The sequence below is a fragment of the Natrix helvetica genome (assembly GCF_964273705.1).
Source record: "Natrix helvetica genome assembly, chromosome: 5".
NCBI classification, from domain to species: domain Eukaryota; kingdom Metazoa; phylum Chordata; class Lepidosauria; order Squamata; family Natricidae; genus Natrix; species Natrix helvetica.
This window is the reverse complement of record NC_138551.1, coordinates 145379476-145451298: the sequence shown is the minus strand read 5'-3', so window position 1 is coordinate 145451298 and position 71823 is coordinate 145379476. Positions and strand designations below refer to the sequence as shown.

Sequence of the window (71823 nt, the reverse complement as noted above, 5' to 3'; positions counted from 1 at the left end):
TAAAAATAAGGGTGCAAATCGGGAGAAAGTTGATGTGAGATCGTGCTCTGAACCTCCCTCCCATTGGAGGTGAAAACAGGGAGAAATGGACCTCAAATTAAATGAAAACAGCGGTGTTCAATGTCTATGGGAAATTGCATTAGCAATAATAGCCTGCCATCTCGTGGCCATTTTGCGTATGGCAGGTGGAGACAAGAAATCGCAAAAATTAATATAAATAAAAATAATCAGGGCTGTGGATCGGGCAAAATCCAACATGGGTTCTTACTCCGAGTCCCCAATCCTTCTTGAGGTGAAAACGGGTTGAAATAGAGCTCAAATTAAATGAAAACAGCGGTTTTCAAAGTCTATGGGAAATTGCATTAGTAATAATAGCCTGCCATCTCGTGGCCACTTTGCGTATGGCAGGTGGAGACAAGAAATTGCAAAAGTTAATACAAATAAAAATAAGGGTGCAAATCGGGGGAAGTTCGACCTGAGATTGTGCTCTGAACCCCCCCCATCTCGATAGAGGTGAAAATGGGGAGAAATGGACCTCAAATTAAATGAAAACAGCGGTTATTAAAGTCTATGGGAAATTTCATTAGCAATAATAGCCTGTCATCTCGTGGCCATTTTGCGTGTGGCAGATGACAACTTGTAACCCCAAAAATTTATATAAATAAAAATAAGGGTGCAAATCGGGAGAAGTTTGACCTGGGATCGTGCTCTGAACCCCCCATCTTGATAGAGGTGAAAACGGGGGGAAATGGACCTCAAATTAAATGAAAACAGCGGTTTTCAAAGTCTAGGGCAAGGGTGGCGAACATGCGGCTCGCGAGCCGCATGCGGCTCCCGGCCAAAATAAATGAGGCTCTTTGCCTCTTATCATTATTTAGTATACTGTGGCTTGGATCACGCGCTCCCTTTCGGAAGCTGGGGAGGTCCTTTGCAGGCAGCTAGAACGGGCCGCCTGCAAAGGACTTCCCCAGACTTGCTTTGAGGAGCACGGGGCGACTGAGGCTAGTTGTGAAGCCCCAAAGCCCCCACCGCCACCGGAAGAACTGCTGCCACCTCCTCCTCATCCTCCTCTAACAGGCAGCACTGCCGGATTTGCCGCCCGGCGCTGCGGCTGAGATGAAGCCGCCAAAGCTCCAGCCGGCATCTCCGCGCGTGGCAGCGGCGCCTCCCCTCCGTTCGGAGCAGCTGAGCTCAGTCAGCGCTGGGTTACCCCTGCCCCCTCCTCCTCCTCCGCTGTGCTTTTGAGGAGCCATGAGGCTGCAGGAGCCAGTAGGAAGGCGGGGGGGGGGGAGCAGGGGAAAAAAAGCCTCATGGCTCCTCAAAAGAACGGAGGAGGGGGAGGGGGCAGAGGTAACCCAGCGCTGAGCTCAGGAGCAAATCTGGTGATTCTGTTGGAAGAGGAGGAGGAGGAGGAGGTAGCAGCAGTTATTCTGGTGGCAACTCGTACTCGTCGGCATCTTCAGCAGAAGCCCTGCCCACAATGAAGAAAGCAAAGATGGAGCAGATCCACGCAGATGACGTCGCTGCAACATGACTGGAGGAGGAATTCTGGGAGTTGAAGTCCACAAGTGTTAAAGCTGTCAGGTTTGAAGACCCCTGGGGGTTTTTTTCCCTAAAGGGTTAGGGGTGCAAGGGTCTTGTAACTTGACAGCTTTAAGAGTTGCGTGCTTCAAATGCCAGAGTTTCTGAGCCAACATTTTGGTTGCTAAGCAGGAGCGTTGTTAAGTGATACTGATATTATATAACACTTTGAATTAAGCGGGTACCTTGAAGAAACATAACTTTGAGTTTCAAATAATACTGATTTCGTTGTTGTCTTAGGTGACATCTGTGAAAAAAATTCGGGTGCTCAGGCATGAAAATGTGCCGCTCAAACACTATACTTTTCTGCTCACATCGAAAAAAAATTAGAGGGAACATTGCTTCCGGGTCTGTTTTGGCAGGTCACTGCGTGGTGTGGCTCTCTGACTCTCACAGTTTAAAATTTTGGCTCTTTTTGTCAAACTTGTTCGCCACCCCTGGTCTAGGGGAAATTGCATTAGCAATAATAGCCTGCCATCTTGTGGCCATTTTGCGTATGGCAGGTGGAGACAAGAAATCGCAAAAGTTAATATAAATAAAAATAATCAGGGCTGTGGATCGGGCAAAATCCAACATGGGTTCTTACTCTGAGTCCCCAATCCCTCTTGAGGTGAAAACGGGTTGAAATAGAGCTCAAATTAAACGAAAACAGCGATTTTCAAAGTCTATGGGAAATTGCATTAGCAATAATAGCCTGCCATCTCGTGGCCATTTCGCGTATGGCAGGTCAAGAGAAAAAAATCGCAAAAGTTAGTACAAATAAAAATAAGGGTGCAAATCGGGAGAAAGTTGACGCGAGATCGTGCTCTGAACCCCCCCCTCCCCTTAGAGGCGAAAACAGGGAGAAATGGACCTCAAATTAAATGAAAACAGCGGTGTTCAAAGTCTATGGGAAATTGCATTAGCAATGATAGCCTGCCATCTTGTGGCCATTTCTCATATGGCAGATGGCAACGTGTAATTCCAATAGTTAATGTAAATAAAATAAGGGTGCAAATTGGGCGAAATCCGACGTAGGATCTTATTGTGAGTCCCCCATCTCTCTAGAGGTGAAAACAGGGTGAAATAGACCTCAAATTAAATGAAAACGTGAATGAGAATTTAGTCCTATATAGCTGATGCTCTACTTCCTTCCTCTACATCCAGGAGACAAATTTGTCTGGCCCAGTTGTTGTCAAGATAGTTAAAGTCCCCCATTACTATTAGAGTGTGCTTTCTGCTGCATATCTTAGTTAACTGATTCAGACCGGTACGGCTAAACCAGTAGTGGTTTGGCGGCCTGGGTGGCCTGAATCGCCACGCCCTTGAACTGGTTCTCCCGGTGGTGCCATAGGTGATGCCGTCTTGTTTTTCAGTTTTGCACATGCCCAGAAGCATTTTCATTGCATTGCGCATGCGTGTGCAGCATGCATAAAACATATGCGTGAGAGGTGCGCACGAGGTGTGCATGAGCGAACCGGCAGTAGAGCCTGCCAGAACCTACCCCTGGCATTAGAGTGCCCTCCAGGGGCTATTTTGGGCATAGAGGCCAGAAAAGGGCTAATAATAAACCATCTATATAGCTAATGATATTAGAGTGCCCTCCGGTGGCTATTTTGGGCATAGAGGCTGGAAAGAGGCTATCAAGACCATTCTATATGAAAACAGTGCCCTCCGGCCGCTATTTTGGGCATAGTGGCCAGAAAGGTGCTAATAAGACAATCTATATAGCTAATGGCATTAGAGTGCCCTCCGGTGGCTATTTGGGCATAGTGGCCTGAAAGGGACTAATAAGACCATCTATATAGCTAATGGCATTAGCATGCCCTCGGCTGGATGTTTTAGGCATAGCGGCCTGAAAGGGGCCATCAAGACCATTCTATAGCACAGAATATGGAAACAGTGCCCTCCGGCCGCTATTTTGGGCATAGTGGCCAGAAAGGTGCTAATAAGACAATCTATATAGCTAATGGCATTAGAGTGCCCTCCGGTGGCTATTTGGGCATAGTGGCCTGAAAGGGACTAATAAGACCATCTATATAGCTAATGGCATTAGCATGCCCTCGGGTGGATGTTTTGGGCATAGCGGCCTGAAAGGGGCCATCAAGACCATTCTATAGCACAGAATATGGAAACAGTGCCCCCCGGTGGCTATTTTGGGCATAGTGGTTTGAAAGGGGCTAATAAAGCCATCTATATAGCTAATGCCTTTAGAGTGCCCTCTGGTGGCTATTTTGGGCATAAAGACCTGAAAGGGGCTAATAAGATATAGCTAATGGCACTAGAGTGCCTTCCTGTGGCTATTTTGGTCATAAAGGCCTGAAAGGGGCTATCAAGACCATCTATAGCACAGAATATGGAAAAAGTGCCCTCCAGTGGCTATTTTGGGCATAGTGGCTTGAAAGGGGCCGATAAAACCATCTATATAGCTAATGGCATTACAGTGCCCTCCAGTGGCTATTGTGGGCATAGAGGCCTGAAAGGGGCTAATGTTTGTTTGTTTGTTTGTTTGTTTGTTTGTTTGTTTGTTTGTTTGTTTGTTTGTTTGTTGGATTTAGATGCCGCCCTTCTCCCAAAGGACTCAGGGCGGTGTACAACATTAAAAAAAAACATATTACAAAAGTTAAAAAGAAAATTAAATAAAGTATCCAAAAACAAACCCAATTAATATTAACAATAAAACTTTAAAAATTAGATTAAAATTAACAATTAAATTAATCATTTATTTTATTCTGTTCAGGCCAGGCCGGCTTACTGGAAAAGCCAACTTTTTAGGGCACGTAGGAAGGACCAGAGGTTGTGGATTATGCAAAGCTCCAGGGCAGCTCATTCCAGAAGGCTCTCCCCTTGGGGGTCGCCAGCCGACACTGTCTGGCTGAAAGCACCCTGAGAAGGCCAACTCTGTGGGATCGTACTGGACAGTGGGAGGCTACTAATGGCAGTAGTTGGTCTCGCAGGTACCCTGGGCCTAAGCCATGGAGCGCTTTAAAGGTCATAATTAGTACCTTGAATCGCACCAGGAAAACAACCGGCAACCAGTGCAGGCCGCCTAAAAGGGGTGTAACATGGGAGCACCTAGGTACCCCCATGATAACCCACGCGGCCGCATTCTGGATCAGCTGAAGCCTCTGGATGCTCTTCAAAGGCAGCCCCATGTAGAGAGCGTTGCAGTAGTCCAGGCGAGAAAGGACGAGGGCATGAGTGACTGTGCACAGAGCATCCCGATCCAGGAAGGGGCGCAACTGATGTATCAGGCGAACCTGGTAAAAGGCCCCCCTGGTCACAGCCGTCAGGTGTTCTTCTAAACTAAGCTACGTATCCAGGAGGACTCCCAGATTGTGGACCCTCTCTGAGGGGGCTAAAATTTCTCCCCCTATCATCAAAGATGGAATAAGATGCACAAATTGGGATGATGAAAACCACAGCCACTCAGTCTTGGAGGGATTGAGCTTGAGCCTGTTCCTCCCCATCCAGATCCACATAGCCTCCAGGCATCAGGACATCATGTCGAGGGCATCATTTGGGTGGTTTGGGGTAGAGATGAAAAGTTGGGTATCATCAGCATATTGATGATACCGTACCCCAAAACCATGGATGATCTCGCCCAGCAGTTTCATATATATGTTGAACAGGAGGGGTGAGAGAACCGACCCCTGGGGCACCCCACAAGTGAGGCGCCTCGGGATTGATCCCTGTCCTCCAGTCAATATGAACTGCGACCGATCCAACAGGTAGGAGGAGAACCACCGTAAACGGTGCCCCTCACTCCCACCCCCCGAGTCATTGCAGTAGGATATCATGGTCGATGGTATTGAAAGCCGCCGAGAGGTCTAATAGGACCAGGACAGAGGAGCAGCCCCTGTCCCGGGCCTGCCAGAGATAATCAACCAACACGACCAATGCCATCTCCGTGCTGTACCCGACCTGAAACCTGACTGAAACGGATCCAGGTAGGCAGCTTCATCCAAGTACTGGGGAAGCTGACGTGCTACCACACTCTCGACAGCCTTCGCTACAAAGAAAGGTTGGAGACTGGACGATAGTTGGCTAAAGAAGCTGGGTCCAGGGAAGGCTTCTTAAGGAGGGGCCTCACCACTGCCTCCTTCAAGGCGGTGGGAACGAACCCCTCTCTCAATGAAGTGTTGGTAATCGCCTGGAGCCAGCCTGGTGTCACCTCCCAGGAAGCCAAAGCTAACCAAGAGGGTCACGGGTCCAGCACACAAGTGGCAGCACTGAATCTCCCCATAATCCTGTCCATGCCCTCGGGGGTCACAGGATCAAACTCATTCCAGATAGTCTCCACAAGATTCATCCCCGTCGACTCTCCCGAATCTACACAGAGTCCAAGCCTGTCCAGATCTGAGCGATTTTATCCTGTAGATACTGAACAAATTCTTCAGCCCTACCCTGCAAGGGGTCTTTCCCAGTTCCTTGGTTAAGTAAGGAGCGGCTCACCCAAAACAGGGCGGCTGGGCAGTTATCTGCGGACGCGATAAGAGCGGAAAAATGTTGCCGTTTGGCCGCTTTTATCGCCACTAAGTAGGATTTAATATGAATTCTTACTAGTGTTCGATCAGATTTGGACCGCTGGCCCTCCAACCACACTCTAGGTGTCTTTTCCAGCGTTTCATCTCCCAGAGCTCCTCGGTAAACCAGGGAGCTACCCGGGATCGACACCAGGTCGGAAGCCGCAAAGGCACAATGTGATCCAAGGCCCCAGTGGCCGCCCTATCCCAGGCTTCCACTAGGGCTTCAGTCGAGCTGTGAGCAAGGGATTCAGGAAAAGTCCCAAGCTCCATCAGGAACCTTTCAGGGTCCATCAGGCGCCTGGGCGGAACCATCTAGTCGGTTCTGCCTCCCTGCGGTGAGGGGTAGCAGTATCGAAGTCAAGCCTGATGAGGAAATGATCAGACCATGACAAGGGTTGGATAGAAATATCCCCTAAATCTAGATCATTCATCCACTGCCCAGAGACAAAAATCAGGTCGAGCGGGTGACCCTGTTATGGGTGGGGTCTTGAATTAACTGAGTTAGGTCCATAGCAATCATGGAAGCCATGAATTCCCGAGCTGACTCGGATGTCTCTCCAATGGAAGGCAGATTGAAATCCCCCAGGATCATAAGCCTGGGGAAATCAATTGCCAATCCAGCTAACACATTTAGCAGCTCCGGGAGACAGGTACGTAACAAAAAGGGCCACCTGAACTCCAAGGCCCCATTTCACAAAAAGGGACTCACACCCGCCTACCTGAGGCACAGTGACCTCCTGAGGTCCGAGACTTTCCCTAATAACCACTGCCACTCCCCCGCCCCTGCCCTGGGCTCTCGGCTGGTGAAACGCCCGGAAGCCTGGTGGGCATAATTCACTAAGGGGAACACCCCCCTTATGGCCCAACCAGGTCTCCGTAATGCATGCCAGGCTATGTTCCCTCTAAGGTGCGCGGCTGCGCGGCCGCGCACATGGCAAGTAAATACCGCGCAGCAGTTTCTCACTGCCGCGCAGTGTCATTTGCCGGACACGGACTGCAGTCTGTGCACTCTGCAGAACAGCCGCGGAATCGCGAACGAAACCCCCTCCAGCTAAACAGGAGTCTTGACAACATTTTAAAAAAAGTTTGGGTGGAATTGGTGCAGTTTATTATGCGGTTGCATGTGGGTGGCACCTCCTGATTCTCCGCGCTTCGGACCTGTCAACAAAGCTTTTCGCTTGCGTGCAAGCCGGCGCCCTAAACGGGGCTGGGTCCAGTCGTCTCTTCCCTGCCTTTCCTTCCCTTTTTATGTCCTGTCTCGGACGTGCGGGCGGGCATGCGCATGCTGTGGACACGCCCGCTTAGACGCCGAGGTTGCTGGGTGCTTAGCTGCGTGCGTATCTCCCAACGTTAAAGGACGTCCCGGCTCCCCTCCCCCCGCTGCCGCCACCTTAGTCGCTTTCCCGGCCTTTGTCCCATCCGGCAGCCCTATGGAGGTCGTGCTTCTGCCTGGCAGCTGCTTGCTGAGAAGCCCGTGGAGGAGCAGGCGAGGGGCACTGTGTCTCCCCCAGGACCGAAAAGCCCCCTTTCTGCCTCTGCCTTTGTCGACGGCTGCACTGAAGCCCCTTAACTCCCGGACCCCCCTCCCCAATATCTGAACCTTCTGTGTGCTGGGAAGTTGCAGGGGGAGGATGGAGAAAGCTCAGCCCGTCTTCGCTCCCCAAACTACAGAGAGCAACACTCGGAGGAGGCCAAGTTTCCTCTGCCTTGGGGGAGATTTAAAAGAGGGCAGCAGTCCAGGTGCGGGGGGGGGGGACTTCCGTTTTGTTTGGGATGAGGTGGAGCCGGTTCTCCCCGTCCAGACGTCCTGCGTGCGTATCTCCTCCTGTTTTTTTTTCTTTTACGTGCCTCCTTGGTGCAGCAGGCTAACGCCGGCCAAAGGAGTGGGTTGGACAGCATGGCACAACTGGGTAAATTATAAACCACAGATTTTAATCCTATTTAATTTTTAATGGTATCAAATTTAGCTATAAAGTGGCCTTACCTACTTTCTCCCCCCTGTGCTGGCTAAATTCTGGCCTAGATTTCCTATTGTGCAATTTGTGTCATGGACGTCATCATTTTAAATTCCATTAAATGCCAGTACACATCCTTTCTGCCAAGAGATCAGAAAAAACAATGCTCTAATCTTCTGATATTTAAATGATTTATAATATTGTTTAGATATATAATTTGGATTACATTTGAAAGCTCTGCATTGATTAAATACTATGGAATACAATCCTACAGCAGTTCTTTCTTTTTTGGTTTTAGAAAAGGATAATTCCCTTTTTAGCCAGGCTTTTTGAATTAGTTTATGATGATGTTAACACTAGTTTTTAAGTAGATTTCAATTAAAAAAAATCTGTTAGTTGCTTTGAATGCCTTGGAGATGAAAAGATGGGGTACAAAACTGAAATAATAAAAAATTAGTACATTAATTTTGAAAAATAAATGCAATACTTGATTAATTTTATATCTTTATTCAAAATAGTTTTGGCAAGGGGGAGAGTTTCATGATAAATCATTTTATTACATTTATATTGCATTTATATATTATATTTATTACATTTATACTCCACATTATATATTTGTATTGTTATTTTAGTGTTTATTGTCAATTTTGATTGATATTATATTGATATATCTACTGATTTTAGTCATACTAAATAACAATTACTGCTATTATTTATCAGCATTAAATATTTACAGTTTTTAATAGTGACTTAGTCATATTTTAGAATAATAGGATTATCTTTTGATAGGATAATTGGCAAAATCTAATTCGGATGTGATGGGTTGCATTCCAAAGGAATGTGAGAGGACAGGTTGCCTGCAAAATGCCAGGACCCAGGCTGTTGGTGCCATGTCTCTCTCTAGCCAGTCTAACAATGTAAAAGTTTAGCAGAGAGGCTTTTTTTTTCAGTGTGACCAGAAAAGTATAGTGTTTGAGCGGCACATTTTCATGCCTGGCATTCATCAGGCTGAAACCTCACTCGCAATTGGCAGTTGACACTTGGAATGTTGCGCAAATATCCAGCAGACGCGGCAACAGTTCAAACTGTTGCTCTCTTAGGTGCTCAGACATGAAAATGTTCCGCTCAAACACTATACTTTTCCGCTCACACTGAAAAAAAATTAGAGGGAACATTGATGCCAGGTCCACTCTATCCTCTTGTATAAGGTCATAAATGTGGGGAGCCTTATGTACCATGGACCTGGCGTTAAGCGACACCAGGGTCCTGTGATCCTGAGGACCCGGGGGTGCGAGAAGGGTGATGAGGGTCAGAACACGCGATCGCTCTTAAACAGTGAACCTGCGTCCACCGAACATAATTTGGCCCATGGCCCCCCACCATATCTGCCTCTCCCACAAACAGTAGAGATGGTGAACCCCCCAATGGAATGGCTTAATGTCTCCCCCGGAATCCCAACCCTTCCCAGCACTCCCGACCCGCTCCCATTAGTTAGCTCTGGCCTGTGCCCTGGCAGACCCCCCCCCCCCAAGCCTGTCTGAGCCATCCGAATCAACCCCTCCACTCCCCCTTAAAATTTGATTAAAAAACCCCTGTAAGAAACCCCTAAGAAGTCTCTTCTTTGTGTGCTAATAAGACCATCTATATAGCTAATGGCATTAAAGTTCCCTCTGGTGGCTATTTTGGGCATAGCGGCCTGAAAGGGGCTATCAAGACCATTCTATAGCACAGAATATGGAAACAGTGCCCTCCGGTGGCTATTTTGGGCATAGAGGCCTGAAAGGGGCTAATAAGACCATCTATATAGCTAATGGCATTAGAGTGCCCTCTGGTGGCAATTTGGGGCATAAAGACCTGAAAGGGGCTAATAAGACTATCTATATAGCTAATGGCACTAGAGTGCCCTCCTGTGGCTATTTTGGGCATAAAGGCCTGAAAGGGGCTAATAAGACCATCTATATAGCTTGTACAGACGAAGTAAAGCCAATTCTAAAAGTTGCCACAGGCAGCTGCGTAGGTAAAGTTCCCCTTTTCTCGCTGTCCATTGTTTGCCTATCCGACACAATCTTTGTCTTTTGGAAAACAGCCAGTGCCGTTTAAAGAGGACCCATAACATAACCTTGAAGTGAATGAACTTTCACAGTGTTTAGCTAGCTCTCTTGAGTCCTTCCCCACTAGGCTACCACCCCCTCCCTTCCAATTCTGTTGTCAAGCTGCGAGGAAAATTGCAGGCTGGGATATAATCCAAATCAGTGTTGATGTTTCCTCTGTTTGGATAGTGAGGGGGGGGGTCTGTAGAATACACTTATAGCAATATCATTCCTTTCCCCTTTTATATTGAACCAAAGGGATTCAAGGAAGCCTTCATCCCTTTTTTCCTGCATTTCTAATGAAGTGTAGCTACTTCTTATATAAAACACAAGTCTGCCACCTCTTTGATTAGATACGTTTCTTTTGAATAATTTAAACCCTCCAGCTAGATATTGCATGTTGTACATCTGTACAGGACGTGGTGGCTCAGTGGCTAAGATGCTGAGCTTGTCGATCAGAAAGGTCGGCAGTTTGGGGGTTCAAATCCCTAGTGCCACATAACGGAGGGAGTTCCCGTGACTTGTCCCAGCTTCTGCCAACCTAGCAGTTGGAAAGCACCTAAAAAAATGCAAGTAGAAAAATAGGAGCCACCTTTTGTGGGAAGGTAACAGAGTTCCGTGCGCCTTCGGCATTGAGTCATGCCGGCCACATGACCATGGAGACGTCTTCGGACAGCACTGGCTCTTTGGCTTTGAAACGGAGATGAGTCGGGAATGACTAGCTCATATGTGCAAGGAGAACCTTTCCCTTTCGCATCTGTACATTGTACATCTTGAAGTCTCCTTTAATCATTAATTGTTGTAACAGCTCATGTGTGGAGAACAGCTTGGGCCATTTTCTAGCTTTGGCCTGTTGGCCAACATTTCCCTGTTTCTTCTGGTCGTAAGCTGCTCCTTTGTGTTCAGATCTGGCCTCAGAAGGATAATGTAGCACTTGGGGATGAAGATGCAGCCCAGCAGCCCAGCACTGGAGGTCAGGATGGAGAAGACCTGCACAGCCACCCTGTATTTCCCTTTGGTGCTTAGGTAGGTGGGCACAAAAGTCTCCCAGACACTGGAGAAGACCAGCATTCTGAACAGGGACGTGCGGTCAGGGGAGGCAGGGGAGGCAGAGCCTCACCTCTCTTCATGAAATAATAGTATATAACATTATATACTATATATATACCGTGTTTCCCCGAAAATACGCCAGGGTCTTATATTTTTTTGACCCACGAAATATGGCCTTGGGCTTATTAAAGGGGAGGGCTTATTATTTTTGGGTTGCCGGGCGGCTGCTCCCTTGTGACTGGGTTCCCGAAGAGCCGGGCACAGCCTCAGGGTCAAATGGCTGTGTTGCGCTGTCGCAGCAGCAACGCAGCAGCCATGAGGTGACCAAGCTTATGAGCAGCCGCCCGGCAAACCCCCCTTTCCAGCCGTGTATAGTGCCGCTGACCAACCTAGCAGTACCCGGAAGGCACCAAGCAACGCGAGCGCCTGTTCGCCGCCCTCCGCCTCCCGCGGCTCGGTGCCTTCGGAATGCCCCTAGGTGAGTGAATGGGGCGCTGCATGGCTGGAGGGGGGAGTTGCGCAGCGGCTTTTCCGCTCCCCGCTTGCGCGAAGGGCATCTGCGCTGCTGGCGCCGTCCGCCGCTTGGTTTTTTTTTTCAAAGCACGGAGGATGGATGCCGCTCTGGAAGTACGCTCTATTACAACCATAGAGCGTACTTCCAGAGCGGCATCCATCCTCCGTGCTTTGAAAAAAAACCCCAAGCGGCGGACGGCGCCAGCAGCGCAGATGCCCTTCGCGCAAGCGGGGAGCGGAAAAGCCGCTGCGCAACTCCCCTCTCCAGCCATGCAGCGCCCCATTCACTCACCTAGGGGCATTCCGAAGGCACCGAGCCGCGGGAGGCGGAGGGCGGCGAACAGGCGCTCCCGTTGCTTGGTGCCTTCTGGGTACTGCTAGGTCGGTCAGCAGCACTATACATGGCTGGAAAGGGGGGTTGCCAGGCGGCTGCTCATAAGCTTGGTCATCTCATGGCTGCTGTCTTGCTGCTGCGTTGCTGCTGCGTTGCTGCTGCGACAGCGCAACACAGCCATTCGACCCTGAGGCTGTGTCTGGCTCTTCGGGAGCCTGCTCGCAAGAGAGCAGCTGCCCAGCAACCCCCCCTCTTCAGCTGGGCACAGCGCCGCTGACTGACCTAGCGGTACCCCGAAAGCACCAAGCAACGCAAGCGCCTTTGCCCCCACCTCATTCCCGTGGCTTGGTGCCTTCGGGATACCGCTAGGTCGGCGAGCGGTGCTCTGCCTGGTCGGAGGGGGGGGGGATTGTCCAGAGGGTTTATTTTCGAGGGTGGGCTTATATTTTTGCACACGAGAAAAATGTTGCAAGGGTTTAGTTTCAGGACAGGTTGTATTTTCGGGGAAACACGGTATATAATATTATAATATTATATACATCCATCCGGCAGCGCCCGGGAACTGCGGAGGCAGAAATGTTGTCGGCGCTGCCGGATGATGAAGCCACCTTCGTCATCCGGCAGCGCCAACAACATTTCTGCCTCCGCCCTCTGCAGCTCCCGGGCGCGGCCGGACGGATGTAGCCACAGCTACGCCGAGGCGGTCCGGGCGGACAAAAGAGCGAGCGAGGCAGCCTGATCCTCGGCCGCTTACCCGCCGGACTGCCTTGGCGCCATTCTGGCTACCTCCGTCCGGGCGCGCCCGGGAGCTGCGGAGGGCGGAGGCAGAAATGTTGTCAGCGCTGCCGGATGACGAAGGCACGAAAGCGACTGGGGAATGACGAGAACCTTCCTGCCTCTGCTGGATTTCGCGCGCTCCTCGCGACTGCAATATGCAGTCGCGAGGAGCGTGCAAAGTCCAGCAGAGGCAGGAAGGTTCTCGTCATTCCCCAGTCGCTTTCGAGGACTGCGGAGCGCGAGCCGGCGGAGCACGCTCAGGAAGGCAGGGAATGGGATCACATGTGCTGGAGGCTGAGGCAGCCTGAGCCTCCAGCACACGTGGTCCCATTCCCCGCCTTCCTGATGACGTCACCAGCCTCACCAGCCATAAACCTCACTGCACGTCACTGATTCTGAAGGTGATCAGCTTGGCTTTGTTGAAGGCCCCTGGACCTCCACACTTTCCCTTTTCCAGATAAATAGACATAGTCAGGGCTACTGGAGAAAATAATGTAGTAGATTTGGAATGAACTACTGAAATCACCCAGACCAGCCCTGTTTTTATTGGGTCTGTTAGTTGTATGGTTTGACACCTTCTGCATTATCCAGGAAAACCATTCAAACCATCTATGAGAATTGTCCGTCTAGACTCTTCTTAGAAATTTCTCTCTTAGAAATTCATGACTGGCAGAGACATGGTAACAAGATCAGCCAATGAATAGGCACAGCAATAGATCAGCCAATGGGAGCTGAAACTGATTGGAGTCTGTGTATGGTTTAGCCCTGCAGCTCTGTGTGCTGAGAATTGAAACTGAAACTAGTCTTGTCTGCTCTGAACTCGGAACTGAAACAATCTCTCCTCTCTACCACGTGGAAGAATCTGCTGTTGGTATTGTACATTTATTCATGTGTTATTATGTATATAAAGAGAAGTTAATGAATCCTGCTGAATCAGTTAACTGTGTGTGCTTTCTGGATGTGATTTCTACTGCAAACTCTGATAATCTCCAGGTATGAAGAACCCACAACATTCATAGGGAGACCATTCCAGGCTTGCTCAGCTCTTCATATCCTGAAGGAAACGGACTCACTAGTCTTTTCTCTTGGAGAAATCTGGAGAACTGGCATCATGCCAGATTATTCAAGAATGCGAGAATAGCTGCCCGGAACTGCTACATAGAAAGTATTACAGTAGATATTCCAGTCACTTAATTTTCTTAGGATTGATGGGTGCTCCATATGTGATAAAGGTTTAATGGAGGAATGCCAATATTTTAATTAGCCAGCATGGGATAAAGAGCAATATGTTGTGTTAAGTAATTAAGCTCCCCGTTAGAAGAGCGAGTATGCAGAGAAGCGTAATGAGAGTGATATGGAATAACATGCACAAACCAGCATATAGAGACACTGAATAGTATAAAATATAGTAGTTTACTATGTAGAAATATAGGAGTATTCAGAGTCCAGTTAACAGTCCAAGTCATACACCAGGGGTGTCCAAACTTTTTGCAAGGAGGGCCAGATTTGGTGAGGTGAAAATGTGTGGGGCCGATCATTCAGCCTGACATTCTTTGAACCCTTGATATTAAATGCGAATTAACTACCGTATTTTTCAGAGTATAAGACGCACCAAGATTTTGAAGGCAAATTTAAAAAAAAAAGTTTTTGCACTCTTCCAAAAATGGCCCATTTTTCACGAAAATGGGCCTTTTTTTTTAAAGGGCATGAATAGCCTTTAAGAGGCTTCTAGAGTGTTCCTGGGGGCTAGGGGGGCAAAGTTGAGCAAAAAATGGCCCGTTTTTTGCTCATTTATGCCCTCCACAGCCCCCAGGATCACTCTGAAAACCCCCTAAAGGCTATGCACAGCCATTTTGGTGAAGGGGGCAGAGTTTTGGGAGGCAAAAAATGATGTATTCAGTGTATAAGATGCACCCAGATTTTTAGCCTCTTTTTTGAGGGGGAAAAAGATGCATCTTTATACCCTATATAAAATACGGTATTTTGTGAAAGACTAAACAAATAACTCCAGTGGGGAGAAGAGGCTGTGGGCTGCTTGCAATTTGAAAAAGGGCCGCATTTGGCCCCCGGGCCGCACTTTGGACATGCCTGTCATACACTGTTCAGTAATTCAGTTATCTAAATAGTCAGTCTAGCACAAAAATGTAGCTAACAGTAGCAAAGCACAATACACCTCACTATACACCGACCAGCGTCTAACAAACAGAGAGATCTAACAACCATTCTGGCTCCCTCTTATGGCTGCTTGAGGTAACAAGCCAATTACATCTGTTGATCATTTAAAGTAACAGTAAAGTAATCACAGCTTATATACATTGCCAAGCGAAGCCTAGGGTTACATCCCTAACATGTTGTGGTGGTTATCAATCTAAGAAAATGCCCACAAGAGCTCTTTAATCAATTCCTCTGGAAATAATGATCAATATTGAATTTGGTCAAACTGTTCTACTCTGTGTATTGGTTTCACCAACATTTTAATTAATGGTTTTGATGAAAGGGGAGCGGGACTGTACTTTAGAACTTGGGATGGACTCCTGATACCATAGAAGATCATGGAGGCTTGGATTTTGGATGTGTTTTGGTCATGAGGCTACCTTAGTCAAGATGGATTAAAATAAGGGTGTTTTAACATGCATCTGGAAATGGACCAAGAAGAATTGTGTAGGGTTGATCACACTTTGTAATTCAAAATCTCAAGTGGGAAAGGAGCATGAGAAGGCCAGCCAGGATATGCAGAGATACAATATCTACATCTCAGGCTAAACCAGTTATTATTGAGGTCAGTAGTTTAACATTGTATTATATTTGCTGTTCACAAGACTGGTTTCCAAGGTGACAGACAACTCACGGGAGAGAGAAAAAATGAGAAGAAATCCCCAACCCTTCCATAATTATAGGGGAGAGGTGGAACACCTGCCACAGCTACTCAGAAGAGCTGGAAGTGAGCCTGTAAACAAGAACTCACCTTCCAAAGTCACAGAAAATACTTTCCGTCTATGGGTGTGTATTTTTTGTTGTTGTTCTGATGACTAGTTTTTGACTAGAGTTTGATTTTGTTCTTGGAGACTGGCCACACTATTGCATCAGCCCTTTTGTGGTGGTACCCTTGAGCTTTAACTTTCAAAATAAAGTGAATTTTCGCCCCAACTCAGCAGGGATCTATTTCCGATCCGTGACATGCTTGTACATTAACTGGTCCCCAAGGATTTTTCTTTAATCATTATGTCAACAAAGATCAGAGTTCATTTTCTCCAGCAACAGGTACCATGTATTCCCTCCAGGGCCAAACTCAAGGATTGAGCTCTCCAGGGATTCAATTCTTGACGACTGATTTAAATTGATATTTACCCTTATCATTATGAACCATACGGGGGTTATTTCTCTCCAGAGAAATGCTTAACAATCTTTGAATCCAAGAACTAGTTGAATTAGCCAGGGATCTCTCCTGACAGAGAGAATTATTATCCTCAAAGTTTCAGCTCTACTCTTTGGCTGAATCCTCCAGAGGAGACTTTGAGCAGATACACAGGGAGTCAGGTGCAGCTTTCTTCTCCCACTGACCGAGAAGGCCCTAAGTGGAAATCTTTCCTTCTTGAGAAGTTGACTTCAGGCAAATGTGTCCCTGGGACATTTCAGACTTTGGACTTCCCTTCTCACTAAAGTTTAGGGCTGTCTGGATCAGTGGTGGGATTTTTTTTTTTTACTACCAGTTATGTGAGTGTAACTAGGTGTGTGTGGGTGTCATGTGACTGAGTGGGCATGGCCAACTCAACATCACTCACGCCCATGCCCATTTAGTCACAAGACCCCCACCAAGCCATGTTCACAGAACCCGGAAGGAAATAAAATGAATTTCTACCTATCTACCTATTTTCCGCCCAGGCTTGACCTAATCTTGCAAAGGCCTCCTCCTGCGCTCCCTTCACCAGTCCCATTTCTGCTCCTTCAGAGGCCTCGGCCCTAGCCTCGCTTCCTCCCCCACGACCACCTCTTCCTTTGGGCTTACCTTCCTCCCGTGGTGGCTGGTCCGGACTCCAGAAGGCAAGCTCTCTTTTCAGTGCGACTGCAAGAAGCCTCCCACCACTGACTCTTTGCCAGTCGCTTCCTGACAGTGGCAGCTGGCTGGAGGTCACTGAAAACTACAGGAGGTCACAAAAACGCCAAAAAGTCTGCCCCCTGTTCTTCATGCCAGCTGCGCACATGCATCCCATTGCCAACTGCATCGCCCCACTCAAACTTGCCCGGGCAAGTCCCTCCAGTGCAGCAGAGGCAGTGCCTGGCAGGCTTCTCACAGTCACACCGAAAAAGAGAGCTTGCATTCCGGAGTCTGGACCAGCCGTTGCGGGAGGAAGGTAAGCCTGAAGAGAGAGGTGGTCATGGGGGAGGAAGCAGGCCTAGGGCTGGGGCCTCTCAAGGAGTAGAAATGGAGTGACACGTGTGACTGGCAAAGGGAGAGTAGGCGGTGAGCGGGTGGCTGCTCTGGGGAAAGGCCAAAGCCAGGGAATGGTGCGTTCCCCAACTCGGCTGAGGCAGGCGGTGAACAGGTGGCGGCTCCAGGACAAGACCGGAGCCAGGGAATAGCTCATTCCCTGATTTGGCCAAGGCGGGTGGTGGCTCTAGGGCCTCGGGGAATGGTGCATTCATGGCATGGGCATGTGTCTTTTTAAAAGCCATTTTTCGCCCTCCCCAGGCTCCAGAGGCTTTAAAGGAGCCTGGGGAGGGCGAAAAGAGCCTCCCCCACCCTCCCAGAGGGCCTCCAGAAGCTTCAGGGACCGTCCAGAGGCTTCCCTGAAGCCTTCGGAATGCTTAAAACAACCCTCCGAGCAAACCGGAAGTCACTTCTGGTTTGCTCGGAGGGTCATTTTAAGCGTTCCGAAGGCTTCAGGGGCCGTCCGGAGGCTTCCCTGACGCCTTCGGAGCGCTTAAAACGACCCTCCGAGCAATTATATTATCTTTTTTCTGAGGATATGTACAGCAATGCATCTTGAAAAACATTTTTGATATCAACTGTTGTCCCCAAAAGCTATTTCTTGAAATTTGAAAGAACAGAATGTTAAAGAAATGCTGCCTTTTGATTTTCTCAGATACAGAAAAATGTACCAAGTGTCCGGATGATAAATATCCAAATGAGGACAGAGTCCAATGTATCCCCAAAGTCATAACCTTCCTGTCTTACGAAGAATATCTAGGCATCATCCTGGCCTCTTTTGCCCTACTCTTCTTCCTAACCACAAGCCTTGTTTTAATCATCTTCATTAAATACCAAGAAACTCCCATTGTTAAAGCCAACAACCGGGACCTCTCCTACAGCCTCCTGGTCTCCCTCCTTCTTTGCTTCTTGTCTCCTTTTTTCTTCATTGGTCAACCAAGGAAAGCCACCTGCCTTCTCCAACAGACGGTTTTCAGCATCATCTTCTCAGTTGCCATTTCTTCTGTCTTGGCCAAAACCATCACAGTGGTCTTGGCTTTCCTGGCCACAAAACCAGGAAACCAAGTGAAGAGATGGTTGGGGAAGAGGTTGGCCAACTCCATCATCCTCTCTTGTTCTACAGTCCAAATTATCATCTGCTCCATCTGGCTGGGAGTTTCTCCCCCATTTCCTGTCTCTGACCTCCACTCCCAGCCTGGAGAGATCATCCTGCAATGCAACGAAGGGGCTGTTCTCATGTTCTACGTCACCCTCAGCTACATGGGTTTCCTGGCTGCCATCTGCTTCACGGTGGCTTTCCTGGCCAGGAATCTGCCTGGGGCCTTCAATGAAGCCGAGCTGATCACCTTCAGCATGCTGGTCTTCTGCAGTGTCTGGGTGACTTTTGTGCCCACCTATCTGAGCACCAAAGGGAGATACATGGTGGCTGTGCAGGTCTTCTCCATCCTGGCCTCCAGTGCTGGGCTGCTGGGCTGCATCTTCATCCCCAAGTGCTACATTATTATTTTGAGACCATACTTGAATACAAAGGAACATCTTACAGCCAGAACAAATGTAAAAACATGAGGCATAACACCAGTATGTTATTTAAAGAACTGTAAAATTTTGCTTTTATTTGAAATAAGACATTAATTAATTCCATTTAGATAGTATGTGGAAGGAAATTGTGTCTTCATGTTTCCAAATAGAAATGATTGAATGACTGTAATTCATGTAACTTGTAACTCCCTTCCCTTTCATCTCAATAAATCTCGCTAAAGAAAACTCTATGAAAATCATTCAGAGCAATTTGGTTTTAAGCAATTGCCAATGCATTTGGCACCTTTTAAGAAATGATTTGAACAATTCATGCTACTAACAGTGTCTAAAAGTATATGTATGTGAGAGAGCGAGTAGGGAAAGAGGTAAGTGTCAGCCCTGGAAACCATCTTTTTTGCTGGAGCTTCAGTGCCTGGGAAAATGGGAGTGGGTGGTTTTCAAGGAGTGGTGGAGGATTAGCCATAACAACATTCCTTTCTCCTGGAGTCAAGGGCATTCAGCCTGCATCTGGATGGGAGTAACTGGAGGTTGTCTTCAGTTGGGATGGTGAATTGATTGGACCATGTGATGGACTTCTGGGTGCAGGGGAGGGATCTTTGACTTTCTTTTGGGTGGGGAAAACACTCTCAGAATCTCAGAATTTTCCCAGATGATTAAAGGCCTGGAGATTAAAGCATATGAAGACAGTCGCAGGAATTGGGTATGGCCAATCTAGTGAAAAGAAGGATCAGGGGTGACATGATCTAGATGTCCACATTAGGAGGCCCCAACAAAGTCCCACAGGTTCCTGTGTGTGTTTCTTTCTTTGGCAGGCTGTGTGGGGTGTGGATGGGTAATAGATCCAACCATATCTTCTCTGTAGGACGCAGGAGCTGCTTGTCACTGTTGTAGATCTCCTGGCTCGGGAGTGGGATCTCCCGTGTGGACAGGAAAGGGTCAGAACAGACCTCTGCTACCACGACCGCAATCCCATTGCTTTGGGGTTTCCTGCTGCACATTTGTGAAGGGATAAGACAAAAGTGCAGAGATGAAACAATGTCATTCAAGGACTGGTCATTTCCAGCACTAATCAAATAACAATGACAGCAATGATGATAACATTAATTTTTTTATTAATAACGACAATAATAAGTAACAACAGTAACGACATAAATGACGTAAAAGACAGTAACGGCTGGACCAACTGTTTGGGGTCTCCTGCTGCAGAATTGTGAAGGGATAAGACAAGAGTGCAGACATGAAACACTATTCAAGGACTGGTCATTTCCAGCACTAATCAAATAACACTGACAATAAGGGTGATAATAAAAATAAGAAAAATGTATTAAGAACAACAGCAAAAGGAACAACAATCAGAAAAAAACAGGAACAACAGGAACAACAGGTGGAGTCTTGCGTGAGCCTCTGGAAGTTGAGCGAGGGGACCTTTTCAGGGATGGCTAGATGTGATGGAGACAGAGAATCCGTTCTCCTTGGTGATGAGGAGGGAAAGGAGGGGGAGAGGGGGGGAGAACGGGCAGGAGGAGGGGTAGAAGGGGAGGAGGGGAAGGGGAGGGGGAAGGAGGAGGAGGTGGAGAGGAGGAGGAAGGGTTGAGGGGAGAGGAAGGGGGAGGGGAGGAAGAGGAGGAGGAGGAGGAGGCTCCCTCTACTTGAAGCTCCCAGCAGATGTTTCCATCGATGGTCAGTTTCCTCGGGAGCTTCTCCAAGTCCTCCTCCTGGTCCTCTCCTTCCCCACGTGATGTCCCTCACCAAGGTGGTTGGGTGAGGGACTCACTAGCTGTGGAAGAAGCAGAAGGGGAGAATTAATAGCCTGTCTTCAAATGTGGCCTCCCCAGTCTAATATTCAGCTATTCCCCCCTCCTCCCTCCTGCCTAAGGGCTCCTCACCTCCTCAGCCGTTCCCTGAAGGTCTTATTTAGGAAGACCATCTCCCCTCTCAACCTCCGATTTTCCTGCCGAAGTGTCTCCACTTCGGCCTTGAGGGCCACGCGTTCCTCCACCATGGTCTCAAAGGTGTTGGCGTTCCTGTAAATTATGAAGAGAAAGACAGAAATTAGTTCTCTCATGATAGATAGATAGATAGATAGATAGATAGATAGATAGATAGATAGATAGATAGATAGATAGATAGATAGATAGATGATGGATGGATGGATGGATGGATGGATGGATGGATGGATGGACGGATGGCTTCTACCAAATAAAACTGAACTTGTAAGAATGTCAGGATTCCCTTCAATATATTTCTCACCTGTTCAGTTGTTCCTGCATTTTTTGATTTTCCATGAGGAATATCTGTTTGCTGAAGAACCCTGCAGAGGAGGCTTTCAGTTGTTCCTGGAGTTTTTTGTTGAGAATGAGGAGCTCCCATTTCTCTCCAGCTTGCTCCAGAACTCTGCAGAGGAGGCTTCGATACTCTTCTCTTTCAACTCGCAGATGTTCCTCCAACTCATTGATTCTGTAAAAGAGGAAGACAAGAGCGGAATTAGCCCCCTCCAGTTTTCTCTCAAGCCATCCAACCTGTTTAAAATTAAAACTACCTAAAAATACCCGGCACTTCCTTTCCGTTCCTTGAAAAGTGATTTAGTTTTACCCTTTGCCCAAGTCAGGGCTGCTGCCAGAGAATATCTCACCTCCTCTCCTTTTTTTCTAGCTCCCTGCAGAGTTCTGGGGTGTTCCTCGCAAGCTGGGGATCCATTTTCTGGAGCTCCTCCTTCCTCCTTTTTCTGCTGCTGCAAAGACAAAGACCAGAGAGAAATTAGCCCCTTGTTTTTCTCATTTGAAGCATCAAACGTTTTCTTCAGTTAAAAAATATTTAAAAATACCTTTATGTCTCTCTGTGTATGTATACGTTCAGTGTTGCTATTCCTACCAGAACAATCAGTTTCCGTTTTTCAATTGAATTGAATTGCATAGCTTATATATTACATTAAAGGTGGGGAAAAATGAAGAGATTTATCTTGGGCTGATTTGTTTTACATATCAAAATCCGGGCATTTTAACAGAGATGTGGAGACCTTCCATATCCCCTGTTTTTTTATACTACCAAGGTGCCTTTAGCTGTAAAGCCTTTTTTTTCTGATACATTCCACAAAATTGCAAACCACATCGAACTGATTTCCAGGAGCAAAGTAGAGGTACGGATGCAGGCTATAGGAAAAGTTTTCACTTCTCGCACATGCTTAGTGGTCAATATAATATATGCCAAGGAGTTGCTTCATCATTTGCCAAGGCAGGGCCTTGCTTGTGAGCATACGAGATAAAATGGGTAATCACCATGAAAAAGGAAATTCGCCTGTTGAAAAAAGGAAATTCGCCTGTTGCGATTCCCAGCTTATTTTCCCAAAATTACTCAGACAATATCATTTTGGACATTCCCCTGGAATAAATGTTATAAATATTATATATATTTTAGACACAACGTAGACTTATGTGCCATTCTTCTTCTTCACACTCCCCAGCAATTCTCCCCCTGGTGTTGCAGAAGTCTGGAAAAGTTTTTAAAAAAAGCAGGTATGGAATATACTTATATATCCTCTCACTCACCCTCTACTATCCCCACCCTCAAACTGAGCTTCTGCGCGTCTTATTATGGCATGGAAAAAAATTCTGGTATAACCTCTCCTGGTTAAAAAAAAAGGGGGGCTTTTGACAAGGTTATTTGTTATGTGAGAGAACTGATCTCTTGGCCTGATTCGTTCACATAATAAGATGATACTATCAACATTTGCCATACTTAGTAATGGACACTCAAAACCTTCCCCAGAAGATTTATAGATTGCTTACCTGGGGTATGTGTGTGCAGGGGGTTACAATGTAGACTTATATGACAATCTTCCCCTTCACGCTCCTCAGTGGTTCCTCCCCGGGTGTTTCAGAAGTCTGGAAAAGTATAAAAAAAAAAAAGCAGGTGTGAATATACTTATATATCCTCTCACTCACCTTCCACTATCCCCACCCTCACACTGGGATTCTGCATGTCCTATTATGACATGCTCAGTAATGGACATTCAAAACCTTCCCCAGAAGATCTAGATTGCTTACCTGGGGGGGGAGGACAGGGGGTGTTGCACCGCTGAGGAGGACACCCTGGCTCTATGTGGGGCAAGTGGCCCCCACGAGATGTCTTTGGCTGGAAAACAAAGGAGGATGATAAGGACATTTGGGCTGAGCTCAGGGAAATCCCTCCTGCCCAGTTAACCCCAAAGAGCTTGTTTACCTTCATGGCTCATCTCCTATCTAGTCTTGTAGCTACAGGTTACCAGCTCAGGGTGTCCCCTTGGCCCAAGGGAAGGCTGCATCTCTGGAAGTACTGGAAAAAAAAACAGACTTCTTTAGAAACACAAACTTATGGACCACCATCTTTCCTGTCAAATATTAGGTGCCAGCTGATACGTCTGGCACCTAAACTCTTCACAATTGCTGCTAACGCTAAGGAGATAATAATTGTATTGGGTTTAATTGTCTCCTACCTCTATTATTTGGCTTCAGCTGCCTCTTCATCCGTCGAATGTAATTACCTGCCATGTCTGTACCCTGTGAGGTATGGCAGTTGAATGACTCCAGCTTTATTCCCGATGCCCTCCATCTGGCAAACTCAGGATTCGTTTTTCTCCCCACGTACATCTATACATCCGAACTAGACTGGGTTGTTTCTCTGGGTTATATAATATAGGTGTCTATGTGGGTATACACATCACATTTATTTTTTCATTCATTCATTCAGTCATTCATTCATTCATTCATTCATTCATTCATTCAATTATTTACACATTACATTTATTTATTTATTTATTTACACATCACATTTATTTATTCATTCATTCATTCATTCATTCATTCATTTAATTATTTATTTATTTACACATCACATTTATTTATTCATTCATTCGTTCATTTAATTATTTATTTACACATTACATTTATTTATTTATTCATTCACTCATTCATTTACACACATTTATTTATTTATTTATTTATTTACACATCACATTTATTTATTTATTTATTCATTCATTCAATTATTTATTTACATATCACATTTATTCATTCATTCATTCATTCATTCATTCATTCATTTAATTATTTATTTACACATCACATGTATTTATTTATTCATTCATCCATTCAATCATTTATTTATTTAGTTGGTCAGTCACTTTTGTGTACTGTATATTGGAGGTGGCAACCCTTTGAGAGCTCTCTCTATGCAACAAAACTTCATTTGAATGTATGCCGATTAGTGTACATTTAAAGTGACAATAAAGTTATCCTATTCTATCCTACATTCTATCCTATCCTATCCTATCCTATCCTATCCTATCCTACTCCACTCTATTCTATTCTCTCTGATAATTTCAAGATGGATGCCTGGAAATGTAGTCATGGCAGGGAGTCGTTGGAATGTACCAACTCCTGAAATTCTTAGGGGTCGTTATGTGTTAATGGCCTTCATTTTCCTGAGGGAGCAACCCAGAAAATGGGGATCTGCTTGTGTGAGGCCTCCTCCTTGAGAAGAGAAGAGAAGAGAAGAGAAGAGAAGAGAAGAGAAGAGAGGAGAGCTGGAAGGGACCTCAGAGGTCTTCTAATCCATCCTCTTGCTCAACCTACTTGCAGGACTGTGGCCTGGACTTTCTGTTGGTGGTTAATTCCCAATATGTAAATAAAGAGGGGTTCTTACTTTTTCTGTTTCTAGACTCTGCAAAGGCCGGGTCAGAACAGTCTGCCGATTAGTGTACATTTAGGGTGACAATAAAGTTATCCTATCCTATCCTATCCTATCCTATCCTATCCTATCCTATCCTATCCTATCCTATCCTCTATTCTGTTCTGTTCTATTCTATTCTATTCCCCATCCTATCCAATCCTATCCTATCTTCTATCCCATCTTCTATTCTATTCTATTTTCTATCCTATCCTATATTCTCTTCTCTTCTCTTCTCTTCTATCCCTTCCTTTCCTATCCTATCTTCTATTCTATTCTATTTTCTATCCTTTCCTATCCTATCCTAAATTCTATTCTATTTTATTCATTTCTATTCTATTCTGTTCTATCCTATATTATCTACATCTTATCCTATCCTACATTCTATCCTATCCTATCCTATCTTCTATTCTATTCTATTCTATTCTATTTTCTATTCTATCCTTTCCTATCCTATCCTATTTTCTATTCTATCCTTTCCTATCCTAAATTCTATTCCATTTTATTCATTTCTATTCTATTCTGTTCTATCCTATGTTATCCTACATCCTATCCTATCTTCTATTCTATTCTATTTCCTATCCTATCCTATCCTATCCTAAATTCTATTTTATTCGTTTCTATTCTATTCTGTTCTATCCTGTTATCCTACATCCTATCCTATCCTACATTCTATCCTATCCTATCCTATCTTCTATTCTATTCTATTCTATTCTATTTTCTATCCTATCCTATCCTATCCCATCTTATCCTAAATTCTATTCTATTTTATTCATTTCTATTCTATTCTGTTCTATCCTATGTTATCCTACATCCTATCCTACCCTACATTCTATCCTATCCTATCTTCTATTCTCTCTTTGAGAACCTCAAGATGGATGCCTAGAAACGTAGTCATGGCAACGGGGTTTATTTCTCATTAGCTGAGAGTTTTTGCTGCTCCTCCCAGCGGCTTCTTCGGTCTGATCCACTTGGGCAGGGGGATCCTAGGCAGGCAGGGAGTCGTTGGAATGTACCAACTCATGACATTCTTAGGGGCCTTTCTGTGTTAACGACCATGATCTTCCTGAGGGAGCAGCCCAGAAAATGGGGGTCCGGTTGTGTCTGAGGCCTCCTCCTCTAGAATAGGATAGAATAGAATAGAATAGGATAGAATAGAATAGAATGGGATAGGATAGGATAGGATAGAAGAGAGAAGAGAGAAGAGAAGAGAATAGAGCTGGAAGGGACCCTGGAGGTCTTCTAGTCCAGCCCCCTGCTCAAGCAGAGGAACCTACATCATCCCAGACAAGTGGCTGTCTGGTCTCTTCTTCAAAACCTCCAGTGAAGGAGAGCCCACAACCTCTGGAGGAAACTTCTGTTCCACTGGTGAATTCTCCTCACTGGTTGGAGGTTTCTCCTTCGTTCCAGGGTGCTTCTCTCTTTCTTTAGTTTCTATCTTTGTTTATTTAGGATAAATTTCCTAATTTCCCTTTTCTAACTTTACAAAATTGCTATTTTTAATGTTTTCCCTAATTCTGCTTTTTTATTAGGAAAGAAACAGGGAGACGTCACCTGACCATGCCTTGCAACCTCCCCCACTGGCTTCCCGGTTGACTTTGCCTGTTGGATGCCCCTGAGAAGATGGCATTTGCTCACCACGTAACCCTGGGATGCTGCAACTCTTGTCAGTGTGAGCCAGTTGCCAAGTGCCTGGATTGGGATCACGTGAGTGCAGGGAGACTGTCATGGCCTGCTTCTGCGTTGCCCTTTTCAGCTTTGTCATAACTTCCCACCGTTGCTAAATGAATGGTCATAAGTCAAGGACTGCCTGTGTTGCAGATATTCAGTGAATCACAGAATGTAAGCCGTGAAAGGCCCCTTCACGATCATCTAGTCCAACCCTCTCCCCCGTGCAGGAACGCAAGGCCACAAATGCACTACTCACATAGACAGATCTCTCATTCTTGCATTTTAATGGGGTTTTCTTTATTTTTATCAGGGATGAGATTGATAAGAATCATTCCGAGCCAAATCTGATGTCCTTGCAAGGAACTGGACGTGACCTGGGAGGAGACTCACATCCAGCTCCATTGGGACCTCAAAGGCAGGAGGAACAGCAGCCAAGCAGGCAAGAGGAGAGAAGCCATTTCAGTGCTGGCTGGATGGGAAAAGGAAGAGGAGATCCCTCACTTCCCATCAAAGGATCCCCTCAGGGGGGAAACCACCTCAAGGCATGGAGTATGGAGCTCTACTAGAGTCTTCGGTTGAATGGCTTGAAGAGATGCTTCCAGCCATTTCTGCACATTTCAATGAGACGTTTCCATCCCTTTTTCTTGGAGAAGACTTCTGGATGCATCCAGCCAACCAGATGGAACCTCCAGGACCTTCATTTTAAAGGATGACCAGGGATGCCAGAAGCCATCCTGCCAGGCAGTCTCTTGGTGGATCAGAAGAAGCCTCTCTCGGGCTTCACAGAGAAGCCATCCCTGGACATCTTGCCTGGATTCTGTGGGCTCCTTGGCTTTGAGGTTCTCCACAGAAGCTTCCAGCCATTCCTTCTCCGATTAATACGGCAGCATTGGAGGTTTCATGTCTTCAAGAGGTTCTCTCTTGTCTTCTGGTTTTGTAATGTTTTTCTTTGTGCTTCTTTTGGACTCTGTTTTATTAGGTGGTACCAGCTGGCAGGTCACTCTACTTGAAGCTCCCGGCAGATGTTTCAATCGATGTTCAGATTGTTCAGGAACTTTTCCCTTCTTTAAGTCCTCCTCCTGGTCTTCTCCTTTACCGGGTGATGTCCCTCACCATGGTGGTCTGGTGAGGGATTCTCTTGCCCTGGAAGAATCAGAAGGGGAGATTTAATAGCAGGTCTTCAAATGTGGTCTCCTCAGTCTAATTGTCTGCTTTTCTTCCCTCCACCCTCCTCCTAAGGGCTTCTCACCTCCTCAGCCTGTCCCTGAAGGTCTTGATGATGTTGGCCTTCTCCTCACTCAACTTCTGGGTTTCCTGCCGAAGTTTCTCCACTTCGGTCTTGAGGGCCATGCGTTCCTCCACCATGGTCTCAAAGGTGTTGGCATTCCTGTAAATTATGAAGAGAAAGACAGAAATTAGTTCTATCTAGATGATAGATAGATAAGTAGATGGATGGATGGATGGGTCAGTGGGTGGATTTGTCTCTATATTTCTTACCTGTCCAGTTGTTCCTGAAGTTTTTTGTTGAGAATGAGGAGCTCCCTTTTCTCCCCAGCTTGCTCCAGAACTCTGCAGAGGAGGCTGCAATATTCTTGTTGTTCAAATGTAACCTTCTCCTCCAGCTCCATAATTCTGAAAAAGAGGAAGACAAGAGCGAAATTAGTCCCCTCCGGTTTTCCCTCGAACCATCCTACCTGTTTAAAATTAAAACTACCTAAAAATCCCCGGCACTCCCTTTCCCTTCCTTGCTAAGTGATTTAGTTTTACCCTTTGCCCAAGTCAGGACTGCTGCCAGAGAATGTCTCCCCTCCTCTCCTTCTTCTCCAGCTCCCTGCAGAGCTCTGCATTGGTATTGACAAGTTGGGAGTTTTCTTTCAGGAATTCCTCATTCTTCCCTGTTGTGTTGCTGGGATCTTTGCAGGTGGATCGCTGAGGGAGACGCCCTTTCTGGATTGGGGGCAACTGTCTGCCACGGGAAGCATGGTGCTGAAAAGCAATTGAGATCATAAGGAAATCGCTGTAAGAATGTAGAGTTATGTGACATACTTCCCCTTCACGCTCCTCAGCGGTTCCCCCCCTGGTGTTTTGAAAGTCTGGAAACGTTTTTTAAAAAGCAGGTGTGAATATACTTATATATCTTCTCACTCACCCTCCACTATCTCCACCCTCATACTGAGCTTCTGCAAGTCCTACTATGACATGCTCAGTAATGGACACTCAAAACCTTCCCCAGAAGATCTAGATTGCTTACCTGGGGGGGAGGGCAGGGGGTGTTGGACCGCTGAGGAGGACACCCTGGCTCTATGGGGGGCAAGTGGCCCCCACATGATGTCTTTGGCTGGAAAACAAAGGAGGATGATAAGGACATTTGGGCTGAGCACAGGGAAATCCCTCCTGCCCAGTTAACCCCCCCAAAGAGCCTCTTTACCTTCATGGCTCATCTCCTATCTAGTCTTGTAGCTACAGGTTACCTACCTCAGGGTGTCCCCTTGGCCCAAGGGAAGGGTGCATCTCTGGAACCACTGGAAAAAAAACAGACTTCTTTAGAAACACAAACTTATGGACCACCATCTTCCCTGTCAAATATTAGGTGCCAGCTGATACTTCTGGCACCTAAACTCTTCACTATTGCTACTAACACTATAGTAAATCTATTGTTTTTAATTGTCTCCTACCTCTGTTATTGGGCCTGAGCTGCCTCCTCCATCTCCTCAGGTAGTTACCTGCCATCTTCCAAAGCTAATGGCAGGTAAATGAGCCAGGACAGCCCAGTCAAGGTTTATGAGATGTGCTGAGAAAGCTTCCTGCCATATTATAATAACTATTGGCACCTGGAAGATAAAGTACTAGCTGAATATTTGATTAGGGAAAAAAGAAGATAGGTTTTGGGGTGGGTGAGGACATTTCTGGGCTTTCTCTAGAAGGGAGACTTCCTGCTGCCCTCCATGCCTTCTGCCCCCCCCCCCCCCCCAAAAGGCAAAGGACCAACGGTGGAGGAGGAGACATTCTGGGCAAAGGAGGATGGACTTGGATCTCTGCTCTGCTGACCTTTTGAGAGGTCTTTTTCTCTGGAGTCCTTGGGTTCCTCTCATGGAGGCCTCCAACCATGCCCCAGTCCCTAGTTGGGGTGCTTCAGCTCCTTCCTCCTCCAGGTTCTTCTCCGATTTTTCCAGCCACTGATGGGAATGTGGTTGGGACTCTCCAGGACCTTCTTCCAGCAGCATTCTCAGCATCTTCTTCAGCCAGTCTTCGAGAATAGGTCTCGGTTCTTCTGAGAGCGCAAAGAGGTTGAGCTGTTCTTGAAGCCGCTTGAGTACGTAGTCCAGAGAAGCTGCTGGAGAGACCTTCTGAAGGGCCTCTATGGACTTCTCCGGCCATCCCTTCCTCTGCCTCTGATTTCCCCAGTTTCCCGGGAGCTTCCACCGGTGCCTCTTCCTCTCCTTTGGATGTCCCAGGCCTTTCTCCTTGCAGGTGAAAGATGGACTGGGGCTGGTTCTTGAATGCCAGGTGTTGACTTGCTCTTGTTAATTTGAAGCAGAGTCCTTCCTCAGATCTCTCTATCAGAAGGGGAATATTGCCTTCGATATAAATATCACTGTATTTCTAAGCTGTTTCAAGAAATAATTGTCATCTACCTCCCTTAGCCAGGGCTGCTGTCTAAAGTTTTTCTCACCTCCTCAGCCTTTCCCTGAAGTTCTTCAGGATGGCGGCTTTCTCCTCGCTCAACTTCAGGTTTTCCTTTTGCATTTCCTTAATCTCGGCCTTGAGTGGTGTTAGTTCCTCCAGCATGCTTCATGGGAGGAGGAGCCTCCCTCTACTTGAAGCTCTATTTGAAATGTTTCCATCGATGGTCAGATTCCTCAGGAGCTTCTCCGCTCTTTAAGTCCTCCTCCTGGTCCTCTCCTCTCCTGGGTGTTGTCCCTTCACAGTGGCGGTTGGTCGGGTGGGGGATTCTCTTGCTCTGGAAGAATCAGAAGGGGAGATTTAGTACCAAGTGTTCAAATGTGGCCTCCCCAGTCTAATTGTCAGCTATTCCTCCCTCCTTCATCCTTCCTAAGTGCTTCTCACCTCCTCAGCCTGTCCCTGAAGTTCTTCATTATGTTGGCCTTCTCCTCACTCAACTTCAAGTTTTTCCTTTCGTAGCTTTTCAATTTCCTCCTTGAGGGCCATGCGTTCCTCCACCATGGTCCCAAACAGAATGGAATTCCTGTAAATTATGAAGAGCAGACAGAAATTAGTTATCTCGTGATAGATAGATACATAGATTCCCTTCTCTATATTTCTCACCTGTCCAGTTGTTCCTGCATTTTTTAATTTTGAATGTGGAGCTCCTGTTTCTCCCCAGCTTGCTGCAGAATCCTGCAGAGGAGACTTCTATATTCTTCTTTCCAAATTTCAGTTCTTCTTCCAATTCCATTACTCTGCAAAAGAAGAAGACAAGAGCGAAATTAGGCCCCTCCGGTTTTCCCTCGAACTATCCAACCTGTTTAAAATTAAACCTATCTAAAAATACCGGGCACTTCCTTTCCCTTCCTTGCTAAGTTTTACCCTTTGCCCAAGTCAGGGCTGCTGCCAGAGAATGTCTCCCCTCCTCTCCTTCTTCTCCAGCTCCCTGCAGAGTTCTGCGTTGGAAATCCCAAGGTGGGAATTTTCTTTCTGGAGCTCCTCATTCCTCCGCGTTGTGTTGCTGTAAATACGAGGGCCAGAGAGAAGTTGGCTCCTTCAATTTTTTTACTTGAATTTCGGATTATGTCGTTCAATTTACTTCGCGCTTTCAGCAAAGTAGTTATGTAGCTTAACTCTGACCTGGATTCTCTTTTCTGAGATTGTCTGTCTACATAGACTCATCTGAAAAGTTTCTTCTGTGAAATATCAAAAGCCGAGTATAATGAGCATCCTTGGATGTGTTGAACCGTTGGGGCTCTATGGAAAATGGGGTCCGATTAGAAAGCCTAGGGCTGCCCCTCTGGTCTTCAGCAATGGGGTTTGTAGACATGCAGTGTGGGAGACACATTGACTGCCTTTTGACTGGCAAGCCTCCTTCCGGCCTCCCCAGAATGCTTGCTTGGAAAGAAGAACTAAGGATGGGGGTGAGGGTCTGGACCCCTCTGCTCTTCACCCAGTCCCCTCCCGGAGGCTCCTTGCAAGAAGCATTGCTCACAGAGCATAGATCCACCCAAAGTGGAACACGGTCCCTTTCTAAGCTCTAACCAGCCACGCATGAAACCCCTTTGTGTTGCTTAGATTTTGATGGCGTAGCTGAGCGGGATGTTTGCAGGTGGATCGCTGAGGGAGACTCCCTTTCTGGATTGGGGGCAACTGGCCGCCACGGGAAGCAATTTCAGTGCACCGTAAGTCACTCAGTGTGCTGGCGTTACATTCCTTCCATCTGCAGCTATGACACTCTCCTTCTTTTCTTCTTATTTCACTCACTCCTGTATTGCAGGTCCTGTCTCATCGCCTGAATTATTTGCATTTCCAGGGCTTCTCTCTTTTGCCCTGTTTTGTGGAAGTAACACAAAGCCAAAGATGGGACTGATAATAAAGATTTATTAATAATGATTTATTAAAGTAACGATAGAACAGTCCAAAAAACCAAAGAATACAACAAGAAAACTAAAAAAACCAACAACAACAAAAAGAAAAAAACAGGAACAACTGGAACAAAGAAAGCCATGGTGGAGTCTTGCGTGACCCTCTGGAAGTTGAGCGAGGGGGCCTTTCCAGGGACGGCTGGATGTGATGGAGGCAGAGATGAGGAGGGAAAGGAGAAGGGATGGGAGGAGGGGAAAATGGGGGGGAGAAGGGACAAGCAGGGGAGGGGATGGGGAGGCAGAGGAGGGGGGAGGGAGGGGGACATGAAGGCGAAGGGGAGGAGAGGAGTTTTAGGGAGAGAGGGGAAGTGGGGGAGGGAGGGGGACAGGAAGGCGAGGGGGAGGGGAGCGGTGCAGTGGGGAAGGGGAAGGGTGGTTGTGAGGGGAAGGGGAGGGGGAGAGTAATGAGAGGGAGAGGGGAGGGGAGTGGGTGTTAGGGAGAGGAGGGGGAAGGGGGAGGGGAGGAAGAGGGGAAGGGGGCTACCCTAAGCTCACGGCAGATGTTTCCTTCGATGGTTTCCTCGGGAGTTTCTCCAAGTCCTCCTCCCGCGTGATGTCCCTCACCAAAGTGGTCTGGTGAGGGACTCTCTAGCCCTGGAAGAAGCAGAAGGGGAGAATTAATAGACGGTCTTCAAATGTGGCCTCCCCAGTCTAATATTCAGCTATTCCCCCCTCCTCCCTCCTGCCTAAGGGCTCCTCACCTCCTCAGCCGGTCCCTGAAGGTCTTATTCAGGAAGGCCACCTCCCCGCTCAACCTCCGATTTTCCTGACGAAGTGTCTCCACTTCGGCCTTGAGGGCCACGCGTTCCTCCACCATGGTCTCAAAGAGCTTGGCATTCCTGTAAATAATGAAGAGAAAGAGAAGAAATTAGTCATCTTGTGATAGATAGATGGATGGATGGATAGATTCTTCTCTAAATTTCTTAACTGTCCAGTTGTTCCTGGAGTTTTTTGTTGAGAATGAGGAGCTCCCGTTTCTCCCCAGCTTGCTCCAGAACTCTGCAGAGGAGGCTTCGATATTCGTCTTGTTCAAACTTGACTTTTTCCTCCAGCTCCATAATTCTGAAACAGAGGAAGACAAGAGCGAAATTAGCCCCTTCCGGTTTTCCCTCGAACCATCCTACCTGTTTAAAATTAAAACTACCTAAAAAATCCCCGGCACTCCCTTTCCCTTCCTTGCTATGAGATTTAGTTTCGTCTTTTTGCCCAAGTCAGGGCTGCTGCCAGAGAATATCTCACCTCCTCTCCTTTTTTTCTAGCTCCCTGCAGAGTTCTGGGGTGTTCCTCGCAAGCTGGGGATCCGTTTTCTGGAGCTCCTCATTCCTCCTTGTTCTGCTGCTGCAAAGACAAAGACCAGAGAGAAATTAGCCCCTTGTTTTTCTCAATTGAAGCATCAAACGTTTTCTTCAGTTAAAAAATATTTTAAAATACCTTTATTTCTGTGTATAAGTTCAGTCTTGCTATTCCTACCAGAACAATCAGAAATCTCTCCTTACAGGGAAGAGGGTTTTAACCATTGGGGGAAGCCCCCCATTTAGCCCAAGTCAGGGCTGCTGCCAGGGAAGGTCTCCCCTCCTCTCCTTCTTCTCCAGCTCCCTGCAGAGTTCTGCGTTGTTATTGACAAGATGAAAGTTTTGCTTCTCATTCCACTGTTTTGTGTTGTTGTAAATACGAGGACCAGAGAGAAATTGGCCCACTGATTTTTTTACTTGCATGTTTTTCTTCCATTGAAAACTATTAAAAATGCCTTTATGTCCTAAAAATACCTTTCTGTGTGTAAATTCAGTGTTGCTATTTCTTCCACAACCATCAGAAATCTCTCCTTACAGGGAACATGGCTGTCACCACTTATGGGGTATTTTAGAAAGGCTCAGGAAAAGTGGGAAATGGGTACTTTTTCCAGGAGAGTCTTAAGGGAATTGATTCGTACTTAAATATTAAGGTCAGCATCACTATGCTTGCAAGAGTTGGATTACTTCATGCTTTTTTACTTCCGTATTTAGCCAAGAAAGTCTACACACCCCTGTTAAAATGCCCCGTTTTGGAAATGCAAAATAAAAAACCAGACCAAGACAAATGACTTCTGAGTCCTTCTTCTGTTCATAGAACCTATAACTGTGATCGCTAACCGTTTTCTCCTCACGTGTCGAAACTGCGCCCACACCCATAATGCAATGCGCCCTGCCCCATGTGCATGCGCAACCCCCCGTGCTCCCCCACCCCACCACATGCATGGGACTCCCCCGTGCTCCCCCCTGTTCTCCAAGCGCATGCGCCCGACCCCCTAAGCCCTGTTTTGGGCCTAGCAAGCCTTCCTGAAGCCTCATGGGATCCCAAATGGGCCGGGGTGGTGGGGGTGGTGGGGTCCCGCATGTACACCCACTCCCCTGCCCTGTTTTGGGCCTAGCAGGCCTCCCTGAAGCCTCCTGAAACCAAAAACGGGAATCACGGGGAGGGGGGTGGGGGCTGGCTATTGCGCATCTAGGTGTTTTCTGACATTTATTCAGGTGCCCCTTAGAGCAAAGGCCTTTGTCTCCGTATCTTAGGTAGAAGGTTGGCCCCCTCCCCTCTCCTAGAAGGATGAAATGTTTGAGGAAATATGAAAAAGGCAGAATGTGACATTTTCCCTAAAGGAGAAAGGCAACTTCCAGGATGGAAGCTCTTCCCCTGATTCCTGGCTCTCCCTGTCAGGAAATGACTCCCGGTTGCATCTCTCTTCCCTGAGCTTCTACCCGTTGCTTTTTCTCCTCCCTTCGGGGCCTTTGGGAAATGGATCGACCGGCTCTTCTGCGTGGGAGTCACTCCAATATTGGACGGTGGCAAACCTATGTCTGTCATGGGCAGGCTCCCTTGCCGTCATAAGTGGAGGACTGCCCGTACAGTATTATCATGCTTTCTCTTTAACCCTCGAGGGCCCTTCCCACTTGAGGAGGGGAAGTTTTCCCCGCTGTCTTCCATCAAGCACCCAAATGCAGACAGACCAGGGGTGGGTTCCGGGCGGTATGGCTCGGTACGGGCGGACTGGTGATAGCTGGGAGCAGCGGCTACCGTACCGGAATGGTGGGACGTTCCTTCCCGCTTTTTGAGGCAAATGGGCCAATTGCATTCGTGTGCACAGTATACAGCGCCTTCATGATCTTTGCTGATCCGCTGAGTGTCGCTGGGCGGTGGCATGTGCGTGTGTGTGCAGAGCGTGTGTCCGCCGAGGACGCCCGGCCCTGTCGTAGCATACCGGTTGCGATGGGATCCGGAACCCACTTCTGAGCCAGACCCTCCGTTTGTGACAAGAGCCGTGAGCATCTCCCTCATCTAATTGCTTCATCTAATTGCTTGGTTAGGGTTATTTGTGAAATAAATGCCGTTTAATTATCTGCAGGGGGGAAAATCCTAACAAACGTATTTGAAAAGTGGCTGCTTGAAAGGAATCGTTTGATCCAAAGAAAAAAATACACCCTCAGGCAGAGCTGATTCCTGCCCTGAGCTAAAGAATCAAGCCGATGTATTAAGACTGATTTTGTTGGTATCTCAATCAGAGCAGCTCTGGGACTGCTGTCGGACTACAATCCCAAGTCAGAGGGGCCAAAACTGAGGGTGTGGGACCCCAAGCCTTACAACAATGGGAAGATGTCCTCAATAAGGTCAAAAAAGTCAACATGGCAGATGTAAATGTGATGGAAGACATCTCTTCTTCTATATCCCTGGGATGAAGCTGCTGAAAAAGTCTAAGTCTTTGCTGCCATCTACTGGTCATTTAGTTAAAAAATGGTTTCAAAAGTTTTTAAAAAGTTTCAAGGCACAGCTGATTGTCTGAACTTTTTAAAAACTTTTTTTTAGCATTTCTTTATTACTGATTCAGGTGAACCAATAGCATTTTTACTACCAGTTCGGGCGAACCAGCCTGAACCGGTAGCATTTCACCCCTGCCCTGTAGTCCTTCTCTTCATTAGACTAGACATATCCAGTCTCTCAATCTATTATCATATGGTTTAACCGCCAGCTCCCTGGTCATCTCTGTTGCTCTTCTCTGCACATTAAGGGAGTTGCCCTTAGCATTTGAGGCTGAGGGGTTTATATGTTGGGGTAATTGACAGTGGACCTCAACTGTTCTGACAGTCCTCTAAAGCGTGTTTTCAATTGAGAATCCCTGTTTGTTCTTTTAACAATAAAGGAAGACTTGCCAGACGAAGTTATGGGATGGACTAAGGTTAAATCCCAGTTATTGGTAGACAGCCAGCTCAGGGACTGTGGCATCCTACACTTTGGCAATTGTAAAAGACCATAGTTACCAACAGACCTCTTTAGTAGGATTTATTGAGATGAAAGGGGAGGGAGTTACAAGAATTCCAGTCATTCAACCATTTTCCATTTGGAAACATTTCCTCTGACTTCCACATACTATCTAAATGGAATTAATTAATGTCTTATTTCAAATAAAAGCAAATTTTACAACTCTTTAACTATCATTCTGGTCTTGTGCCTCATGTTTTTACATTTGTTCTGGCTGTAAGATGTTCCTTTGTGTTCAGGTCTGGCCTCAGAAGGATAATGTAGCACTTGGGGATGAAGATGCAGCCCAGCAGCCCAGCACTGGAGGCCAGGATGGAGAAGACCTGCACAGCCACCATGTATCTCCCTTTAGTGCTCAGGTAGGTGGGTACAAAAGTCACCCAGACACTGGAGAAGACCAGCATGCTGAAGGTGATCAGCTTGGCTTCATTGAAGGCCCCAGGCAGATTCCTGGCCAGGAAAGCCACCGTGAAGCAGATGGCAGCCAGGAAGCCCATGTAGCCGAGGGTGATGTAGAACATGACAACAGCCCCTTCGTTGCATTGCAGGATGATCTCTCCAGGCTGGGAGTGGAGGTCAGAGTCAGGGAATGGGGGAGAAACTCCCAGCCAGATGGAGCAGATGACAATTTGGACTGTAGAACAAGAGAGGATGATGGAGTTGGCCAAGCTCTTCCCCAACCATCTCTTCACTTGGTTTCCTGGTTTTGTGGCCAGGAAGGCCAGCACCACCATGATGGTTTTGGCCAAGAGAGAAGAAACAGCAACTGAGAAGATGATGCTGAAAACCGTTTGTCGGAGAAGGCAGGTGGCTTTCCTTGGTTGACCAATGAAGAGAGAAGGAGACAAGAAGCAAAGAAGGAGGGAGACCAGGAGGATGTAGGAGAGGTCCCGGTTGTTGGCTTTGACAATGGGAGTTTCTTGATATTTAATGAAGATGATTAAGACAAGGCCTGTGCTTAGGAACAAGACTAGAGCAAAAGAGATCAGGGTGATGGTCAGATCTTCTTCATAAGACAGGAATGTTATAACTTTGGGGATACATCTGACTCGTTTGTCATTTGGATATTTATCATCTGGACACTTGGTGCATTTTTCTGTATCTGAAAAACCAAAAAAGGTTAAAGGCAATTAAAGCAATATTCCTTTAATATTCTATCCTTTTAACTTTCAAGAAAGATCTAATTGGGACAATAACTGATAACAGGATCAATAACTGATAGCAGGATTTTCCAAGATGCGTTTCTTAACGATTTCACAGACATTTTCCCAAAATATGTTTCTTAATGATTTCACAAAAAATGATAGGAAGAATATCATTTTCTAAATAATATGAGGCTAAGTCTATGAAATTGGAGGAAGTCTTGGGATGTTAATTATTTCTTATGTAGAGTGCAGAATCCTCATAGCAACCTACATTGTTAGAGATCAAATATTTAATCAGATAATTTTTCTAGGTAAACACCCTGCTCAGACCTCATTTGGAAATTTATCATCCAGAAACTTGGTGCATATTTCAGAAGATGTTTATGTTTATGGTGGTTTCTGATCTTGATAGAAATTGTTGGGCTGATATATATCTTTCTGCAACAATTTTGGGGGACAACATAATGTAAGTCTGCTCCAAATGAGGAATAAAAATGGACCTAAGGCAGTGCTTCTCAATTATTTTCTGTCATGCCCCCCCTAGGAAGAAGAAAACATTTCGCGCCCCCCCCCCTCCGCCCGACCGCTTTCCTTTCGCTTTGGGGCTGCAGGTCAGTCATTTGGTTGGCTTCCGCTTCCCCTCGCCCGCCGCGGCCAGTTGCAGGGCGCGGATCCCGCTCGGAGAAGGCGGAGCGGCAGCTCCTCCCTCAGCCAGGAGCCAGCGGGGGCTGCTCGGACAGGCAACCTCGATGGAAAGGGAGCCTTCGTGCCCCCCTTTACGGAGCCAGGGGGGGCGCGCCCCACTATTTGAGAAGCACTGACCTAAGGCAATTCCTTAATTTACAAAGAACTGAGATGTTCCTTGAAAGGTACCGTATTTTCCAGAGTATAAGTTGCACCTTTACCCCCTAAAAGAGAGTGAAACTTTGGGTGCATCGTAATGACCGAATGTAGCACCGCCCATCCCCAGGTCCCCACCCTTTGGCCTCTGCCTCCCAGCAATTTACCTCCTTGCAGCAAATGGAGCTTCTGGAGAAAATGGGGCTTGTGGAGGCGGCAATAGGCTATGGCAGTCCCTGCAGTCTGAAACAGCTGATCATTGGGAGGCAGAAGCAGATATTTTTCTTTTAATCAGTCTAAACTGAAACAGGCTGTTTGCTTCACGGAGGTAAGTCAATAACTATAAATGCCTATAGAATGTCAAAATTATTAGACTTATTTTTTAAAGAGTGCTTTAAAGACTCTTTAAAGACAACTAAACAAAAGGAAGAAGCTTTTTAAAATAAATGCTTGATCTGAAGAGGCCCAATGCTATTGTATCTTCTTTTAAATAGCAGAGAAGAACTATACTTCCAGAAAGCCACATCAGTTTTAACAGCATCTGTACAAATATAGTCTGAAATGCACAGTGTATATCTTGTGTACTGTTTGCTGCAAGTAGGTAAATTGCTGGGAGTCAGTGGCTGATTTTTTTCTCCTTACTTTCCTTCCCAAAAGCTAGGTGCATCTTATACTTTGGAGCATCTTATACTCCGAAAAATACGGTAAATATCGAAGGATGCATCTGAACTTACAAGCAGAAGAATTATTTTCCCTGGCAATGGTAAAGCTTACCCAATTTGCCTTACCATCCTATCACTTCCTAGTCGCTCCTTCAAGTTATTTGGGGTTATTCCTGTTAGATAAGAAATTGTGCATTTGGAAAATAAACAAGAAAACAGCTAAGCTTCAAATTGCCTTTTAATATGTACTTTCACAAAGGGACGCAGTGGCTCAGTAGCTAAGATTCTGAGCTTGTCGATCAGAAGGGTCGGCAGTTCGGCGGTTTGAATCCCTAGCGCCGCGTAACGGAGTGAGCTCCTGTGACTTGTCCCAGCTTCTGCCAACCTAGCAGTTCGAAAGCACGTAAAAATGCAAGTAGAAGGACCACCTTTGGTGGGAAGGTCGCAGTGCCCTGTGCATCTTTGGGGTTTAGTCATTCCGGCCACATGACCATGGAGACGTCTTCGGACAACGCTGGCTCTTCGGTTTTGAAACGGAGATGAAATGGGGCGGTCCCTAGAGTTCGGAACGACTAGCACATATGTGTGAGGGGAACCTTTACCTTTTAAGCACTTTCATCGAAATGCTCTGGATAAATCCATATCTACAAGGCTTGGCTTTCCTCCAGTGTTACCCACCTTCCTGAGTGGAGAAGGTCCCCTCCGGACAAGGGACACAGTCGTAGCAGCAAACTGGCTCTCCTTCTCGAGCCCTCTTGACAGAACCAGGATGACATTTTTCCATGCATTTGGATTGTGGCAGAGGCTAAGGAGAAAAACAAGGAATGCCAAAGAAAATGTGTTAGGATTCTCCATCTATGGAGGTAGACATGAACATTAGCCAAGCAGTCTCTAGGCTTCACCTGGGTGAATGTCAGGACTGCAGCCATATTTCTCTTGGATCTTTGACCTGCCACACTTTCTATTATTCTACTATGCCTTTTCTATTGTGGGAAAATGGGAGGGGGGGTTGTACTGAGTTAGATGCTATGTAGCCATAACAACATTCTTTCTAGAAAGCCAAGGTCATCCTTTGTCTCTGGACCTCTGCACCCAACCTCCTCACTGTCCGACTCTGCTGACAGCTCCACTGGCCGCCGGTGGGGGTGACAACATGTTGGATATTACAGCATCTGAAGGATACTTCCGTAATACTACTGAGATCTCCCAGGCAATCTAAGAAAACCATCGTCCTCCACATTCAAGTCTCAGTGAAGGCCATCCACCATGGTGACTAGGCTTAGCCCATTTTTAATGGCCTCTAAGACTTTGGGCAACATTGTAGGGGGGGGGAGGAGATGCCAGTATTTTTTTCTCACCTTGTTGAGCAACGTTAGCTGTGAAAGAGCATCTTGGTTGACCACAATTCTCCGTCTTTCGAAATCTGACAACCGCTGTTCAGTGAAATACTTTTTGTGGAGAATCACCCAGCCCCACAGGTTCAGATCGGCTGTTACATCCCCATTTTGGTCCAAGTAGATTTGAAAGGGGGAATGGTTGCAAAACACATTCTTCGCCACAAAGGGATGTATCTAAAACGGAAACATCCAGAACTTTTCAATGCAGAAACGAGGCAGAAAAGAGATTAAAAATGGTATTCTAACTTTCAGTTTTGATGATGAAGTAGGGAGTTGTTATAGATAGGAGGAGCCCTTATTTTTATCGAGGTAAAAAGTTAAGATTATGATCTCATTACGTAATTTACCGCGTCGAAAAAGTTTAAATCTCTGCTTATTTTTTGTTTCTTTCTCTTTTCCTCACTCAGTTCCATTTCACTTCTTCCCTTTTCCTTGTCCCCCATTGTCTTTACTGCTTATTTGTGTTTCATATTGATAAAAGAGTTATAAAATCACAAATTAAATTAAAAAAAATTAAATTGAATTGAAAAATTAAATAAAATTAAATAAAATTAAATAAAATTAAATAAAATTAAATAAAATTAAATAAAATTAAATAATAAAATAAAATTAAATAAAATTAAATAAAATTAAAAAATAAAATAATAAAATAATAAAATAATAAAATAATTAATAAAATAATAAAATAATAAAATAATAAAATAATAAAATAATAAAATAATAAAATAATAAAATAATAAAATAATAAAATAATAAAATAATAAAATAATAAAATAATAAAATAATAAAATAATAAAATAATAAAATAATAAAATAATAAAATAATAAAATAATAAAATAATAAAATAATAAAATAATAAAATAATAAAATAATAAAATAATAAAATAATAAAATAATAAAATAATAAAATAATAAAATAATAAAATAATAAAATAATAAAATAATAAAATAATAAAATAATAAAATAAAATGATAAAATAAAATAAAATAAAATAAAATAATTAAATTAAATTTAAAAATTAAATTAAATTAATTAAATTAAATTAAATTAAATTAAATTAATTAAATTAAATTAAATTAATTAAATTAAATTAAATTAAATTAAATTAAATTAAATTAAATTAAATTAAATTAAATTAAATTAAATTAAATTAAATTAAATTAAATTAAATTAATTAAATTAAATTAAATTAAATTAAATTAAATTAAATTAAATTAATTACAGTACATTACAATGCATTACATTACATTACATTAAGACAAATATACCCAAAAGAATATCAGGAAGTGTACATTCTGGTTTGAGGAGAAACCTGGATCCGCTTTAGGGAAGGTCGATGAAGAGATCAAAGGAGCTGCTCTTAGCCTTGAGGAAATCAAACATGGAAACGTTCACGTAAAGGTAAAGGTTCCCCTCGCACATACGTGCTAGTCGTTCTGACTCTAGGGGGCGGTGCTCATCCCTGTTTCAAAGCCGAAGAGCCAGCGCTGTGCGAAGATGTCTCCGTGGTCATGTGCCCTGCATGACTCAACACCGAAGGCGCACGGAGCTCTGTTCCCTTCCCACCAAAGGAGAAATGGAGAAATGCATTCAGTCACAAGAGTGGAGATTCTGGCTGAATGAGAGATAAAGTGTCACCAAAGGAGAGCTGTTTTAGAGCTGAGCCAGTGATTGAAAGCTCAGTCTTCCCTTCACTCAGGGACTTAATGCAAAGACCAAGCAGCCATCAGTCAGAAAAAGTGGGAATTTTGACAGAGAGGAGGAATTGTGCCAGATAGTCTCAGGGGCTCCTTTAAATTTATGATTTGGATGGGAATTTACTTAAAAATGCCACAAACCCCTTTTAAAATTAGCAGCCTTTCATATCCGGGGTGTTCGCTCAGGGACGCATGCGTGTGCTTTATGAATGCTGCGCGCGCATGAACAGTGCAACAAAAATTGCTCTGCGCATGCACAGAAAGCAAAACGAGAGAACCAGTTCAGGGGCGTGGCAGGCCTGAGTAGCTGCCAGTTCCAGTTACTACTGGTTCGGCTGAACCGGTCCGAATCGATAAGGACCCACCTCTGTTCATATCCAAATATATCTGCCATGTTGCCCATTCTTTGAAATAGTATCCGATGAATGATTAAACCGGCCAAACATCTCGCCCTTTCACACCATAAAAAGTTCATCTCTATCTCCTTTGCCTACTTTCTAAAAAGTCACTGAGTGGGATGGGTCCCCGTCAGTGTCGCTTACCTGCCACGGCTGCAGCCTTGGAGCCCCCGACCTCGCCTCGCCCTCCTTCCTTCTCCTCCTTGATCTGGAGGAATAGGCAGCGTTCATGGCGTGGGCCAGAGTCTTCATGAAACTTGAATAATGTTCAGAATTGAAGATCCGTCTTCTGTTCCTTTTCTCCTGGGTCTCCAACGGCGCTTTCTGGGTGCATCTTCTCCGGCCTTTGACAGAGAAGGCGTGCTTTGAAAGAGCACAGCGGAAATAATGATCTTGAAACTTTTCTTCCACAAAGAAATAGGGATCAAACGTGTCGTCTTTTGGCTTTTTTCTCCCCTGATAACAAAATCTCCAAATACTGTGGATGTATTTCAAAAGTCTGTGGCTTCTCACGTCCAAATAGCCCAAGACGGTCATTATCCAGACTTTCCCTTCAATGGGTCCTGGCAAATGCATAAATGTTAAATGGAAAGGAAGGATTGTCTCCAGAGGGGAAACGTTTTCTATGAACTGAACAAAGACGTTGACTTGTCTCCACTTGGAGAGGCCATCCCTGAGGGTTGCCGCATGGCCATTTGTTGAGAATCGTGATAGAGCAACGCAAATCCCACTCCTGACCAGCATAGGGGTGAAAGTCCTCATGAAAGCTTCTCCTTTCTCCGTGTCTGAAGCAAAGAGGCCAATCAAGGTCCATCTGAAATGGAGGAGCAGTTGGACAATCGCTGGGTACTGGATCCCTTCTTTGGGAATCATCTGATGGAAAAAGGGGAACTGACTTCTGTCACTCATAGCTTCTGAAGCAGTTTCAATCCTGATCTAAAAAAACAAGGGAGAATGCTTTTTTAAAATTGGGGTGGAGATCAAGCCCAAACTATTAGCTCTTAATAAATCCAACTTGGAACTTGTGAATATAATATAATATAATATAATATAATATAATATAATATAATATAATATAATATAATATAATATAATCATCATCATCATCATCATCATCATCATCATCATCATCATCATCATCATCCCTCTGAGGAGCTATACCTTGTCTTGGTTGAGGGGCTTGCACGCTCTAGTGATCCTAAGGGCTATGCCGAACAGATGCAACCATATCAGACAGGTCTTAGGTGAAGGGCCAGACAAAATTTGGACCAACGACGTGTAATTCTGAGCCACAAATTTTTCACTACAGCAGGATTAACAGGAATCGAAGAGAAAGCTGAAATGGTCTGAGTATGCGAACAAAGAAGAGTAACATTAAGAATGATTTGCAGACTCAAAAGCAAAGGGAGGAAGAAAGGGAGGAAGAGGCTGCTGAAATGGATGATGATAAAGAACAAGGAAGCCATGAAGAACAAGCACCCACAGATAGTGCTCAATTAGCTGAGAAAATAAAGCATCAAATGGAAGATGCTGAAAGAACACGTTTGCCAAAGCTGAACCAAGTGAACCGGAAAGAATTGAGAAATGTACTAAAAAAGATCAATGAGGCTGCGCAAACCATTCAAACCACTACATTAGCTGAAACAAACCAGCTGATGTATGCAGCAGCCTTCACAACCACCAATCAATTGGGTTTGAAAATACAAAGGAACCAAAGAGGCAAGAAGGGGAAGCCTAAGTGGAAAATTCGGTTGGAATTGAAGATCAAAAAATTTCGTGAAGACTTGAGCAACTTGAAGAACCTAAGGCAAGGTCAGCTAAAGAACAAGCAGGTCAAAAGCAGCCTGGAAGCAAGATACGATTTGGAGAATAAGGAGATTGTGGTAGTAATTGAAGAGCTGAAGCAGAGGGTTGTTGCCATTGCTGAAAAGATTAAATGGTATGAAAATCGAGTAACTCAGTTCAAGGAAAACTCACAGTTCAGAGCAAATCAGCACCAGTTTTATAAGAGCTTAGAAAGTGGAGATGGAGTAACAACAAATGAAAAGCCTGATAAAGAGAAAGTTCTGAAATTCTGGAAGAATTTGTGGGTAAACAACAAGAAGCACAACAGAAATGCAAGGATGCTGCAAAAATTCAAGAGGAACAAAGGACCAACTGCTGATTGACAAGCTAATCCTAAAGAATTCAAAGAAAAGACGAACCAAGCTGTTCATGGCTTGGATAGACTATAAGAAAGCGTTTGATTCAGTTCCCCACAGCTGGATCAAGAAATGCCTGAAAACCTTTGGCATCAGCAGCAACATACAAAAATTCATGGAAACTTCAATGAACCTCTGGAAAACGAAGCTTATGGCTAATGGAGAAGAACTGGGTGAAGTTGAAATTAAACCAGGCATTTTCCAGGGTGATTCCCTTTCACCCCTACATTTTATACTCTCAATGCTACCACTGACAACCATTTTGAAGAAGGTGAACTGTGGATATGAACTTGCAAAGAAAGGACTGAAAATTTCACACTTGGTGTACATGGATGCTTTGAAGCTGTTTGGTAAAAGAAAAGCTGAACTGAATTTATTAATTGAAAGCACAAAAGAATTTAGCCAAGACTTTGGTATGCAGTTTGGAATTGACAAATGTGTAACAATGGCAACCAAGGCAGGCAAGGTCCTAGAAGATGATGGAATACATCTTTAGAATGAAGAAATGATAAAGGCAGTAAAACCAGAAGAAGGCTACAAGTACTTGGGGATTTTAAAGGCCTCTGACTTAATGCATAATAAAGTCAAGGAATTAACCTCAGCCAAGTACATTCGATGAATTCGCAAGATATTAAAGTCCAAACTGAGTGGAGGAAACATCATAAAAGCCATAAATACCTGGGCTATACGGGTGATTCGATACTCTGCAGGAATAATTGACTGGACCCAGATGGAGTTGGACAATTTGGACAGAAAAACAAGGAAGCTAATGACAATGAATCATGCTTTGCACCCTAAAAGTGATGTTGACCGATTGTCTCTACCAAGAGCAGAGTATGGTCAAGGACTCCTACAAGTAAAGCAGACTGTGGAAGAAGAAAGACACAGCTTGAATGATTACATCCAGAAAAGTGAAGAACCAATGATTTAGGAAGTAAATAAAGAAGGCCTTTTGAAGACAACTAAGTTAAAAGCTGAATATAAGAAAAAAGTAATTGAGAAGCGAGCTGAAAATTGGAAAAGCAAAACTATGCATGGCCAATACTTGAAAAGTATTGAGGGCAAAGCTGACCAAAAACTAAATTGGAACTGGTTAAGATCAGGAGTACTGAAAAAAGAAACAGAAGGCTTTATTTTGGCAGCTCAAGAGCAAGCCTTAGCCACAAACTGCATGAAGGCAAAAATTCAACATGTTACCACCAACAGCAAATGTCGCCTCTGTTATGAGAAAGATGAGACAGTCGACCACTTGATCAGTGGGTGCAGCAAAATTTCACAAACTGACTACCTACAATGCCATGACCGCGTTGCTAAGATCATTCATTGGAAATTGTGCCAAAAGTTTGGATCTGAGTACAGCAAAAACCACTGGGAACATCAGATTGAGAAGGTTTTAGAGAAAGAGAAAGTCAAGATCTTGTGGGACTTCAGAATCCAGACTGACAGGCACTTGGCCTACAACACAACTGAGATAACAATAGTTGAAAAGAAAAAAGTTTGGTTCATTGACATTGCAACATCTGGTGATGCGCGAATTGAAGATAAGCAGCAAGAAAAAAATCACAAAGTACCAGGACTTGCAAATTGAAGTTGAGCGACTGTGGAAAAAGAAATCGACTGTTGTCCCAATTGTAATTGGAGCCCTTGGAGCAATGCCTAAAGGGCTACCTCGCTATTTGGAAATTCTAAATTTATTGGACTTGAACATTCTGATTTTGCAAAAAACCGCCCTACTTGGAACAGCTTATATCCTCCGACGTTACCTTAACCGTTCCTAGGTCCTTGGTTAGGACTCGAGCTGTTGAGCTACCAACCAGCCCCAAAGGCTGTGAATCTCACCAAAGATTAACCAATAATGATGATGATGATGATGATGATGATGAGGAGGAGGAGGAGGAGGAGGAGGAGGAGGAGGAGGAGGAGGAGAAGGAGAAGGAGAAGGAGAAGGAGAAGGAGAAGGAGAAGGAGAAGGAGAAGGAGAAGGAGAAGAAGAAGAAGAAGAAGAAGAAGAAGAAGAAGAAGAAGAAGAAGAAGAAGAAGAAGAAGAAGAAGATCATGATACTTGGTTGATATTTAGGACGCTGGCAGCAAACTGTATCAACCATGTGTACCAGTCTGCATGTATGGGGGAACCTTTACCGTACCTTATTGTTCTTTCAAGCCTTTTATGATCAATTTGTACATGAACATAATGGGTTAAAATATTGAGGACATGTTCACTAATACGGTGAAAATATTAGTGAATTCAGTGGAGAAGACATGATTGGACTTATTGCTCACTCACCACCACCTCGCTCAATTGACCAGATAGAGAAAAACTCACACAAACCTGTGGAACTTTGTAGGTGCTTAGTAACGTTGACATCTGGATTGACATGTCCCTGCCAGCTCCATCGAGAAGAGCCAGAAGGTTGTCCTTCCTTCCACAACTATAGTTGGGGACGTTGGCTTCTCCAGTGGAGAGCATGTCCAGCAAGGCATCTGAAGTGTGTAAAGTGCTCAAAGAGTTGTCATGGAGGTTGTAGCCAAGTGTGAGATTGTGCAGGAATTGGGAATTCTTGTTAACCGCTTGAGTGATGAAAATGAAGAGTAAGATACTTGTAAAACCTAAGGAATCCTTGCTATAAAAAATAATAGTTCATGTTATTATCATCAATATGCTAAAGGTAAAGGTTTCCCTCATGCATACGTGCTACTCATTCCCGACTCTAGGGGGTGGTGCTCATCTCCGTTTCAAAGCTGAAGAGCCAGCGCTATCCAGAGACGTCTCTGTGGTCATGTGGCCGGCATGACAGCGCATAGAATGCTATTACCTTCCTACCAAAGGTGGTCTCTATTTTTCTACTTGCATTTTTTACATGTGTTCAAACTGCTGGGTTGGCAGAAGCTGGGACAAGTAATGAGAGCTCACTCTGTTATGCAGACAAGGGATTCAAACTGCTGAACCTCCAACCTTTTTGATCGACAAGCTCAGCACCTTAGCCACTGAGCCACTGCGTCCCATTGTCATCAATAGGAAAAACAAAATACTTTTTAGCAAATTCAGTCCTCTTCATCTTCACAAGCCTACTGAGTCTTCAGCCAACATTGACCCCAAACCAATGATCAATTATGCAAATATGGAAATGGGCTCAGCTGAGGCCATTTTCAATCACCACTTGAAACAAAGATCAGAATTCAAGTGACGAACTCGGGATTGAACTGGGAGAGGAAGCTAAAAATGGACTTCGTTTAGGGTTTTTTCAGCTCCATCTTTGGATTTGATTCCCTTCCACAAAATCAGGCAAAAGGGAGAAACCAAGGAAGTCAAAATCATTCAGGAAATTAAACAGGCCCTGCACTATAGAAGGAAGTGAAAGAAGAAAAGGAGAGGGTTAGAAGTGTAAATGAAGGAAGTGCAAATCCGTTACCCTGAATGACTTACGATGCAGACTGAATAGTAGGAAGGCTGTCGAAAGGAAACCTGACATCCGATGCTACTCTCTCCGTTGTGATTATACCAATGAGATAATCTCCTGGCCTGTAGTAGCTCCATGGCTTATTCCCATCCTGGTGTTCCACACTCAGCGGGCACTTCATTCTCATCTTCCCAGAGACCGACTGACACATCAGGAGCATGAGAAGCAGAAGCAGAAGGTCCATAATTCACAGGGATGAATCAATCTCCTTCCTGTTTCTGAAAATGAAAAACACGACGAGTTGGAAGACATCAAAGCCCCCTCACAAGATGGGAATGGCAGTGACTGTCCCGATTCAGAGACAAACTGAGCTTCGCCTGGAAAGGAAAAGGACCTACATCAGCCTAGCTCATGCTTATCTGAAAACCTGTGCCACGCAGTGCATGACTGGAGACATTCATCCTTTTCTGATACAAATTCACTTGCGTGTTGCTTCAGTCTGATGTTTACTTCAAAGGCAGCATGGATAAGCAGCAGAAGAGTCTCCAAAATTGGTATTGTGATAATTATAGAGGGTGTCATTTGTCCTCTGGGGCTTCTGAAACTCTTGCAGGGCTCCATGTGCAGAAAAGTAGCTACAGAAAATCATCCTAGTTACAAATGACCCCTGGGAACTGTGCTCCATAGTGGTGTGGTGCTTCTTGTTTGGACGTATCCAGAAAGGGATGGAGGGTGAAGATAGTTCAATAACAAGGGAAGTGACTTCAAAATGGTCTCCTCTCTCCAGAGACTGTTGGAAAAGATTGCCCAGAGTTATGGAGTTTGGTGCTACTCTAGGTTGATGACACTTCACTCTAGCGATGCCTGGTTTTTTGACATCCAGAGAGCAATCACTACCCTTAAACCTTGCCTGATGTTAAGATTAAGATTGGTTGGTTGTTTTCTGTTATATCAGAGTTGTCAAACTCAAGGCCCGGGGGTGCTTAGATCTGGCCCACGGGGCTGCCATGGATGTTGTGGGTTGCTGGTGGCAGCTGATTCAGACAGTGAGGAGGTTGGGGAGGTACATGGGCCAGTCCGGGGGGCTGAAAAGCTACATTATCCTTCTCAGGCCAGACCTGAACCGAAATGAGTAGCTTGCAACCAATAGAAAAGTGATCAACATTGGTAACCTTGGTCAATGGTGGTCAGCATTGGTTAACATAAGTCAACTATGATCAACCTTGGTCAACATTGCTCAACAGATGTCAACAGAGTTCAACAGAGATCACTGTTGATTCATGGTGGTGAACATTGGTCAACCATGAACAATAGAAGTCAACAACTCTCAACAATGGTCAACAGTGATCAACTAAGGTTAATGATGGCCAACAATAGTCAACAGTGGTCAGCCAAGGTCAACTGTGGTCCAGATTGGTCAACAGTGGTCACCATTAGTCAATTTTGATCAACACTGATCAATGTTGGTTAACAGTAATGAACATTTGTCAATTGTGGCCAATATTGTCAAGGTGGTCAATATTGATCAACTGTGGTCAACATTGGTCAACATAGATCAGCCATAGTCCACCAAATTCAACAGTGGTCAATAGAGGTCAACTTTGTTCAATTTTGTTCATCATTGATCAACCATTGTTAACATTGGACAACATATATCAACCTTAGCCAACTGTGGTCAAACAAAGTCAATATACATCAACACTGATCAACAGTGGTAAACCATGATCAATAGTGGTCAACCAATGTTAATGGTAGTCCATGGTGGTCAACATTGATCAACAGTAGTTATCATTAGTCAACAGTGGTCAATGGTACTTAACTGTTGTCAACAGTGGTCAACCAAGGTGATCAGTGGTCACCCCTGGTCAAACGTGGTCAATTGTGGACAACCAAAGTCAACAACAGTCAACCAAGATCAACTGAGGACAACACAAATCAAACTGGGTCAATATAAATGAAAAATCAAGAATAGCAAATGTAGGTCAATAAAGGTCAACATACATCAAAAAGAACATCAGTGGTAAAGAGTGGTCAACCTTGAATGGCTTGGCAATTATTCCATGACTACACTCCCCTCAGGCTGTGAACCAGCCCAGTGAGACCAGCCCTTTGGAAAATCCCACCTGTCCGGGGAGGTGTATTTTCTGGTAGCGAGGAGTGGCTTTCTCTCCTGAGGCTGCCAGGTGATCTTTAGAGAGACACCTCTTCTCCTGCAGTGTTTAATTTGGCCTCTGGCAAGCTTTTCATTTCCAATTTTATTCCAATATTTAACATTGCTAACAGTGGCAGCCATACCTTAGCTTAGATTTTTCAATCTTTTATGCCAATTGAAGCTGCCATGATGGTGGAGCAAACAGGAATTAAGGTTCTTAAGGCCTTTGATGGGCACCAAATTTAGATTAAATTGGTTGGGTGAGGTTTATCTTTCTTTAAATTTATTGTGATGGTTAGTATTAAAGTGAGGTGGAAGGGCTGGATTTTGCTTTCACTGCTAGTTTTGGAACTGAGACGTTTATTTATTAAAATGTTTTATGTTTACCTAGATTTCATTAGAGCACCTTTTCCATAGCTGTGTTGTAGTCGGCCGGTGGCCAGTGGAGCTGGCAGTAGAATCGGAGAGTGAGGATGTTGGGGAGAAACATGGGGCAGTCCTGGGGGCTGAAGAAAGCTCAGACAAGGGCCGTGCATCAGAGGCAGACAGGGCTTAGACAGCAGTGAGGCAGAAGAACATCTGGAGCCTGTTCCCAGTGTGCGCATACGCAGAATTGCCAGAAGACAAGAACAATTAAGAAAGCAGGGTCCACTTGGGGGTAGAGCCACACCTTGGAGGTGATTGGCCCCTCAAGTAGGAAACAAAAGAGGAACGAACAAGGAGTGGGCTTTTGCAGGAAACAATTCATCCATTCGCTCCGGAAAGTTCTGTTTGTGACTATAAGAGACTCTGTGCCAAGTGTGGCCTTGCCCTGCATTTGGAAACTAGTTATCTGGCAGCTCTCCGAGCGAGATAAGGTTCGTGTGGATAAACATTCCTCTGAAAGACTGTTTGCCAAGCCTTGCTGACTGTGAATGAAAGGAATTCACAGTCGTGTGAAGAAAAGAGGTTTTGCAGGGACCAAGACTTTGCTTCTTGCTTTCTAAGGAAGCCCAGCTCAGAACAAGTTGCTCCTGTCCTGTGAAATGGGATTTTCTATGAGACCCACCATTCTCTCTCCATCCCCCTCCTGGTTATTTTGCAACCGGTTCTTCCCCCAACACATTGGGCTAGCATGAGCCTGGAGTCCGGGAGACGTGGGCAGAGAAAACCTGGGGAAGGAGTCACACTACATCTTGACCAGAATGGACTGCCTTTGGCTGCACCATGTGAGATTGGATGTATGGCAAACTCCTTCAACCCTTCCAACATGACAACATCTAGGAGAAGAGGCGACTCACTCCTGCATTCCCAGTTTTTTCTTTCCGTAGAAACGGAGAAGATTCATTCTCTGCACAGAAACAGACATCGGTTTGTCAACGACCACAACCTCCCCTGCGGTCTGTGAAAACCCTTCCTGAGAGAAGCAATAAACAGTTGTGCTTTCTCAAACTTTGGTCTCCCTTTGCGCACTTGAATGACAGTCCAACAAGTTATTTACCAATAATTTATTAAAAACAATAAAAAACATCAAAGAACACAACAAGAAAACTGAAAAAACCAACAACAACAAGAAAAAACAAACAAAAAAACAGGAACAACTGGAACTAAGAAAACCATGGTGGAGTTGTGCGTGGCCCTCTGGAAGTTGAGCGAGGGGGCCTTTCCAGGGACGGCTGGATGTCATGGAGGCAGAGATGAGGAGGGAAAGGAGAGGGGAGGGGAGAGGGAGGGAAAGGAGGGGAGAGGAGGAAGGGAAAATGGGGGGACGAAGGAAAAGAAGAGGAGGTGGAGGAAGTGGAGGGAGAGGGAGGTGGAGGAGAGGGGGGAGGGGAGGGGGGAGGGAGGAGGATGGGGGAAGGGAGGGGAGGGGGGAGGGAGGAGGAGGGGGGAAGGGAGGGGAGGGGGGAGGGAGGAGGAGGGGGAAGGGGAGGGAGGAGGAGGGGGAAGGGAGGGGGAAGGGGGAGGGGGAGGAAGATTAGGGAGAGAGGAGAAGGGAGGAGGAGAAGGGAGGAGGGAAAGGAGGGAGGAGGAGGGAAAGGAGGGGGAGGAATAGGTGGTGAGGAGTAGGGAGCAGGGAAAGCAGAAGAAGAGGGAGAAGGAAAAAGAGGAAGTGATGAAGAAGAAGAGGATGTGATGAGGATGATAAGGAAGATGATGATGAGGTGGTGGTAAAGGAGAGAGGAAGAGGCGAATGAGAAAGAAAAGAGGAGAATGGAGGAGGAGGAGGAGGAAGGAGAAGAAGAAGAATGAGGACCAGTAGGAAGGAGGAGAAGGTGAGGCATGGAGGAGGGGAAAGAAAGGAGGGAGGGAAGGAGGAGGAGAAAGGAGAAGAAGAATAAGGAGGAGGAAGGAAGAGGAGAAGAATGAGGAGGAGGAGAAAGGAGGAGGAGGAGGAGGAGGAAGGAGAAGAAGGAGCTGAGGGAATGAGAAAGAAAAAAAGAAGAATGAGGAAGAGAATGAAAGAGAAGGAGGAGGGGGAGCAGGAGGGAGAAGAAACAGGAGGGAGAAAAAGAAGGAGGACTAGGAGGAAAGTGAAGGAGAAGAAAAATGAGGGGGAGGAAGAAGGAGGAGGAAGGAGGAGGAGGAAAGAGGAGAAGAAGAATGAGGAGGAGGAGGAAGGAGAAGAAGAATGGTGAGGAAGGGGAAGAGAAGGGGATGAGGAAAGAAGGGGAAGAGGGAAGGGGAAAAAGAGGGTAAGGAGAGGAGGGGGAGAGGAAAGGAGGGGGGAGGAAAGGGGGAGGAGGGAAAGGGGGAGGGATGGGGAAAGGGGAGGGGAAGGGGGAGGGGAGTGGGGATGGAGAGGGGGAGGAGGGAGAGGGAGGGGGAGAGGAAAGGGAGGGAGAGGGGAGGGGATGGGAAGGAAGGGGGAGGAGGCGGAAGGGGGAGGAGGCGGAAGGGGGAGGAGGCGGAAGGGGGAGGGAAGGAAGAGGGGGAGGGAGGGAAATGGGAGGGGATGGGAAGGAAGGGGGAGGAGGAGGGGGAGGGGAGGAAGAGGGGGAGGGGAGGAAGTGGGGGAGGGGAGGAGGAGGCTACCCGAAGCTCCCGGCAGATGTTTCCTAGGGAGCTTCTCCAAGTCCTCCTCCTGGTCCTCTCCTTTCCCGCGTGATGTCCCTCACCAAGGTGGTCTGGTGAGGGACTCTCTTGCCGTGGAAGAAGCAGAAGGGGAGAATTAATAGACGGTCTTCAAATGTGGCCTCCCCAGTCTAATATCCAGCTATTCCCCCCTCCTCCCTCCTGCCTAAGGGCTCCTCACCTCCTCAGCCGGTCCCTGAAGGTCTTATTCAGGAAGGCCACCTCCCCGCTCAACTTCCGGTTTTCCTGGCGAAGTGTTTCCACTTCGGCCTTGAGGGCCACGCGTTCCTCCACCATCGTCTCAAAAAGGATGGCATTCCTGTAAATTATGAAGAGAAAGACAGAAATTAGTTCTATCTAGATGATAGATAGATGGATAGATGGATGGATGGATGGATGGATGGATGGATGGATGGATGGATGGGTCAGTGGGTGGATTCTTCTCTAAATTTCTTACCTGTCCAGTTGTTCCTGGAGTTTTTTATTGAGAATGAGGAGCTCCCGTTTCTCCCCAGCTTGCTCCAGAACTCTGCAGAGGAGGCTGCGATATTCGTCTTGTTCGAACTTGACTTTTTCCTCCAGCTCCATAATTCTGTAAAAGAGGAAGACAAGAGCGAAATTAGCCCCCTCCGGTTTTCCCTCGAACCATCCTACCTGTTTAAAATTAAAACTAGCTAAAAAATCCCCGGCACTCCCTTTCCCTTCCTTGCTAGGAGATTTAGTTTCGTCTTTTTGCCCAAGTCAGGGCTGCAGCCAGAGAATATCTCACCTCCTCTCCTTTTTTTCTAGCTCCCTGCAGAGTTCTGGGGTGTTCCTCGCAAGCTGGGGATCCTTTTTGTGGAGCTCCTCATTCCTCCTTGTTCTGCTGCTGCAAAGACAAAGACCAGAGAGAAATTAGCCCCTTGATTTTCTCAATTGAAGCATCAAACGTTTTCTTCAGTTAAAAAATACTTTAAAATACCTTTATGTCTCTCTTTCTGTGTGTGTGTAAAGGTTCGGTGTTGCTATTCCTACCAGAACAATCAGAAATCTCTCCTTACTGGGAACAGGGTTTTAACCATTGGGAAAAGCCACCCGCTCCCGGCAGAATGAAATATTTTAGGAGATATTAAAAAGGCAGAATATTGTATTTCCCCTAGAAGAGAAATAGAAGCCTTAAGGGAGGTTCCCTGTCCCCAGTAGATATTTGGTGCCCCTTAAGAGAGACTGGGCCGTCCTATCTGCGAGGCAAAAGACCTCCAGCTGCAGGGTGGTGGGATTAAGACAGGACCCTCCAGGGCATCCTAGGATCATCTAACAGCAGAGCTCCCTCAATTGCAAAATCTCCTAAGGCCATTGCATCCTCCCAGGGGTAGGTTTCAAATTTTTTTACTACGGGTTCCGTGGGTGTGGCTAGGTGGGGGGAGCATGTGACTGGGTGGGTGTGGCCAACCTGACATCACACACGCACACTCAGTCACATGACCCTCCACCTAGCCACGCCCACCGAAACGATGGTGAAATATTTTGGGACAGAGGGAAGAGGGAGGGGGGGATGAGAGGGGGAAAACTCCCCAAAATAATCCACCGGAGGATTTAGGGGGTGGAAAAGCCACAAGTTTCCTTGAAGGAATTGAAGCATTCAACTTTGCATCCCGGAGGCCATGCCTGTGTTTATAAATCAGGCGGGTGAGTGGAGGGGGGGGGGGAGAACAACGGGAAGGAAAGGGTGGGAGATAGGAAATACGCAGATGGAGGCGCTGGACTGTGCAAGCAGGGTGGGAAGGAGGGAGGAAAGTACACCTGATCCTGGCTGGGGACAAGGGACGGGGAGGAACCGGCTGCAACCCCCCAAATCACCCCCAGGCATGGCAGGGGCCGTGGGAAATCGCAGAGGGCGGATTGCATGCGAGCGTTTGTGTTCTGTGGCCCAAAGGATAAAAGAAAGATGATTCTGGATTGTATCAACAGATTTCATACTTGCTTCCTTGTACTTCTTGACAAATAATGAATGAATGAATGAATGAATGAATGAATGAATGAATGAATGAATGAATGAATGAATGAATGAAATCTAACCAAATGAAATTCAATGGTGAAGAAAACAAGGTTCTACATTTAAGCAAGAGAAACAAAATGCACAGGTACAGTATAGGTGGTTTCCTAACAGTTAGAATGTAGACTTACCTGATGTCCTTCCCTTTAACGCTTCTCAGCGGTTCCTCCCCGGGTGTTTCAAAAGTCTGGAAAAGTCAAAAAATAAAAGTAAAAAAAAAAATGCAGGTGTGAATATACTTATATATTCACCCTCCACTATCTCCACCCTCATACTGAGCTTCTGCAAGTCCTACTATGACCTGCTCAGTAATGGACACTCAAAACCTTCCCCAGAAGATCTAGATTACTTACCTGGGGGGGAGGGCAGGGGGTGTTGGACCGCTGAGGAGGACACCCTGGCTCTATGGGGGGCAAGTGGCCCCCACATGATGTCTTCGGCTGGAAAACAAAGGAGGATGATAAGGACATTTGGGCTGAGCCCAGGGAAATCCCTCCTGCCCAGTTAACCTCCCCAAGGAGCCTCTTTACCTTCATGGCTCATCTCCTATCTAGTCTTGTAGCTACAGGTTACCTACCTCAGGGTGTCCCCTTGGCCCAAGGGAAGGGTGCATCTCTGGAACCACTGGAAAAAAGACAGACTTCTTTAGAAACACAAACTTATGGACCACCATCTTCCCTGTCAAATATTAGGTGCCAGCTGATACTTCTGGCACCTAAACTCTTCACCATTGCTACTAACACTAAGGAGATAGTAAATCTATTGTTTTTAATTGTCTCCTACCTCTGTTATTGGGCCTGAGCTGCCTCCTCCATCTTCTCAGGTAGTTACCTGCCATCTTCAGAAGCTAATGGCAGGTAAATGATCCAGGACAGCCCAGTCAAGGTTTATGACATGTGCTGTGATGTCATAACCTTTGATCCAGCTGGGGGGGGGGAGGATGCCCGGGGTTCCCCTTCCAGCAACTGTGGACCTTTCCATATGGAGGGTCACAAATGCTGAAAGAGGGACCCCGAGAGGTCTCAGGCAAAGTCTGTGGAATAAAAAGGGGAAATGGGGGAAAGCCCCCCCCCAAGGCTCCCAGGAGAACTGAGCCCCCAGAATGTTCCTCAAAGTGCTAAATGACTTGGGGAGGGGGGAAGAGGGGGGGTGTTGGAAGAAGGAGGGAGGGGGGAAGAAAAGGAGGGAAGGAGGGAGAGAAGGAGGGAGGGGAGAAAACAAATGGGAGGAAGGGAATGTTTAACTGGCTTCCTATCCAAGAACTATGAAGGTTGCAGGAGTTTGTTGCAGGCCCTAGAGAGGACCTTTCTCCAAGGTTGAAGGGATCAAGTGGGTCACTCTACTCCCTCTCAATCCACCATCTCTCCTCCCTCTGTTTTCCATCCTGGATACCCTCAAGCCCACTCCTCTCCTCAAACAGACCACCTTCACTTAATTTCCTTTGAGATTTCCTTTGGGAAGTGGGAGATTGGAGGCAGACGGGGCAGCTGGGAAGGGGAGATGCTGTCTGGTCCATCATTTATGGAAAGATCGGATTGCAACGTCTTCTTGGTGCAGAAGTTTCCCAGCCAACTTTCCCAGCCAGCCTCTCACAATGCAAGTCAATGGGAGAAGCCGGACTCACTTAATGACAGTGGCTAAGCTATGCCCTCAGAGCTTGAAGCATTGTTGGAGACCCCACAGTCCCGCTGTTGCTCCCCTCTGGGAGGGGGTTTCCAAGGATTTCCAGCAGGACCCCCGGATTCTGTAAGGGCTTTATTCCCGATGCCCCCCGTCTGGCAAACTCAGGATTTCTTTTTTCTCCCCACGTACATCTATACATCCGAACTAGACTGGGTTGTTTCTTTGGGTCCTATAATATAGGTGTCTGTGTGGGTATAAACATAACATTTATTTATTTATTCATTTAGTCACTTTTGTGTAGTGTATATTGGAGGTGGCAACCCTTTGAGAGCTCTCTATGCAACCAAATTTCATTTGAATGTATGCTGATTAGTGTACATTTCAAGTGACAATAAAGTTATCCTATTCTATCCCAAATTCTATTCTATTCAATTCAATTCTATTCCATTCCATTCGATTCTATTCTATCCAATCCAATCCAATCCAATCCTATCCTACATTCTATTCTATTCTATTCTATTCTATTCTATTCTATCCTATCCTATTCTGTCCTGTCCTATCCTATCCTACTCTACTCTATTCTATTCTATTCTATCCTATCCTACATTCTATTCTATTCTGTTCTATTCTATTCTAGTCTATTCTATCCTATCATTTTCTATCCTATCCTATCCTATCCTAAATTCTATTCTATTCTATCCAACATTCTATTCTATTCTTTTCTTTTCTATTCTATCCTATCATTTTCTATCCTATCCTATCCTACATTCTATTCTATTCTATCCTATCCTAAATTCTATTCTATTCTATTCTATTCTATCCTATCCTAAATTCTATTCTATTCTATTCTATTCTATCCAATCCTATCCTATCCTATCCTAAATTCTATTCTATCCTATCCTATCCTATCCTAAATTCTATTCTATTCTATTCTATCCTATCCTATCCTAAATTCTATTCTATTCTATTCTATCCTATCCTACCTAAATTCTATTCCATTCTATTCTATCCTATCCTACATTCTATTCTATTCTATACTATCATTTTCTATCCTATCCTATCCTATCCTATCCTAAATTCTATTCTATTCTATTCTATTCTATTCTATTAATTCTATCCTATCCTATCCTTTCCTAAGCTATGCTATGCTATCCTACTCTATTCTATCCTTTTCTATCCTATGCTATCCTTTTTTCCTATCCTACATTCTATTCTATTCTATTCTATTCTATTCTATTCTATTCTATTCTACTCTATTCTATTCTGTTCTAAATTCTATTCTATTCTATTCTCTCTTTGAGAACCTCAAGATGGATGCAAACGTAGTCATGGCAACGGGGTTTATTTTTCATTAGCTGAGAGTTTTTGCTGCTCCTCCCAGCGGCTTCTTCGGTCTGATCCACTTGGGCAGGGGGATCCTAGGCAGGCAGGGAGTCGTTGGAATGTACCAACTCAGGACATTCTTAGGGGCCTTTCTGTGTTAACGACCATGATCTTCCTGAGGGAGAAGCCCAGAAAATGGGGGTCCGGTTGTGTCTGAGGCCTCCTCCTCTGGAATAGGATAGAATAGGATGGAATAGAATGGAATGGGATAGGATAGAATGGGATATTATAGGATAGGATAGAAGAGAGAAGAGAGAAGAGAAGAGAATAGAGCTGGAAGGGACCCTGGAGGTCTTCTAGTCCAGCCCCCTGCTCAAGCAGAGGAACCTACATCATCTCAGACAAGTGGCTGTCTGGTCTCTTCTTCAAAACCTCCAGTGAAGGAGAGCCACAACCTCTGGAGGCGACTTCTGTTCACTGGTTGGAGGTTTCTCCTTCGTTCCAGGGTGCTTCTCTCTTTCTTTAGTTTCCATCCGTTGTTCCTTGTTTTGCCCTCTGGTGCTTTGGAGGATAATTTGTCCCCTTCTTCTTTGTGGCAGCCTCTCAAAGACTGGAATGATGCTATCATGTCAGCCCCAATTCTTCTATTCTTTGCACTAGCCAGACCCAAATCCTGCAGCCGTTCTTCCTATGCTTTAGTCTCCAGGCCTTTGAGCATCTTAGTTGCTCTTCCCTGAACTTTTTCCACGGTCCCAACATCTAATGGGGGCCAAAATTGGTTGCAGGATTCCAGGATTCTATTGAGGGAAGGAGCCTCCCCTTTGGCACAAATGGACCCCTTCGCTCCTCTCTCCAGCCATCGATCCTCCTTGTCCAAAATGTGGGTCTCCTGTCCCCTCGGAGCCCCCATCACGGCCAACGCAGGGATCTCTTTCCTTTGGGGCTCCTTTCCCACTCGATCCGATGATGGCCAGGAAAGATCGGATGTTCCTCAGGAGCCCCAGGAAGGGATCCCAGAGAAAAGGGGGCAAGGAGCACCCCAGAGCATCTCCAGGGCAATTATGGAGGAGGAGAGCAGGAGAGACTCTGCTTCTCTCATCCTGCAGCTGGTGGGAAACTGGGAATGTCTGAACGTCATCTTTGAATCCAAAGATGGTTTTCCAATTTCCCCGTCTCTGTGGCTCACTTTTCTCACTGCTCTTACGAGGTCAGGGAAAGGTTGGGTGGGAGTCCTCATTACACCGTCAGATGAATTTAAAAAGGACAAATTGTCTAATTTCCCTTTTCTAACTTTACTAAATTTCTATTTTTAATGTTTTCCCAAATTCTGCTTTTTTATTAGGAAAGAAACAGGGAGACGTCACCTGACCATGCTTTGCAACCTCCCCCACTGGCTTCCCCGTTGACTTTGCTTGTTGGATGCCCCTGAGAAGATGGCATTTGCTCACCACGTAACCCTGGGATGCTGCAACTATTGTCAGTGTGAGCCAGTTGCCAAGTGCCTGGATTGGGATCACGTGAGTGCAGGGAGACTGTCATGGCCTGCTTCTGAGTTGCCCTTTTCAGCCTTGTCATAACTTCCCACCGTTGCTAAATGAATGGGCATAAGTCAAGGACTGTCTGTATTGCAGATATTCAGAGAATCACAGAATGTAAGCCGTGAAAGGCCCCTTCACGATCATCTAGTCCAACCCTCTCCCCCGTGCAGGAATGCAAAGCCACAAATGCACTTTTCACATAGACGGATCTCTCATTCTTGCATTTTAATGGGATTTTCTTTATTTTTATCAGGGATGAGATTGACAAGAATCATTCCGAGCCAAATCTGATGTCCTTGCAAGGAAGTGGACGTGACCTGGGAGGAGACTCACATCCAGCTCCATTGGGACCTCAAAGGCAGGAGGAACAGCAGCCACGCGGGCAAGAGGAGAATCCATTTCAGTGCTGGATGGATGGGAAAAGGAAGAGGAGATCCCTCACTTCCCATCAAAGGATCCCCTCATGTGGAAACCACCTCAAGGAATGGAGTGTGGAGCTCTACTAGAGTCTTCGGTTGAATGGGTTGAAGAGATGCTTCCAGCCATTTCTGCACATTTCAATGAGACGTTTCCATCCCTTTTTCTTGGAGAAGACTTCTGGATGCATCCAGCCAACCAGATGGAACATCCAGGACCTTCCTTTTGAAGGATGACCAGGGATGCCAGAAGCCATCCTGCCAGGCAGCCTCTCTCGGGCTTCACAGAGAAGCCATCCCTGGACATTTTGCCTGGATTTTGTGGGCTCCTTGGCTTTGAGGTTCTCCACAGAAGCTTCCAGCCATTTCTTCTCCGGTTTATACGGCAGCATTGGAGGTTTCATGACTTCAAGAGGTTCTCTCTTGTCTTCTGGTTTTGTAATGTTTTTCGTTGTGCTTCTTTTGGACTCTGTTTTATTAGGTGGTACCAGCTGGTCTCTGTACATCAATCACCCGCAGGTCACTCTACTTGAAGCCCCCGGCAGATGTTTCAATCGATGTTCAGATTGTTCAGGAACTTTTCCCTTCTTTAAGTCCTCCTCCTGGTCCTTAACCGGCTGATGTCCCTCACCATGGTGGTCTGGTGAGGGATTCTCTTGCCCTGGAAGAATCAGAAGGGGAGATTTAATAGCAGGTCTTCAAATATGGCGTCCCCAATCTAATTGTCTGCTTTTCCTCCCTCCTCCCTCCTCCTAAGGGCTTCTCACCTCCTCAGCCTGTCCCTGAAAGTCTTGATGATGTTGGCCTTCTCCTCACTCAACTTCCGGGTTTCCTGCCGAAGTTTCTCCACTTCAGCCTTGAGGGCCACATGTTCCTCCATCATGGTCTCAAAGGTGTTGGCATTCCTGTAAATTATGAAGAGAAAGACAGAAATTAGTTCTATCTAGATGATAGATAGATAGATGGATGGATGGATGGATGGATGGATGGATGGATGGATGGATGGATAGATGGGTCAGTGGGTGGATAGATGGATGGATGGATGGATGGATGGATGGATGGGTCAGTGGGTGGATTCTTCTCTAAATTTCTTACCTGTCCAGTTGTTCCTGGAGTTTTTTGTTGAGAATGAGGATCTCCCCAGCTTGCTCCAGAACTCTGCAGAGGAGGCTGCGATATTCTTCCCTGTCAAATTTAACCGTCTCCTCCAACTCCATAATTCTGAAACAGAGGAAGACAAGAGCGAAATTAGCCCCCTCCGGTTTTCCCTCGAACTATCCTACCTGTTTAAAATTAAAACTACCTAAAAATACCCGGCACTTCCTTTCCCTTCCTTGCTATGTGATTTAGTTTTACCCTTTGCCCAAGTCAGGGCTGCTGCCAGAGAATGTCTCCCCTCCTCTCCTTCTTTTCTAGCTCCCTGCAGAGCTCTGCATTGGTATTGACAAGTTGGGAGTTTTCTTTCAGGAATTCCTCATTCTTCCCTGTTGTGTTGCTGGGATCTTTGCAGGTGGATCGCTGAGGGAGACGCCCTTTCTGGATTGGGGGCAACTGTCTGCCACGGGAAACATGGCGCTGAAAAGCAATTGAGATCATAAGGAAATCGCTGTAAGAATGTAGAGTTATGTGACATACTTCCCCTTCACGCTCCTCAGCGGTTCCCCCCCTGGTGTATTGAAAGTCTGGAAAAGTTTTATAAAAAGCAGGTGTGAATATACTTAGATATATTCTCACTCACCCTCCACTATCTCCACCCTCATACTGAGCTTCTGCAAGTCCTATTATGACCTGCTCAGTAATGGACACTCAAAACCTTCCCCAGAAGATCTAGATTGCTTACCTGGGGGGGGAGGACAGGGGGTGTTGGACCGCTGAGGAGGACACCCTGGCTCTATGGGGGGCAAGTGGCCCCCACATGATGTCTTTGGCTGGAAAACAAAGGAGGATGATAAGGACATTTGGGCTGAGCACAGGGAAATCCCTCCTGCCCAGTTAACCCCCCCAAAGAGCCTCTTTACCTTCATGGCTCATCTCCTATCTAGTCTTGTAGCTACAGGTTACCTACCTCAGGGTGTCCCCTTGGCCCAAGGGAAGGGTGCATCTCTGGAACCACTGGAAAAAAAACAGACTTCTTTAGAAACACAAACTTATGGACCACCATCTTCCCTGTCAAATATTAGGTGCCAGCTGATACTTCTGGCACCTAAAGTCTTTCCAATTGTTGCTAACGCTAAGGAGATAATAATTGGGTTGGGTTTAATTGTCTCCTACCTCTGTTGTTGGGCCTGAGCTGCCTCTGCATTCTCCCAAGAAAATTACCTGCCATCTTTAAAACGCAATGGCAGGTAAATGAGCCAGGACAGCCCAGTCAAGGTTTATGAGATGTGCTGAGAAAGCTTCCTGCCATATTATAATAACTATTGGCACCTGGAAGATAAAGTACTAGCATGAATATTTGATTGGGAAAAAAAGAAGATAGGTTTTGGGGTGGGTGAGGACATTTCTGGGCTTTCTCTAGAAGGGAGACTTCCTGCTGCCCTCCATGCCTTCTGCCCCCCCCCCCCAAAGGCAAAGGACCAACGGTGGAGGAGGAGACATTCTGGGCAAAGGAGGATGGACTTGGATCTCTGCTCTGCTGACCTTTTGAGAGGTCTTTTTCTCTGGAGTCCTTGGGTTCCTCTCATGGAGGCCTCCAACCATGCCCCAGTCCCTAGTTGGGGTGCTTCAGCTCCTTCCTCCTCCAGGTTCTTCTCTGATTTTTCCAGCCACTGATGGGAATGTGGTTGGGACCCTTCAGGACCTTCTTCCAGCAGCATTCTCAGCGTCTTCTTCAGCCAGTCTTCGAGAATAGGTCTCGGTTCTTCTGAGAGCGCAAAGAGGTTGAGCTGTTCTTGAAGCCGCTTGAGTACGTAGTCCAGAGAAGCTGCTGGAGAGACCTTCTGAAGGGCCTCTATGGACTTCTCCGGCCATCCCTTCCTTTTGTCTCTGATTTCCCCAGTTTCCCGGGAGCTTCCACCGGTGCCTCCTCCTCTCCTTTGGATGTCCCAGGCCTTTCTCCTTGCAGGTGAAAGATGGACTGGGGCTGGTTCTTGAATGCCAGGTGTTGACTTGCTCTTGTTAATTTGAAGCAGAGTCCTTCCTCAGATCTCTCTATCAGAAGGGGAATATTGCCTTCGATATAAATATCACTGTATTTCTAAGCTGTTTCAAGAAATAATTGTCATCTACCTCCCTTAGCCAGGGCTGCTGTCTAAAGTTTTTCTCACCTCCTCAGCCTTTCCCTGAAGTTCTTCAGGATGACCACTTTCTCCTCGCTCAACTTCAGGTTTTCCTTTTGCATTTCCTTAATCTCGGCCTTGAGTGGGACACGTTCCTCCAGCATGCTTCATGGGAGGAGGAGGCTCCCTCTACTTGAAGCTCTATTTGAAATGTTTCAATCGATGGTCAGATTCCTCAGGAGCTTCTCCGCTCTTTAAGTCCTCCTCCTGGTCCTCTCCTCTCCTGGGTGTTGTCCCTTCACAGTGGCGTTGGTCGGGTGGGGGATTCTCTTGCTCTGGAAGAATCAGAAGGGGAGATTTAGTACCAAGTGTTCAAATCTGGCCTCCCCAGTCTAATTGTCAGCTATTCCTCCCTCCTTCATCCTGCCTAAGTGCTTCTCACCTCCTCAGCCTGTCCCTGAAGTTCTTCATTATGTTGGCCTTCTCCTCACTCAACTTCAGCTTTTCCTTTCGTAGCTTTTCAATTTCCTCCTTGAGGGCCATGCGTTCCTCCACCATGGTCCCAAACAGCATGGAATTCCTGTAAATTATGAAGAGGAGACAGAAATTAGTTATCTCGTGATAGATAGATAGATTCCCTTCTCTATATTTCTCACCTGTCCAGTTGTTCCTGCATTTTTTTATTTTGAATGTGGAGCTCCTGTTTCTCCCCAGCTTGCTGCAGAACCCTGCAGAGGAGGCTTCTATATTCTTCTTTCCACATTCAATTTCTTCTTCCAATTCCATTACTCTGCAAAAGAAGAAGACAAGAGCGAAATTAGGCCCCTCCGGTTTTCCCTCGAACTATCCAACCTGTTTAAAATTAAACCTACCTAAGAATACCGGGCACTTCCTTTCCCTTCCTTGCTAAGTTTTACCCTTTGCCCAAGTCAGGGCTGCTGCCAGAGAATGTCTCCCCTCCTCTCCTTCTTCTCCAGCTCCCTGCAGAGTTCTGCGTTGGAAATCCCAAGCTGGGAATTTTCTTTCAGGAGCTCCTCATTCCTCCGCGTTGTGTTGCTGTAAATACGAGGGCCAGAGAGAAGTTGGCTCCTTAATTTTTCTACTTGAATTTCGGATTGTGTCGTTCAATTTACTTCGCGCTTTCAGCAAAGTAGTTATGTGGCTTAACTCTGACCTGGATTCTCTTTTCTGAGATTGTCTGTCTACATAGACTCATCTGAAAAGTTTCTTCTGTAAAATATCAACAGCCGAGTATAATGAGCATCCTTGGGTGTGTTGAACCGTTGGGGCTCCATGGAAAATGGGGTCCGATTAGAAAGCCTAGGGCTGCCCCTCTGGTCTTCAGCAATGGGGTTTGTAGACATGCAGTGTGGGAGACACATTGACTGCCTTTTGACTGGCAAGCCTCCTTCCGGCCTCCCCAGAATGCTTGCTTGGAAAGAAGAACTAAGGATGGGGGTGAGGGTCTGGACCCCTCTGCTCTTCACCCAGGCCCCTCCCGGAGGCTCCTTGCAAGAAGCATTGCTCACAGAGCATAGATCCACCCAAAGTGGAACACGGTCCCTTTCTAAGCTCTAACCAGCCACGCATGAAACCCCTTGGTCTTGCTTAGATTTTGATGGCGTAGGTGAGCGGGATGTTTGCAGGTGGATCGCTGAGGGAGACGCCCTTTCTGGATTGGGGGCAACTGGCCCCCACGGGAAGCAATTTCAGTGCACTGTAAGTCACTCAGTGTGCTGGCGTTACATTCCTTCCATCTGCAGCTATGACACTCTCCTTCTTTTCCTCTTATTTCACTCACTCCTGTATTGCAGGTCCTGTCTCATCGCCTGAATTATTTGCATTTCCAGGGCTTCTCTCTTTTGCCCTGTTTTGTGGAAGTAACACAAAGCCAAAGATGGGACTGATAATAATGATTTATTAATAATGATTTATTAAAGTAACGATAGAACAGTCCAAAAAACCAAAGAATACAACAACAAAACCAACAACAACAACAACAAAAAGAAAAAAACAGGAACAACTGGAACAAAGAAAGCCATGGGGGAGTCTTGCGTGACCCTCTGGAAGTTGAGCGAGGGGGCCTTTCCAGGGACGGCTGGATGTGATGGAGGCAGAGATGAGGAGGGAAAGGAGAGGGGAGGGGAGGAGGGGAAAATGGGGGGGAGAAGGGACAAGAAGGGGAGGGGATGGGGAGGCAGAGGAGGGGGAGGGAGGGGGACATTAAGGCGAAGGGGAGGAGAGGAGCTTTAGGGAGAGAGGGGAAGAGGGGGAGGGAGGGGGACAGAAAGGCGAGGGGGAGGGGAGTGGTGCAGTGGGGAAGGGGAAGGGGGTGGCTGTGAGGGGAAGGGGAGGGGGAGAGTAATGAGAGGGAGAGGGGAGGGGAGTGGGTGTTAGGGAGAGGAGGGGGAAGGGGGAGGGGAGGAAGAGGGGAAGGGGGCTACCCTAAGCTCCCGGCAGATGTTTCCTTCGATGGTTTCCTCGGGAGCTTCTCCAAGTCCTCCTCCCGCGTGATGTCCCTCACCAAGGTGGTCTGGTGAGGGACTCTCTTGCCCTGGAAGAAGCAGAAGGGGAGAATTAATAGACAGTCTTCAAATGTGGCCTCCCCAGTCTAATATCCAGCTATTCCCCCCTCCTCCCTCCTGCCTAAGGGCTCCTCACCTCCTCAGCCGGTCCCTGAAGGTCTTATTCAGGAAGGCCACCTCCCCGCTCAACTTCCGGTTTTCCTGGCGAAGTGTCTCCACTTCGGCCTTGAGGGCCACGCGTTCCTCCACCATGGTCTCAAAGAGCTTGGCATTCCTGTAAATAATGAAGAGAAAGAGAAGAAATTAGTTCTCTCGTGATAGATGGATGGATGGATGGATTCTTCTCTAAATTTCTTAACTGTCCAGTTGTTCCTGGAGTTTTTTGTTGAGAATGAGGAGCTCCCTTTTCTCCCCAGCTTGCTCCAGAACTCTGCAGAGGAGGCTGCGATATTCTTCTTTTTCAAACTTCAATTTTTCCTCCAGCTCCATAATTCTGAAACAGAGGAAGACAAGAGCGAAATTAGCCCCCTCCGGTTTTCCCTCGAACCATCCTACCTGTTTAAAATTAAAACTACCTAAAAAATCCCTGGGACTCCCTTTCCCTTCCTTGCTATGAGATTTAGTTTTGCCTTTTTGCCCAAGTCAGGGCTGCAGCCAGAGAATATCTCACCTCCTCTCCTTTTTTTCTAGCTCCCTGCAGAGTTCTGTGGTGTTCCTCGCAAGCTGGGGATCCTTCTTCTGGAGCTCTTCATTCCTCCTTGTTCTGCTGCTGCAAAGACAAAGACCAGAGAGAAATTAGCTCCTTGTTTTTCTCAATTGAAGCATCAAACGTTTTCTTCAGTTAAAAAATACTTTAAAAATACCTTTACGTCTCTGTCTCTGTGCATAAGTTCAGTGTTGCCATTCCTACCAGAACAATCAGAAATCTGTCCTTACAGGGAACAGGGCTTTAACCATTGGGGGAAGCCCCCCATTTAGCCCAAGTCAGGGCTGCTGCCAGGGAAGGTCTCCCCTCCTCTCCTTCTTCTCCAGCTCCCTGCAGAGTTCTGCGTTGTTATTGACAAGATGAAAGTTTTGCTTCCGGAGCTCCTCATTCCACTGTTTTGTGTTGTTGTAAATACGAGGACCGGAGAGAAATTGGCCCACTGATTTTTTTACTTGCATGTTTTTCTTCCATTGAAAACTATTAAAAATCCCTTTATGTCCTGAAAATACCTTTCTGTGTGTAAATTCAGTGTTGCTATTTCTACTACAACCATCAGAAATCTCTCCTTACAGGAAACATGGCTGTCACCACTTATAGGGTATTTTAGAAAGGCTCAGGAAAAGTGGGAAATGGGTACATTTCCCAGGAGAGTCTTAAGGGAATTGATTAGGACTTAAATATTAAGGTTAGCATCACTATGCTTACAAGAGTTGGATTACTTCATGCTTTTTTACTTCCGTATTTAGCCAAGAAAGTCTACACACCCCTGTTAAAATGCCCCGTTTTGGAAATGCAAAATAAAAAACCAGACCAAGAGAAATCACTTCTGAGTCCTTCTTCCGTTCATAGAACCTGTAACTGTGATCGCTAACCTTTTTCTCCTCACCTGTCGAAACTGCACCCTCACCCATAATGCAATGCGCCCTGCCCCATGTGCATGCGCACCCCCCCTGTCCTCCCCCACCCCACCACATGCATGGGACTCCCCCGTACTCCCCCCGTGTTCTCCCAGCGCATGCTCCCGACCCCCTAAGCCCCGTTTTGGGCCTAGGAAGCCTTCCTGAAGCCTCATGGGATCCAAAATGGGCCAGGGTGGTGGTGGTGGTGGTGGGTGTTGCATGTACACCCACTCCCCTGCCCTGTTTTGGGCCTAGCAGGCCTCCCTGAAGCCTCCCGAAACCAAAAACGGGGGTCATGGGGTGGGGGTGGGGGCTGGCTATTGCGCATCTAGGTGTTTTCTGACATTTCTTCAGCTGCCCCTTAGAGCAAAGGCCTTTGTCTCCGTATCTTAGGTAGAAGGTTGGCCCCCTCCCCTCTCCTAGAAGGATGAAATGTTTGAGGAAATATGAAAAAGGCAGAATGTGACATTTTCCCTAAAGGAGAAAGGCAACTTCCAGGATGCCAGCTCTTCCCCTGATTCCTGGCTCTCCCTGTCAGGAAATGACTCCCGGTTGCATCTCTCTTCCCTGAGCTTCGACCCGTTGCTTTTTCTCCTGCCTTCGGGGCCTTTGGGAAATGGATCGACCGGCTCTTCTGCGTGGGAGTCACTCCAATATTGGACTGTGGCAAACCTATGTCTTTCATGGGCAGGCTCCCTTGCCGTCATAAGTGGAGGACTACCCGTACAGTATTATCATGCTTTCTGTTTAGCCCTCGAGGGCCCTTCCCACTTGAGGAGGGGAAGTTTTCCCCGCTGTCTTCCATCAAGCACCCAAATGCAGACAGACCAGTGGTGGGTTCCGGGCGGTATGGCTCGGTACGGGCGGACTGGTGATAGCTGGGAGCAGCGGCTACCAGACCGGAATGGTGGGACGTTCCTTCCCGCTTTTTGAGGCAAACGGGCCAATTGCATTCGTTCAAACAGCGTACAGCGCCTGCACGACCTTTGCCGACCAGCTGATTGTCGCTGGGCAGTGGCATGTGCGTTTGTGTGCAGAGCGTGTGTCCGCCGAGGACGCCCGGCCCTGTCGTAGCATACCGGTTGCGATGGGATCCGGAACCCACTACTGAGCCAGACCCTCCGTTTGTGACAAGAGCCGTGAGCATCTCCCTCATCTAATTGCTTCCTCTAATTGCTTGGTTAGGGTTATTTGTGAAGTAAATGCCGTTTAATTATCTGCAGGGGGGGAAATCCTAACAAACGTATTTGAAAAGCGGCTGCTTGAAAGGAATCGTTTGATCCGAAGAAAAAAATACACCCACAGGCAGAGCTGATTCCTGCCCCGAACTAAACAATCAAGACGATGTATTAAGAGTGATTTTGTTAGAATCTCAATCAGAGCAGCTCTGGGTCTGCTGTCGGACTACTATCCCAAATCAGAGGGGCCAAAACTGAGGGTTTGCTGCCATCTAGTGGTCATTTAGTTAAAAATGCTAAAAAACGTTTTTTTAAAGTTCCAAGGCAAAGCTGATTGTTACATAGCTGATTGTCTGAACTTTTTGAAAACTTTTTAAAGCATTTTTTTACTAATGGTTCAGGCGAACAATAGCATTTTTACTTCCAGTTTGGGTGAATAGGTCCGAATTGGTAGCATTTCACTCCTGCCCTGTATTCCTTCTCTTCATTAGACTAGACATATCCAGTCCCTCAATCAATTATCATATGGTTTCGCTTCCAGGCCCCTGATCATCTCTGTTGCTCTTCTCTGCACACTAAGAGAGTTGCCCTTAGCATTTGAGGCTTAGGAGTTTATATGTTGGGGTAACTGACAGTGGACCTCCCTAAACTGTTCTGACAGTCCTCTAAAGCATGTTTTCAATTGAGAATCCCTATTTGTTCTTTTAACAATAAAGGAAGAGTTGCCAGATGAAGTTATGGGATGGAGTAAGGTTAAATCCCAGCTATTGGTAGAGAGCCAGCTCAGGGACTGTGGCATCCTACACTTTGGCAATTGTAAAAAGACCACAATTACCAACAGACCTCTTTACCAAGATTTATTGAGACGAAAGGGAAGGGAGTTACAAGAATTCCAGTCATTCAACCATTTTCCATTTGGAAACATTTCCTCTGACTTCCACATACTATCTAAATGGAATTAATTAATGTCTTATTTCAAATAAAAGCAATTTTTACAGTTCTTTAAGTATCATTCTGGTGTTATGCCTCATGTTTTTACATTTGTTCTGGATGTAAGATGTTCCTTTGTATTCAAGTATAGTCTCAAAATAATAATGTAGCACGGGGATGAAGATGCAGCCCAGCAGCCCAGCACTGGAGGCCAGGATGGAGAAGACCTGCACAGCCACCATGTATCTCCCTTTGGTGCTCAGATAGGTGGGCACAAAAGTCACCCAGACACTGGAGAAGCCCAGCATGCTGAAGGTGATCAGCTTGGCTTCGTTGAAGGCCCCAGGCAGATTCCTAGCCAGGAAAGCCACCGTGAAGCAGATGGCAGCCAGGAAGCCCATGTAGTTGAGGGTGACGTAGAACATGACTACAGCCCCTTCGTTGCATTGCAGGATGATCTCTCCAGGCTGGGAGTGGAGGTCAGAGATAGGGAATGGGGGAGAAACTCCCAGACAGATGGAGCAGATGACAATTTGGACTGTAGAACAAGAGATGATGATGGAGTTGGCCAAGCTCTTCCCAAACCATGTCTTCACTTGGTTTCCTGGTTTTGTGGCCAAGAAAGCCAAGACCATCGTGATGGTTTTGGCCAAGAGAGAAGAAACGGCAACTGAGAAGATGATGCTGAAAACCATTTGTCAGAGAAGGCAGGTGGCTTTCCTTTGTTGACCAATGAAGAGAGAAGGAGACAAGAAGCAAAGCAAGAGGGAGACTAGGAGGATGTAGGAGAGGTCCCGGTTGTTGGCCTTGACAATGGGAGCTTCTTGATATTTAATGAAAATGATTAGGATAAGGCTTGTAGTTAGGAACAAGACTAGAGCAAAAGAGATCAGGATGATGGTCAGATCTTCTTCATAAGACAGGAATGTTTTTCTAAATAATATGAGGCTAAGGCTATCAAATTGGAGGAAGTCTTGGGGTGTTAATTATTTCTTATGTAGAGTGCAGAATGTTCATAGCAACCTACATTATTAGAGATCAATATTTGATAAGATAATTTTTCTAGGTAAACACACTGCTCAGACCTCACTTGGAAATTTATCATCCAGAAATTTGGTGCATATTTCAGAAGATCTTTGTTTTTATGGTGGTTGCTGATCTTGATAGAAATTGTTTGGCTGATATATATTTTTCTGCGTCAATTTTTGGGGACAACATAATGTAAGTCTGCTTCAGATGAAGAAAAGAAATGGACGTAAGGCAATTCCTTAATTTACAAAAAATTGAGATGTTCCTTGAAAGGTACCGTATTTTCCAGAGTATAAGACACACCTTTTCCCCCAAAAAAGAGGGTGAAAACTTGGGTGCGTCTTAGGCACCGAATGTAACCCCGCCCACTGACCGCCCCCCACCCTTTGCCTCTGCCTCCCAGCAATTTACCTCCTTGCAGCAAATGGAGCTTGTGGAGAAAATGGGGCTTGCGGAGGCGGCAATCGGCTATGGCAATCCCTGCAGCCTGAAATGGCTGATCATCGTGAAATTGAAACTTGCTGTTTGCTGCAAAGAGGCAAATTGCCAGTAGGCAGATTTTTTTTTCTTCTAATCAGGCTAAATAGGCTGTTTGCTGTAAGGAGGTAAGTCAATAAATATAAATGTCTATAGAATGTTCAAATTATTAGACTTATTTTTAAAAGGCTGCTTTATTATTGTTCTAGACAACTTAAGCACGCCCGTCGCGATCCACAGCCAGAACCGGAAGTCCAAAACTACATCAGTTTTAACAGTATCTGTACCAATATAGTCTGAAATGTAACAGCACAAACAGTATATATCTTGTGTACTGTTTGCTGCAAGGAGGCAAATTGCTGGGAGTCAGAGGCAGATATTTAACCCCCCCCCTTATTTTCCTCCGCAAAAGCTAGGTGCATCTTATACTTCGGAGCATCTTATACTCTGAAAAATACGGTAAATATCGAAGGATGCATCTGAACTTACAAGCAGAAGAATTATTTTCCCTGGCAATGGTAAAGCTTACCCAATTTGCCTTACCTTCCTATCACTTCCTAGTCGCTCCTTCAAGTTATTTGGGGTTATTCCTGTTAGATAAGAAATTGTGCATTTGGAAAATAAACAAGAAAACAGCTAAGCTTCAAATTGCCTTTTAATATGTACTTTCACAAAGGGACGCAGTGGCTCAGTAGCTAAGACGCTGAGCTTGTCGATCAGAAGGGTCGGCAGTTCAGCGGTTCGAATCTCTAGCGTCGCGTAACGGAGAGTGTCCTGTTACTTTGTCCCTGGGTGAATGTCAGGACTGCAGCCATATTTCTCTTGGATCTTTGGCCTGCCACACTTTCTATTATTCTACTATGCATTTTCTATTGAGGGAAAATGGGAAGGGGGATTGTACTGAGTTAGATGGTATGTAGCCATAACAAAATTCTTTCTAGAAAGCCAA

The 71823-nt window shown here is 45.9% G+C and overlaps 1 protein-coding gene across 1 annotated transcript; it reads right to left on the bottom strand.

Moving 5' to 3' along the window:
• Positions 1–36222: 36222 nt before the first annotated feature.
• On the bottom strand, positions 36223–53274 carry LOC309393769 (vomeronasal type-2 receptor 26-like; the record flags this gene model as incomplete). Its single annotated transcript, XM_081956266.1, has 5 exons — positions 36223–37133; positions 39357–39483; positions 40037–40249; positions 42317–42428; positions 53159–53274. 5 exons carry the CDS (start codon positions 53272–53274, stop codon positions 36223–36225), a joined length of 1479 nt encoding a protein of 492 aa, XP_081812392.1.
• Between the last annotated feature and the right edge of the window lie 18549 nt (positions 53275–71823).